Raw genomic sequence first — 72,089 nt, 5'->3', positions numbered from 1 at the left:
CTAAACTTTCCATAATTACATTTTGGTCCCTAGTGAATTTTTAGTCTTATTAACCTCCTTAATCCGTTAATTAACTTCACATTGATCCAAATCATAAGTTTGTTATGGCTAAGGGGTCAATATATTTTGACCATGCTCACTACTTTTGCATTATTGGAAGACTAGTATATCTCACAATCACCCGCCATAATTAAATTATTCAGTTCACATATTATCACAATTCGTGCAACACCCTAAAGTGAAGCATTAAGAAGTAGTAATTCAATTTTTGTGTTATCTTAAAACCAATCATAGAAAAGGTCTCTTCGTATGTAAGGATTGTGATCTCAAACTTTGTGCTTATTGTAATTCAGATCGGGTTGCTTGCCCTCTAACCCATATGTACTTATTGGTTATTTCATACCACTTTATTTAAACTTTCACTCCCTAGCTTATTTGGTTAAAATCATTATTGGCTTCACTTGGTGTCAACCATGCATCGCCGCTTTTATGTGATAACCAAGCCGCATTATGTAATACCCTGTGTGCACCTGGTGTATTAACCTAATTATGGTATTACGTGCACTTGTATTAGTTCTTAATTAGTTAGTTAATTCTAAGACAACTCCTTAAGTTACAATTTTGTAAAGTAAATGACATTTATGGTGAAAAAATGGATAAACTTTTTCCTTTTTAAGAACTAAGTTCATTCTGTGCTCATTAATGTCTAACTTATAAGTTACAAAGCTTAACTTAGGTAGGAAAGTCTTATACGAGCTTACAACCTCATATCAAGTGGCCCACACAAGATTGGAGATGTAAAAGATGGAACATCATAATTGGTCCAGCGCGTTGTAAAACGCGGAATAGGTATTTCTTCACTGACTTAGCGCATTAAAACACGTATCCCAGGGCATTGTAGCACACTATCTATACATTAACACACTCAAACAAAAACTTTGGGGTTTTCTGCTATAGTGTGTTATAGTGCCCAAAGAGTGCGCTTTAACGCGCTAATCCAATAACTAATTAAGGTCTTCTTTTTAGTGCCCTAGTCCCCATTCTTGAGCATTAACACAACTCCTACCACTTAATTGATCATATCACAAACTATATAGATGAAACCAATCACTACACATTGATTTCCAGAGGGATTTATCCATGGGTTCATCATATAATGTCTACGTATAAAAATACATTTCCTTGGTTTCAAGCCATTAGCAAAACACATAATTAAGGTTCTAAGTAGATTACATCCAAATATGCATCATTCTTGCATTCAACACTTCACATTCATCAATAACAAGCTTGCATTACAAGTCATCAATAACATCTTCAACCCTTTCCCCAAAGAATGGTTTTACAAATAACTATACTCCAAAGTATTTACAAGTAAAACCCAAAAATGTCATATTAATATCAAGCTACACAATTAGCCTTAATGACTAAGCATGCTTTTTCCCTCGGGTTGAGTCAGTCCCTCCTCTTTGAGAACCTGAAACATATCCCTATATCGGGTGAAAGACGAATATCAGTAAACTAAAGACCTTTGGAGATCACTCCGCCTTCAAGTTTACTTACCTGCATGAAAGGGTAGAACAACATGGTATAATATAACATCATATAGTCAGTGATACAATCTAGAGTTGATCAATCCGGGCACCCGATATACTAGGATAACTTGAAAAGCCGTCACTCAAACAAATGTCCCATATAAGACTTCCAAGACTTTGATATCTTAGGATAATTCCCTAAAGTAAAGCCCATGCCATATTCTTTTGGCCAATGAACCTAACAAGCATGAATGCCCTCCGTGTACCTAGTACACTAAGATCACTCAAATGAGTCATACTACAAACGAGCGTCCTTATGAAACTCCTAAGAGTGAAATCTCTTCAAATACATCCCTCAAGGGGTAGTTCATACTATATTCTTTTAGCCAATGATCAACTAATGATTCCATGGCTATACGCTTAAGCACATCATATCATATATCAAATTGCACATTAGTCCGTACACTAATTATGCAATCTAGCCTCTGGTGCTTGTTTATTGGTCCACACACCAACAAACAACGATTCTCTGTATGAATGCACATTACACCATATTCTAACAATCTAATCAATCATCTAAAATAATAGTCGTTACCCCAAAAGGGTATGGTTGAATATTAAGTGGGACTAATCTCAAGATCCAAAAATTTACCTTTCTTAAGCTTGATTCTAAAGTTCCTCCTTTGTTCCAACCAAAACGACAATTATACAATGTCGACAAACAACACCTAAAATATGCCATCAACAACATATTTCAAATATGAATTCTTCAAGTTCATGGCTTAATTCATCAATATACAAGGAATGAGTACTTGCCCGCAATTCTTCAAAACCCAAGATTGAAATCCTAGTCCAATGTGGGTTCCAACTCAAAATCACCTCTAGAATCAACATTCCTACATCAAATATATACAAAACAACCATCAATTACAACACTTAACCCATATATTAAAAATCTCCAAATTCCATGAACCCTAAATTATAAAATCCTTAAGGAAATCCAAGTGAGCCATATATTATTACCTCTCAAGCTTTAAACAAGAAGAAATTAGGATTTCTAAGCTTCGAAAGTGAGATAGTCACCTCCTTGCTCCAATCCTAAGTGGCACTCCAAATAGGTTCAAGGGGAGGGAAGTTTTCTCTTTGGCTCCTAGAGCATATGTGGGTTTTCCAAGATGACTATGAGTGTGGAATATGGTGATGGTAGTGGGTCAACTTGGCTCGGTGGTTTAGGGAGAAGAAACAAGAAGAGGTCTTTTCTTCTTGAAGAGAAGGAACCATGAGAATGAAGAGGGAGGGGGAGATCCACGAGAAGCTAAGAGGAAAAGTGGAAAAAGTGAATGGAGATAGAGAATTGGCCTTTTTGCTTTTAGAAATATCTCATTTAGGAAAAAACCCATTTATCTTTTTCACTTATCATAATAGCCACCCACTCATTCAACTCCCTTAACTTATGATTCTTGGTTAGACAAGTTTAGTTGAAATGTAATACATATAATTAATATTTAGGGTCTTGGTAAATTTTGCATAATTATAATTTTACCCCAAACTTTTAATAATTGCATTTTTACCCCGAAAAATGATTTAGTTCAAAATGAGATTTTTTTAATCTAATTTTAGCCCCTTAATTACATCTTAATTCCCAATTACCTAAATTAATTATTTGGATTATTATCAATGATCATTTTGTTCGTGAAAGCTAATTAATGCCGGCCATTGCAATTTGCTAATCAAATCCTAATATAAGCTAATTAATGTCAACCATTATGATTTGCGAAACAAATCCTAACGGATGCTAAATAATGACAATTAATCTTAACCGTTATGGTTTGCTAAACAAATCTTGATATCCTAACAAGATAAAGAAAAAAGAGAATATATGATTTATATTAATAAAAAAATAATGATAAATTTGATTTAAAGACAAATAATCTAGTAAATATATTTAAAAATTTGATTTTTAAAGCGAAAAATGAGTAAAAATTAAGCATAGTACGAATAAATTGGTAAAGGTTTTAATAATTGAGAAATAGTGTTAGTAGGTTAATATAAGTCCCAATAATGATAAAATTTAACTATTCAGCACCATTGGGGTTGGACTGTCTTTAATATCTCAAACAAAAGTTATTTTGAATTTAAATAATGTGAAAATTTCTCAAATAATCCTCTTTATTATATTATTTTTATATTCTTTCAATGCATTAAATATATTTTTATTTAATACTTTTTATTAATATTAAGAAAATTAAAAAAGTACTTTAAGAGAATACAACAAAGCTCTTGTTTTATTTCTTGTAATATGAGTGTGAAATTTACATAGAAAACAACAATAACAGTCGTGAGCAGATTTGTAAGAAAAATGGAATTGTTGTTCTCAGATTTTTTGAACGAAAGGTTCGGTCAGCTTGAGTAACTGCGATGACCAGGGATAAAGAAAAAATTAGGAAGAAAAACTTGCGTGGACATATTTTAAATTAATTGATTTACAGATATGAATTCAAAACTGCGAGAGCAATGCCATTTTGTTCGTCAAATTCATAATATCAATTAATTCTCAAACTTGGTCTTACCCGTTATTTTGTATATGTTTATTGTGCCTATTTAGGTGTTGACTTTGCATAATCACAAAAGGGCCAAAGACCATGTACAAGTTGCGCACGCGGTCTCCACACACTGTTGTTCCAAATTAATTTCAACCATATTTTGTTTTGTTTTAAGAAAACGTTTGATTTTGGTAGCATGCCCGCAATTAATGGAATTGAATTTATAGACAACTTTTTCTCTAGTCATCATTATATATACTAAGGGAATATATACTAAGGGAATAAATATCATTGGAAAGTTTGATGATGTATCACTCCCTCCTTCAATTTCACCAATGTGTTCACACTTGAGAAAATTTGAAAACTTTCTTCTTTTGGATTTTTTTTAATCGAAAATTAATATTAAATAAATAATAATAAAATAAATCAAAATTTGAAAGTAAGGAATTAGTGGGAGACATCTAATTAATGCCCCACTATCATTTCTACATTGGAAGTGTAAGGTTCTTAATTGAAAATTACTAGAAAATGAAAAGTCTATTAATGATATTGAAAATTATCCTACCTAAACAAAGTTTTTCAGTTCCTCTCATCTCTCAATTATTCTTATAAATACCAAATTTCAAAATGGTATCTTTATTTTTCTCTCACAACGCCTTTCTCAGCTCTGATTCTTCACCCAAACCCATCCTTTCCTCTCATCCACTCTCATTCTATTTTTCATTTTCTTGAACATTAGTCACGGACTCGATTACCTCTTTCCAGTCAAAAAGGAAGCAAGACAGAATCTTCAGCGAAGAAGATCCACTCTCATTCTTAATATTGTGAAAGGTTCCATCTCAATACTTTCTGATGCTGGTCTAGGAATAGCCATGTTCAGTCTAGGTACTTCTCTCGAGCCTTATAATTTTTTAATTTTTTTTTCCTTCCTTTCATTTTAATTTTGCCATTGTCCTAAAAAAATGTATGTTAATTATTATGGGAACCATTTATAATAAAATGCTTTCTTAAACAGGTCTGTTCATGGAATTACAACCCAAGATCATTGCCTGTGGAAAATCTGTGGCAGCATTTTCTATGGCTGTTAGGTTCTTGACAGGTCCAGCTGTAATTGCAGCAACCTCAATAGGCACCGGTATGCGTGGAGTTCTTTTACATGTTGCAATTGTTCAGGTGAAATATATATGAAACCCACTTTGTCATTTAATCAAAGTCAAATGTTGTTGTTCTTAGTTATTTATGATAATAAGTTTAATTTTTGCAGGCTGCCCTTCCCCAGTGTATCGTTCCTTTGTGTTTGCCAAAGAATACAATCTCCATGCAGATATACTCAGTACTGCATAAGTGTCTTTTGTAAATCTATTTTTAATAAAATGCAATAGATGCAAGTGATTGTGTGGACTTGTGGCATATAAAATAAATTCTAAAAGAGACTTCACAAATTGTGCAGGGTTATATTTGGAATGCTGGTTGCATTGCCCATAACAATACTCTACTATGTGCTACTTGGAGTCTAATCTATCTTGGGAAGCAAAAGAAATAGAAAAGAAGTATGATGCTGTCACTGTACGTAAATCCAAGTCAAGCTCAAGATATTGGGTTTAGAGAAGGAAAGAGAAATTATATATAGTATATTAGATTTGTTAAAAGTTTCCAGCTCACTCTTCATTCTCTCTATTTGTTAATGGAAAAATCTTTTAGTTAGGTAGGAAAGCAAGAGATTACAACCTATGAGGCGCGAGAGAGTCTTCACATATCAATATTTGTATTATATCATTATATATACTAAGGGAATAAATAACATTGGAAAGTTTGATGATGTGTGACTCCCTCCTTCAATTTCACCAATGTGTTCTCACTTGAGAAATGTTTGAAAAGTTTCTTTTTTTGGTAATTTTTTTTAATCAAAAATTAATATTAAATAAATAAAAAAAAAAAAATACATATTCAAAATTAAGGAATTAGTGAGAGACATCTAATTAATGCCCCACTATCATTTCTACATTGGAATTGTAAGGTTCTTAATTCAAAATTATTGGAAAATGAAAAGTCTATTAATGATATTGAAAATTATCCTACCTAAACAAAACTTTTTAATTCCTCCCATCTCTCAATTATTCTTATAAATACCAAATTCCAAAATGGCATCCTCATAAAGATGAATAAAAATGAGTTGCCAATTCGATGAATAAAAATGAGAAATCGTTAATCCTAAGATGAATGAGATATGAATGGAATCCTCATAAAGATGGGAATGTTCATAATGATAAGATGGAAAACGAAAAATAATTATACAAGATATAGAATTTAAAATCACAGATGAATGAAAGATATTTTATTTTAATTTGAAATTTAAAATATTTAAACTAAATAGTTAGTGCGAAAAGAGTTTAGTATTAATTAGTGATAAACAAGTGTATTAATATCCTACTTATTTTTTAAAATTCAAAATTTGAAGTTGATATAGGTGGGAAAAATGGTTTAACATCTTTTAGCAGGAGACAACTGTATTAAATTTCCATCTATTATCATCATAAAAAAAAAATCCATCTATTATATACTTAAAAGGAGAATAAAAAAAACTGATGTGTCAAGCTCTCATGCAGTTTCAGCTTTGTGTTCACACTTGAATGTCAATTTAAAAAAAATTACATAATAAGATTTTAATTATCAAAATTTGAAATTAAGAAATTAGTGGGAGACATCTAATTAATGACACACTATCATTTTTACATTGGAACCTGTAAGGTTTTTAATTGTTGTATTGGAAGATGGAAGGTTCTTTATTAATGTTATTTGAAAATGGAAAACTCATCGTTTGATATTTGCTTATAATCTTCAAATCATTCAGACGCTTAATCTTCTACCTCCTGTGTGTTCTCACTTGCTTGCCAATTTTGAAAATAAATAAATAACAAAAAATTAAGTTTTAAGTAAATTAAATTTCAAAATTAAAGTGTTAGTGGAAGACATCAAATTAATGTACTACTATCATTTCTATATTGGAATTGTAAGATTTTTAATTATTCTATTAGAAGGTGGAAGGTGCATTACCAATGTTACTTGAAAATGAAAAATCCATCATTTCATGGAGAATATACACAACCTTCTATGCATGTCTACCACTACTTTAAGTATGGAAAATTGTTAAATCTATTAATAATATTTGTTATTATGTCTATTGGGTGGGAAAATATTTAATATTTCAAAATTCAAACTTTTTAAATTAGAATTTTTAACTTGATAGGTGGAAAAAGAATTCCGCATTAATGTTTCTGTAGTGGAAAAAAAAATATATAATAAAATTAAATTTAATATGATAAATTATAGATTAAACAAAAAGTTATTTAAAATTTATAAAAAAATATGTATAGTTGATAAAAAATAATTTAAATTTGAAATTTAAATAAAGAAAATTAGAAATGACATATTTATACCTTAAATAAATTAAAATTTTAACATTAAAAAGTAGGGAAATTCAATTCTTATGTTACAGGAATCAAAAATTATTTTCCTGCTAACTCATAGAGAAGCGTGCCATACTTTTTATGTTTTTTTTCCATCAAAAATCAATGGGTCCCACGAAGAAGTGTGTTTGCAGGAATATGAAATTTTATGATGCAACAAGAGAGACTGAATCCCCTAAAAAGTAATACAAAAATAGAATTAAAACATTTCCACACAAATATTTTTTTAACATAAACGTTTTAAACATATATGTATAACCAATATTAAAAAATTTAAAAATTATAAATTAAAAGAGAAAAAAAATTAAATTTTTCAAAAATATGTCTAATTAATAAAAAAATATTCGATTATATTAAAAATAATTCAATTCAATTCACCAAACATTTGATTTAGTAGAATACTTTTTGTATCAACTCATATTTGTTCATTATAAATGTGTTACAAATATAAAAAAATATGCACAATGAAATATAAAAGAATTTAAATAAAAATAAAAAATGACATTTATAATTAAGTAAAAAATGATAATAAAATTTAATCACTATAAAAATATGACTTTTAATTTAATATATAAGAAAGAAATTAAACTTTCATTCTTTTGATGTAAGAGTAAAAAAAAATACAATTTCCTATGTCGTAAATGAAAACTAGAAATTATTAATTGAAGAATGTGCACATCCTTCTATGCATGTTTTCCACTACTTTGTGCATGGAAAATTATTAAATCTATTAATAATATTAATTATTATGTCTATTGGGTGGAAAAATTATTTAATATTTAAAATTCAAAGTTTTATATTTTGAATTTTGAACTTGATAAGTGAAAAAAGAGTTCAGCATTTAATGTTTATGTAATGGGAAAAAGAGATATATATATATATATATATAAGCAATTTTAATTTTAATATAAAATTATAGATTAAACAAAAAATATATTTAAAATTATATAATATATGTATAGTTGATAAAAAATAATTTAAAATTTAAATTTAAATAAAAAAAGAAATGACGTATTTATACTTTAAAAGAAAATTTATTAAAATTTTAACTTAAAAACGTAATACAAAAAGAGAAAAAAAGTTCGTACAAGTATTTTTTTAAAAAAATATTGTAATAAATGAAAGTTCATCTCTGAGATAAAATTTAAAAACCTAGACGCAACTATAAGAACTTTTTTGTGGATAAATATAAAAATCTATTGCATGCTGATAGTTAGATGTGGCAAACTGGGCTCGACCCGGATGGCCGACCTACCAACACATTTTTATAATTAAATTAAAATTTCATCCTTCTTCCTTTATAATCAAATTCTTAAATCTAATTTTAATTTTTGTAAATACAAATTTGTATAATTCATAATACTAATGACACAAATCCTTGCAAAAAATAATTATTTACATAAAATGCTGATAGTTAAAGGTTGTAAACTGGGCTTGGCCCAGAGGGCTTGCCCGCCCAGTCCGCCAACATGCTTTTATAATTAATTTAAAATTTCACTATTCTTCTGTTATAATTAAATTCCTAATTCAGATTTCAATTTTTGTAAATACAAATTTATACAATTCCAAATACTAATGATGCAAATCATTGCAAAAAAAAATTATTTATTATTATTTTATAAATATAGTTGTAATAAATGAAAGTTCATCTCTGAGATAAAATATAAAAACTTAGACGCAACTATAAAAGCCTTTTTGTGTGGATAAATATAAAAACATATTAAATGCTAATAGTTAGAGGGACCAACACGTTTTTATAATTAAATTAAAATTTTATCATTCTTTTATATAATGATATAAAACGTTGATAATTAGAGGTGGCAAAATGGGCTCGGCCCGGAGGGCCGGCCTACCCCGCCCGCGAACATATTTCCCCCGCTTATATCTACTATCTAACAAACCTGTCTTTGTATGGTTAAGATAATTAGATTTATTGCTGTAAATATTTCAGAAATAAACATTTAAATAAAATGAACAATCATATTGTGATAAATAAAAGTTCATCTAAACAAAATGAGCAATCAGCACAATATTTAATTTTTTTCTTCATGTATATTAATTGATTTTATTTTGTAGCAAATTTTGTGTACAGTTGAATCAATAAGACGGGATTATATTGAAAAATAATGCAAAGTAGAAGGTTCATTGGTAGTTATATTTGAAGACTAAATTATTGAGTAAATAACTATATTTGATTTGAATAATAATCAATGCCTCTGAATTGCAAAATTTTGTTTGTGGTTGATATTTACAAAGTTCTGTGTGAATATTGTAACCTTTTAAAGTTCAAAAATAGTAAAACAATTTTTTTTTATTTCAGATAATTCTCAAATAATAGGTTTTATTTTTTATTTTTTGTTCCTTTATGTTTATACCTCTACCATAATACCATTCAGAGCTTGATAGCAAGATGAAAATGTTAGATTTACCGGTGCGATGATTAACCAACGACGACGGCAACAATTTTGTTCTTTTTTCCCTGGACATCGCACGGGTAATTTACTAGTTTATATAAATTTGAGGACTTAACTCGGGGTTTTTCTTCCATGCGTCAGTCAAATAGTGATGTACGAATGCGTTAATCATAATAATTTTGATGAATTTATAGAAAAAAAGTTACAAATATTCTAAAGTGAGAAATGTTATATTTATAACCTTTTTTCGCTTATAACTTCTTACCATCAATTTTTTTTATAGCCACTTACCATCAAATTATAATTATTAATTTACGTCAATCTAATGGTTATAATTTATTGATAATTAATAAATATGATTTAATAAATTAAATTTTTAGTTTGAAAAAAATCAACTATTAAATTTTAATTGTAAGAGGTTACAAGCAAAAAGAAATATAAATATAATCTTCCTCTTACAAAGTTAAAAGGTTATAACTTTTTTATAATATGTATCCAAAAAAAAGTACAATATCAATTTCAGAATATGTTATTTTTTATAACTTTTTAAAAGTTATAACTTTATTAAAATCTAGAGAGTTAAACTTTATTTACGTTTCTGAAAATATATCCTTTACTAACTTAGTATCTAAAAAATATTTTTATCAATTTAATTTTTAGAAATTATTTTTTTATTCTTTTATATATTAAAATTTAAAGTTGTTAATTTAAAAACTTAATGTCAAAAGATGACATATTAAATTTAGTTCATTAAAATAAGCTATTTTTTTTAGTTATACATATCATATGGATTTGTGTGTATAGTATTTTTTTTTAAAATATTTACATATTTTTGAATGCATTTTGGAAAAAAAAAACATCTTATTGACTTAATTAGGCGAGTTATACATATTATGCTATCTTTTTTTTTTGAAAAATGAATTTTAAAGTTGATAATATTAAATTTAAAATAATCAATCTTTAAGCCATTAGAATTGACCAAATGGCGAGAGATTTGGATAGTTTGTTTGATGTTATAAGTTTAAACCTCGTCTTTAGTGCTAGGGGTGTTAACAGGTCGAGCCGAGCCGAACTTTGGTCTTAAAAGGCTAAGCCTGTGTTTAAATGTGTCAGCCTGACCTAGCTTGTTACCTGTTATGAATATAATTATCGGCATGTAGCCTGTCTTATTTATAAAAAATAAAAGTCTGATTTAGCCTGTTAGCGTGTTTAAAAAAAATAAGACAATATAAATTTATTCAAACAAAATATATGATTAACAATACTAATAATTTCACAAAAATTCATAAATTCAATGTATATCCAAAAAGCAAAATATATAACAAAAACATTCAAAAAAATTGTTTAACCAATAAAATGAGGTGAAATGGGTTGAGGAGAGAGAGAAAGTTATTATGAATAGTAAAAAAAATATAAAATAAAAAAGTGTTAGTATACTAGGCTAGCCTGAAAGGCTTTGAGGCCGAGCTTTTGAATTAGAGCCTGAGTCCTTTTTATTAAACGAGCTTTTATACAAGTTCAAGCCTGATTCCAACAATCAATTTTAAACATGTAAGCCCAAGTTTTCACGAGCCGAGCCTAAGGCCCCTGAAAGGTTCCTGATTCGTTTAGCACCCCTACTCAGTGCCACCATTATATTCAAAAAAATAAATAATAATCAATAAAAAAAAATTAAAAATTTCATGTTTTAAAGACTAAATTAACAAAAATATTTATATGAAAATGAAAATAAAATTTAGCTCAATAATCCCTTTAACTCAATAGTCACTAAAGTTTTAGTTATACAAAGCGAAATTAAATAATAACACAAATTTCTCACAAATTAGACATGGAAACTATAAGCAAAAATGTTACCTGTTCAAAAAATATATATACAATAACAGAGGGGAAAAAAAGAAAAAAGAAAAATGAACAGAAGATATTTGTGTAAATAAAATCACAGATTTTTTGAATGGTGTGTTTTTTCCTTTCAAAACGCCTATTAGGTTTATGGTGTGTATGCTAACCATTCTGTTTCCTGACACTATTTCTGAAATGAAATAATTATTTTCTATTTCTGTGCCTTGAAACAGTTTTTGAGAAAAAAATGTGTTTGATAACATGTTATATTTTTATTCCGAAAATGAGAATTGTGTTTGATAACACAACAAATAGTATAATAAAAAATAACTCCTGTTAAGCATAATTTTTTTTCGGATCATCACTTTGCTTTTCATATGGTGTGGTGGTGGTGGCGGCAGCGGTGACATGATTGTGGTAATGGTGGCGGTAGTGGTGGTGGCGGCGTGATGATGGTAATGATGGTGGTGGTGACTGTGTAAGAATCCACACCGTTAATTAAGGAAAATTATTAATTAAATGTGTGAAATAAGGAAATAATTCCATAATTGACTTTAATAATTATGATAAGGCTTAAATAAATATAGAAAGTGATTAAAAATGCTGAAAGTCACTCTTCGGACGAAAAATGCAGATACCGGTTATGCTGCTCGGTATAATTGCGTACCGATGAAGTATCCCGGAAAATTATAATAAGTGTATGAATATTTCTAGAATATTATATAGGACTTGTAAAACAAATTTCAGGCTAAAATAAGGAGAACTGGTGCCAGAACTGATACTGGCTATGGAAAAGCGCGTACCGAAAAGGTGCTGCGAAAAATAAAATAAAAAAATGATAAATCTTAGAAAAATGAGTAGGTTCAGAATCCTAAGTTTGGGATTAAAATGCTAAGCGTAGCTATTAGCGCTAATGCAGTGCGTTTAAAATTTAAGTGGCCTATATAAGACCTTGGCACATGATCCTAGGTCTATTTTGGTGCCTCCTTCGTAGGAATTTTATGAGTTTGAGCTCTCCTTGCTGCCTTCCTCTTCCTTGCTTAGGAACTCACCAAAGAAACTACCTTTCTTCCATTTCTCTTCACCTAAACACCTTGGGTGTGTGTGAACAATCATTGTGGGTGAGAAAGTGGCTTCTTTTCTGAGTGTGGCTGCTGTCTTGTGAGGGTGAGTGTGCTGCCTTCTGGTTTTGGTGAGGGGGGAGCCATTATCTTGGTTGTTGTAGCTCCAAGAAGCTACCTTTGTGAAGAAAGGACCCATCTTTGTGTGCCATTTTCGTGCATCTTGTGAAGTCAGACTTGAGGAGCTGTTGGTGAGCTCCAAGAGCACCTTCTTGCTCTGTTTTGAGCTTGGGTAAGTGTCACCAACCTTGAACATGAGTTCTTTTTGTTAAAGATGGAACCTTGATGCATGTAATGAACTAAAGATCATAACTTAAGGTTGGGTAAGGTTAAACACACCTAGAAATGCATGTTTAAGCTTCTGTAATCGGTAAAAGTCGAACCTTTGGATTGATATCTCGCGAAATGCAGAATCTGAGTTCTGCCACGAAATATCCGGATATGGGGTTCTGAATATCCGGATATTGATATTTGGATATTTCAAGACAAATATCCGGATATGCCCCTGACAAATATCCGGATATTCTGGGTTTTCGAGGACAGTGAGGGTACTGTTCATGCAGAATGCTATTTTGGGTTTGTGGACCCATGATTAGTCAGTGTGGGCTTCTGTATTAATTAATCTAAGTCTGAATCAAAGTGATTTAGGGCTTATGGCTTTGTGAGAAGCCTTAAGACATGAAACGTAAAGGAAAGGCGTTGTCTTTATGTCATATGCTTGTAGAGTATGAATATTGATATTATGATTGGTCCAAACGGATTGTGATTATGCTGTGTGTGGACTTTGAGCTTGGTTGGACTCTTGGCTTGGATAGTTAGCTTGCAAAGTAAGCTTTCGTGTCCTCGGTTTAGCCATTGTTGGTTCCACCATGTCCCATGGGGGGATGGTTTATATACATGATGTGTTTTCATGTATTGTTTTATTGAAATGCTATTGAGCTGTTAAGTGCAAATGCCTTATGATATGTATGTGGTGTTCGCCTAGACGAGCTGTAACCCTGTGGGCAGGTACGGCTTGGGGCGCGTACTGTGTGGGTAATAGACGTATTCCTGCACTTCTCTGATCAGTAGAATAGTTATAACACACATGACATGATTATCTGCTACATTGCACTGCTTTGTAACTTATATTGAATGACTGCTTTTAGAACTTATATTGCACATGTAAGTGAGCTTGGGGTGGAAGATCCTTGAGGACCCCTTGTCTTACTGAGATTTCTGTTTAGAGATCTCACCCCACGTTTGGGGCACCATTTCAGGTTCAGGTAATGCAGGAGTTGAGACCTCTAGCAGCAGGATGCCAGAGCTTAGCTGATATTGTTGTTTATATGATGATGTGTTGGATGCTGGATATGCTTGTTGCTATTTTGCTGTTAGCTTTATGATTATGTTGCTGCTGTTGAGACTTTGTTGGGCATGTTGCCTTATTTGGTGAGCATGGGGATTGTCCATGCCATATGGTTTGACTGAGTCTTGTTTTAGATTCGAGTTGTAATAACGTATTAGGATTATGTCCGGACTACGTGTTGTAGTTCCGTGATTTTAGATACTCACTGTTATTTATACATTGAGGTATTTCAGTTAGCTGTTTAATTGCAATTTACATACAGGCAATGTTTTGAAAATGAATTAAGTAATTCAACTTGGTAATGATAATGACGTCATAATTGAAAAGAAAAAGATATTCCGCACATTTAATTAAGCGTGGCTTAATACGATGACATGATAACAAACCGGGTATACACGGGGTGTTACAGATTGCAGTGGCTACGATGATGGTGGTGGTAGTTGGTGGTGATGACATGGTGGTGGTGGTGATGGTAGTAGCTGCAGCGATGGTGGTGGTGGTTGTGTTAGTATATGGGTGTCCTAGAGACAATCTTTTGATTAAATAAGGACATTAAATGTAGACCTTTATTGTCGCAAATAAATAATAAGCACTCTTTATCCTGTTTCATATTATCTCTCGATATTATTGTTAATATATATTATGAATAAACTGGATAAACCCTTTGGAATAGAACATGTATCTCTTGAGTATTTGTGATGAGATCACAATCATGAGGATTCAAGGATACCACACGTTTATTCCTAATTTTATGTTCCTAGTCTAGAGACACTGAGAATAGGGATCAGTGATCTCGGATAAGACTAGCACGACTCATCTACTTGTATACGGATACAAGGTAAAGACCTCATGTGCTACAGATATGGAGATGTCTTAGCTAAAGTCGTGGGTGGACCTATAAGGGTATAGCTCGCACTGGACAGACCCACAAAGAGACTCTATGAGGAAATCTCACAGAGAGTATCATTAGAGTAGTCTCTTTATATTTGGGTATGTCTTTCCTTAGACCAGAAGTTATTACCTAGACTGTGTTCTAGAAGGATTGAATGGAGAGGTTGTTGGGAGTTTTGAATTGCAACAACTCCTTTATCTCCTCATTTGTTGTGCGCCACTTTCATGGGATTTTGAAGTGAAAAATCTGATTTCACTTATTTATTCCCTCACTCTCTTGTGCAATATATAAGTGTGTTCCTCCTTAGGGTTTTTAAGTGAAAAAAACCTAGCCATTCTCTCCTCCTTCCATGCGCCACCTTGTGAGGTTTTCTCTCTGAAAACATCACTCTTCTAAACACATTTGCCTAGCCTCCTCTTTCATACATTGAGCGTATAGCAAGCCTCATTGTGGTGATCAATTGGTGGTTCTACAAGAAGGAGTTCTTGCATCTAGACGCGGGTGGTGTGGATCAACGTTAGAGGGTTTGAACCCTTCAGACCTGACCTTGATCATCCTGAAGTTTCACGAACAAGGTATAATATACGTCTTAAAGCACGTATCTTGATGTGCATGTGTGTTCCGCTAGCAAAAAATTTTGTTTTTTCCTATCACATGCCTCGACCTTCAAGGTCATTTTACTTGCAGGTTGGTGATGGTGGCGATGGTAGTGGTGGTTGGTGACAGTGGTGGTAGTGGTGGCGGTGACTGCGATGATGGTGGTAGTGGTTGGTGGTGGTGATGATAGTGGTAGTGGTGGTTGTAACACCCCGTATATATCCGGTTTGTTATCATATCATCGTATTAAGCCATGCTTAATTTAAAAATACGGAATATATTTTTCTTTTCAATTATGACGTCATTATCATTAACCAAGTTGAATCACTTAATTCATTTCATAAAACATCGCCTGAATGTAAATTGCAAAAGACAGCTAATTGAATTACCTCATAACATAGATGTGAGTATCTAAGTCACAGATCTACAACACGTAGTCCGAATAATATCCTGATACATTATTAATTTCATCTAGAAACAACTATGCATAAAGTCAAGTTAAAGTGGCATGGACAATCCCCATGCTCACCCAAATAAGGCAACATAGCCAAACAAGGTCTCAACAACAATAGCAATATAATCATAAAGCTAACAACAAGTAGCAACAAGCATAATCCAGCATCCAAGCATAATCATCATATAAACAGCAATATCAGCTAAGCTCCGGCCTCCTGCCGCTTGAGGGCTCAACCCCCGCATTACCTGAACCTGAAATATGTGCCCTAAACGTGGGGTGAGATCTCTAAAAAGAAATCTCAGTAAGACAAGGGGTCCTCAAGGATCTTCCACCCCAAGCTCACTTATACGAGCAATATAAGTTCAAAAGCATTTAACAGTATAAGTTCCAAAACTATGCAGTGCAACAGATATTCATGCCATGTGTGTTATCACTATTCTACTGGCCAGAGAAATGCAGGACGTACGTCTACAACCCCACAATAAGTACAAGGAACACCACTTGCACCTCACCCACAGTCTCACCCTCTTGTATGTACCACATACTCAGGCTTACCTTATAGGTGGAACACCACATGCATATTATAAAGACACTCGCATATAACAGCTCAATAGCATTTCACAAATCAATATATCATGAAAACAACATCATGCATATAACCATACCCCCATGGAACATGGTAGAACCAACAATGGCTAAACCAAGGACACAAAAGCTTACCTTGCAAGCTAACTATCCACTGCCAAGAGTTCACACGAGTTCAAAGCTCAAACACAGCAGAATCACAATCTGTTTTGGACCAACAATCATATCAAAATCATACTCGACAAGTATAAGACACAAGGACAACGTCTTTCCTTTACATTTCATGTCTTAAGGCTCCTCACAAAGCCACAAGCCCTTAATCACTTAGATTCCGACTTAACTAATCAATACAGAAGCTCAGATTAACCAGTCTAGGGTCCACAAGCCCCAAACATCATTCTGTATGAACAGTGCAGCTACTGTTCTTCGAAAACCCAAAATATTCAGATATTTGTCGGGGGCATATTCGGATATCAATATCCGGATATTCCTCATCCCATATCCGGATATCCAGAAACCCATATCCGGATATCAATATCCGGATATTTCCAGCCAAATATCCGGATATTTCGCGACAGAATGCAGTTTTGCATTTTCGCGAAGATATCCCTTCAAGGTTCCATTTTTAACACCTTAAAACGTTAAAGCATACCTCTTTAAGTGCATTTAGGTTCATATACCAGTTGGTTACTTAAACAACTCATTAAACATGCCTAGACTCCACTTTTAAACAATTAAAACTCAAGATCAAGGTAGGTAACATACCCAAAGCTTCAAAACAGAAGCAACAAAGGCTCTTGGAGCTCTCTATGAAGCCCTTAGGTTCTGACTTCTCAAGGTGCACGAAAATGAGATCAAAGGTTGATCCTTTGCACTAAAGATGGCTCCTTGAAGCTCAAAGTGCCAACACAAAGGCTCCCACAACGCAAAAAACCAAGTCAGCTCCAAGACTCACAAAAACAGAATTCCAAACTCAGAAACAAAGCCTCCCACTCATCCCCTAAGATCCCTCTCACACACACAAGGCATTTTGGTGAAGAGAAATGGAAGAAGGGTGGTTCCTTGATGATTTCTCAAGGGGAAGGAAGGTGGCAGCAAAGGGAGTCCACGCTAAGAATTTTCAAACGCTGGAGGCACAAGAATAGACCTAGGATCATGTGCCAAGGTTATTTATAGTCGGTTTAAACTTAATCACACTGTATTAGCGCTAAATGCTCCGCTTCGCATTTTAATCCCAAACTTAGGATTCTGAACCTACTCATTTTTCTAAGGTTTATCATATTTTTATTTTATTTTTCGCAGCACCTTTCTGGTACGCGCTTTTCCATAGCCAGTATAAGTTCTGGCACCAGTTCTCATTATTTTAACTTGAAACTTGTTTTACAAGTCCTATATATTATTCTAGTAATATTCCCACACTTACTATAATTTTCCGAGATACTTCATCGGTACCCATTTATACCGAATAGCAGAACCGGTATCTGCACTTTTCGTCCGAAAAGCGACTTTCAACATTATTACTCACTTACTATAATTATCTAAGCCTCATAATAATTATTAGGGTCAATTATAAAATTATTTTCTAATTTCTCATAATTAATTAACTTCCTTAATTAACGGTGCGGGTTCTTACAGTGGTGGTGACGACGACGACGACGATGGTGGCGGTGGTCGTGTCAGGATGATGGTGGTGAGGATGATGCTAGTGGTGGAGAGTGTTTGAGAGAGACAAATGTTTCTCATTTTATGTCCTCGAACAAAAAAATAGAAATTTTTTGATTCTTTTTTTTGTTCCCCAACACAAAAATTTAACCGATTTTTTTCGAGAACAAAAAAATAATCCGATGTTACCAAACAAGTTTTCTTTCCATTTCTATTCATGGGAAGAGAGATTAAAAAAAAAACTAATTCTGGAATGATTGTCATGCACACCCTTAATGTTTTTCTTTTACTATATATGATTATATCATTATATTCGATATGGAATGAATCTTGTCGTGTTTTATTTTGACATGATCATATTATATATTAAATTTTAGCCATTAATTAATTAATGATAATAATTTTAGTAATAAAATTTGTAAAACAAATAAATAATTAATTAATGATCATAATTGATTATAGATTTTATTGAATTATATATTATCATATTATAAAAGGTTTAACGTCACTAGTGATCTTTACTCTATAATAATGTACATGCATAATTAAATAATAATAATATAAATTTTGATACAGATAATGAAATAAAAGAATTTAATTTTATGCATTCTTAATTTAGAGAAATTTATATCTAATTGACTATGTCTAATGATGAGATCATAAAAAAAACAATTAATAATGTGCTGTTATATTATTTAATAATTTTGATGTCTTATGAAATTATTAATATAATCAAATTTTAAAAGTGAAATATCAACATTAAAATATGTAATAACATAAAATAATTTTATATTCAAAGTGTTTCAAAATTAAACTTATATGCATGAAGTTTTATGTTTAAGACTTCTAATCTAGACCTAATATGTACGAGATAGAGAACCAATCCAGTAAAGACCCAGAAGGCTCAAGAACCAGAAGCTTAACCCTGAAGAAACTGAGTACATCCCGTGTATGAACCGTGGGCGTCTTGCCTACTTGGCTGATAAGACAAATTAATTTAGCATGTAAGGAAACATCATTATCGAGATCAGCAATTCAAGGCAACTTGACCTCCTCACGAACCTAATGAATGAATGACAACACCAGCTCGCCATTACATCTACTAGGGCTAGCCTAACTATAGGATTCTCGCCTAAGGAATAACCTGTGTGTAACACCCCGTTACCAGACTGGTGTGTTATCATTAATTATGATATTAAGTGCAGTTACAATCACAACAGTTCATTTAAAAATATGGATTTTTTTTTTATAATTTTAAAATCGTTTACAATTATTCTTACACTTACGAAAACATCCGTATTAAACAATTTGCAAACTGTGATCATAACTCAAAACAAATGCAGAAATATAAATACTAATGCTTAACTATCATACAACACCTATCTAAGGTTGCTAAGTGGTTCCAATAAACAAACAAAGCATAAATACTCATTGTCACATTTTCCAAACCAGAGTAGGTCTTAGTTTTATTAAACCTGGGAGTGATCCACACATCAATAAATTCCCAACTTTTAGAATGTTAAACTAGACTCTTATAGCTTTTCAACGAGGTATCACACGCCTCAATTAGAGTTCTATAACTCCGGATACACTAGCCGTAAGTTAATCCTTTAAAACTGCCCACACAACACTAATGGGTTCACTAACTTCCTCATTGTTTTCAACACTGCAACAGTTCTACAATTCCAATTGCTTTCAAATTTTGATACGATGTAGTAGACACATTGAGCTTTAATTTTATATATTATAAGCCTAGTTTTAGTAAGAATTGAGGGAGATATGAATTTTTAAAAACAAGAGACAGAAGCTACCTCCAACAGCGCGGAACAGGGCAGTCTGCCTTCAGACAAAAACTGGGCCGTTTCTACAACTCTAAATGGCACCAAATTCAAATTTTAGGACAATATATTTGACATCCTAAGCTTCAAAATAAGTATGGTATGCCTTAATTGGCCAAGTGTGGAGGGAGATATGGTCTCTCAAAGTTAGACGTAAAACTGACTATTTTCTTAGAAATTTTGACGGCATCTCCTTTGTTTTCTTAACTAATCCCACTTTTCACAAGTGTGTTCTAAGTCTCCAAATGGTACCTAATAGACCAAAGGATAGCACACAAGATTCAACATACCTTGGTGCTTTTACAACCCACAATAGACATCAATTTAATTCTTTGCTTAAACCTCAAGTTATCACCAATCACTTACTTGATTTATAAGTTATTAACCATTTCATGCACATTATCCGTTTTTCATGCCTTCATCACAGTGAAACAACATCATTACATAAAATAGGTACAATATTCAAAAAATAAAAAAAAATTGACGCAAGTAGTGTAAAAAATGGCGCCCTTGGCGCCAAGATTACAAAAAAAAAGAACAGGGGCTGACGCGAGTAGCGCCAATTATGGCGCCTTTAGCGCCAAAATGACGCCTTTTGCTCCAAAGTGACGCCTAATAGTGGTGTCATTCACGTCAATTTTTACGCGAAGCGCGTGAACGTAAATATATATATGTTTACGTGTATGTATAATAATAATAATAATAATGATAATAATAATAATAAAAAGAAATAAGTAATTATATATTAAGATAAATGTATATAATATATAATATGTTAATAATAAAATAAATAATAATAATAATAATATAATAATTGATAAATAAAAATATTACAGAAACTAAATAAAACGTATTATGTAAACGTGGAGGCACCTGAGGACAGCTTACGGAATTTTTCTAGAAACTGTTAACGTGGATAGTTATTATATCAATAGCAATCATTACTTAGTTACGATTTAACTAGTTCGTTCGAATCTAACTAGAACGTAAGCAGTCTCTTATATATATATATATATATATATATATATATATATATATAGAAGAAAAGAAAAAAAGTGAAAAGAGAAAGAGAGAGAGAGAGAGAGAAAGAGAAATCAACAGAAAAAGAAAAAAGGAAAGCGAAGAGGCAGTAACGAAGCAGAAGGTAATATTGAGAGGTTTAAAAAATATTCTCTCATATTTTTTTCAATCATTATGGGAAAACGATGTTTAAGTTTAATATCTTTGTCATCTTACTGAACTCTTTTCTTTATATATTCTTCTGTTTCTTATCGAACTCTTTTCTTTATATGTTTTCTGTTGAGTTTATTCTTTGAATTTTATTCTTTTACAATATATTGTTTTTCTTTAAAATTTTATTTCTTTACAACAACTGACTATAATATTGACGAATTGTTTAGTACCAAATAATTATGAAGAAAATATGTAAATTTAACTGATGAAGATTGCTATGAACTGAACCACAGAGTTTGGGTTCAGACGATTATAGGGTAAGGGACGCCTTATCGTGGTTTGAGCTCCTCCACAATAAATCTTTCATATGCAGAAGACCACAAAGTTGGAAAATTATTTAGCTTCAGTTAAATATTACACAATGTATTATTTATTACATTATTTCATTTTATTAAATTATCTGAGAGATTGGTATTTTCCGTTATTACGGCTGGAAATGGTTATAGTTAGAAAACCTCAATATTACTGAGAATTTTCTCACGTGTGTTTGTTTTGTGCTAACCTTTCCAGAAAATCATAATGCCTAGTCTAAGCTTTGTAGGTGAAGGATGGAGTATCAATGTTTACTCTTACGAGGACCGCATGGAGTTTTATATTGTAGTAGGAAATCAAGGAGCCGCTTCGATATTCTATGCTGATAGCGTGGAGACCTACACCTATAGGCTAGATTAGGATAAGACTTTTGTATTGTATAATTATGTGATGTAAAATATAAAATGAAGTGATGTAATGTTTAGTAGACTGTAAGACCTATGTAAAATAACTCCTTTTTGTATCTGACGTAACATTATCTATAAAGTAATGTTGGTAGATGTTTATATAATTTTCCTTACTGTTATTATCATCGATGTGTATTCATTAATAACATCAATTCCTTCCCATCTTATTTCTCACTGACGATGCATAAAGCAAAAACATATATATAAAAGAAATCATGTAATATTCCTTATAAACGTTTGTAGCAAGGGATGTTACAATAAGCCTATTGTCCTTCCATCACATACATCAATATTTAATTACATAAGGTCCTCAATATGTCTAATTACATTTGCATCAACTATAAATATGACTATTGCAATTTAATAGCAAAATACCAATAATTACATCTTATTGAACTTAGACTAAAATGATGCATGAACATCATGTATACATAACACAAGTCAAGTCATGCCATATCCAATGTTCATACCCTAAGTTCAAAATGCCAATTAAATCACGAACATGAATGTCAATGCTCCAAAATATATATCCAATGCTAAGACCTCCCAAAATGCATCCACATGCCAATATACTCCAAGATGCCAATATAGCCTTATGTGGGCCTCTTGCCCAGGGCCTCTTCTGCTGCACTAGTAGTACCTGAAATAAGCTCCATAATGCGGGATGAGATTTGACAATCTTAGTAAACCAATGGCCCTGGAGGATCACTCCACTCAATGACTCACTCAAATGTAAGACAGTAATAATATACATATAACAGAGCATACATCAATCAAAACTGGGCCTGAATCCAAGAACATATCCCCAAGATATAATTCAAGGTACCCATCGTATAACTCCCGAGACATTTCTAGTGTCACTCCTAAAACGAAGACAGCCTTATGGCAAATTCGACTAGAACTCCCTACGGAGACCTATCTAGTGAAAGTCCCTTAAATCTATCTACTGGCCAGAGATACATGTATATCAAAATGTATACCAAATAACATGTCAAAATGCATGAGCATATATAGTCCACAAATTCCAACCACAACCCCAACGAGCGTGGTGGAGCACACACGAGGATTAACCCCAGGACAAAGGGTTTACCTGATGGAATTTTCCTCTACTGCCTTACTTCCTTGCCCTGCAAAAAAGCTCCCAGCCTTTGCTTTTTACATAAGAAATGCCTACCACAAGTAGTCATTTAATGATTACAATCGAATCACATGATAACCCAATTAGCTATCCAATTAATCAGACAACAAAGTAAGTCATTACTTACCACAATCCTTATGGTCAAGGACTAAAGGCAATCCATAAAGAAACTTCCAAAGTTTAATCTTCTATAATCGGATCTAAGGGAGGCAACCTACATTAATTACATAATTCATGATCAATTCCAAGCTTGATTACTAACAAAGCAACAACCTCACACTAAATTACCTTACCCTCGTCCTACAAGGCCAAAAATACCACCCAAGGTGTTTTGATTACAACCAACCAATTCTATGGTTTCATCAACCTTCCTAACACCATTAAAATCCTTATTTCCTTTACAATTACTATTGAACACAACTTTCTATAAGCTAAGCCTACAAGGCTAAGGCACCACCATACAATGAAGATCTATCCAGTGGAAGTCCCCTCAAATCTATCTATTGGTCAGAAATACAGGTATATCGAAACATATACAGTCCACAAATTTCAACCACTACCCCAATGGACGTGGTGGAGCACACACAAGGATTAATCCCAAGACAAAGGGTTTACCTGATGGAAGTTTCCTCTACAGCTTCACTTCCTTGCCCCACAAGAAAGCTCACAACCTTTTCTTTTTACTCAAGAAATACCTACAACAAGTAGTCATTTAATGATTACAGTCGAATCACATGATAACTCAATTAGCTATCCAATTAATCAGACAATAAAGTAAGTCATTACTTACCACAATCCTTATGGTCAAGGACCAAAGGCAATCCACAAAGAAGCTTCCAAAGTTTAATCCTCTATGATCGGATCTGAGGGGGGCAACCTATATTGGTCACACAATTCATGATCAATTCCAAGCTTGATGCACAAGTCAAATAACAAAGCAACAACCCCACACTAAATGGCCCTGCCCTCAGCCTACAAGGCCAAAAATACCATCCAAGGTGTTTTGATTACAACCAACCAATTCTATGGTTTCATCGACCTTCCTAACACCATTAAAATCCTTATTTCCTTTACAATTACCATTTAACACAACTTTCCCTAAGTTAAGCCTACAAGGATGAGGCACCACCATACAAGGGACCAAGGGATTTTCATTCCATTTTCAAGGTTCAAGGAACACAATTAGGTCCATCTTAATTAATCCACACACTCACCACATCAACTTATCAAGCTAACACAATTTTGCACAACTTTCCTAAAAAATCCCAACATGGCTGTGGCATGCAAGAATGGGGTCCAAGAGATTTTTCTCTCAATCCACATGCATTAAAATCTCATACAACCTTACTATTGATGATTCAAACCATCAATAATCTAATTACATCATTTCCCAATAAATTGTTTTACAAGAAACCTATGTTTATCCAACCAAATTTTGTCCAAGTTAAAATTTACGAAAGCCTTAAAATTTTATTGCAATTTTCTACACAAGACATCATTCCAAGCATTATTTATCAAAGCCATATGGCCATCCTAGGCCTCTAACTACTTCAACCAATATATACACATGCTTAGGTCACAATTTTTTGATCCATAAGAAAACCCAAGAGAAAATGTAGAAACTTACCATAAATTAACTCCTAGACTTTTCAAGAGTGATTTCCAAGCAGTTAATCAACTTGAGCAACCAACAATGGCTCCACTTTCTTCAAATTTTCGTGACTTTAATGGAGGAGTAACTCACTCTACAACCATTTTCAAGTGGAGTTTAAGACATGGAAGTTGATCACAATGTCAAAGGGAATAAGTTTTGTGTTGGAAGTTTTGGCAATGGATGACTAGAATGCAAGATGAAAAATCACAAGCTTTCTTTTCCCTTTGAAAATAGTGGCTGGGGTACACAATGGGGAGGGAGAAGAGGTTTCAGATTTTTGAACATTTAGCACTATTCATTAGTTGTTGTTTCACAAGGATTGCCATATAGGCACAAAAGGATGAAAAGTCACTTAAACATATCAATTTAGCACACTAATATCCATTTAATTCATGAATCATCAATTAATTAAAAAATTAACATTCACCAAAGTTTCTTAATCACAGTTTAACATATGAATCCAGAGTTTTTCGGTAATTCGGTGAAATTACGATTTACCCCTAGTTATACACTATCGGCATGTTTCCATAAAAACTATCAAAACTCACCGAATAGTTCCACTAATCACTTTTCTTAACTTTAAATACCTCTTTCAACTTATTTCAAAATCCTAGATCAATAATCTCGTTTTTGGCTTACGCGGTGGAATTTACATCGCAGTATTTTATCCGGTAAAAATTACTATTTATCAATTTTTCAGAAACTTGCCTATCCACTCCGAATTTCGTTCTGAATCCATTTCTAGTATTATTTTCCTCAAATAAGGTCTAATTTTACCATTTCACAGATCAGAGTTACATATTTGTCAATTTACCAGTTTATCCTTCGTATGTATTTTGACCTAAAACTCAAGCTTTACACTAAATATCCTCTAATCCACTATTCTCCACCAATGAGAATTGTCACCGCCATTGAAAGGCGACATGAAGCAAGGCATACTCCCATTATAAATATAGAGGCATTCAGCCCAAGTAAGATAATCTATCATTTAATACTTCAACTACATTGAACATTGAACTGACTTGAGCATCAGAGTGCCTTGTAGGTACCCCTCAGTCTCCTCAAACTCCTCAAATTTCATGCTCGCAGATAAGCCATCTAGCCAAGAAACCTATCATCTCGATGAAAGCTCTCTTTTCAGCGGTCCTTCTCTTCATCAACTTCCTTCACCTTCAACTGTGTGTGATAAGGTTCAGTCGAATATTTGTTGGATTGATTAACTTGTTTAATTTATATGTATAGACTCTCTGATTTATTTGTTCTTTTTTCAATCACATCACGTTTTTCACCATGATTGTTATGTGGTTAATATTTTTTAATTTTATTTTTGTCATTTACAAGCACTAGGTAGTCTTCTAATATAATTTTGAACAAGGGATATTGACTTTTCCATCTTCACTTTACGAGATTCATGTTTAATTGATATTAGTGTTATTAATTTTGAAATGAAACACTCATATGTAATAATTTTGAATACTTTTTTTGAGAGTACCTAGTTCGTTATGTTATATATTTATTTGAATGATATCTGTTTTTCATTAAAATATAACTCTGTTCTTTAAGGGTGTATTAATTTATCATGTTACTCTTTCTTATTGAGTTGCACATGTTTTTTTTAATATAATTTTCTGTTTGATTTTTTAACATTTTTACTTTTAATTATATTTATTTTTTTAATATTAATCATATTCATAATGAATTGTAAAGCAAATGTAATTTTTTTTAAATAAAAGATTAAACAAATTTTAAAATTAAAAAATAAAAATAAAAATTTATTCATTTATAATATATGCATTAAGAAAAAATTAATTAGTAATATGTAAATATAATGCTATAAAAATTTCATAAAATATCCTTATAAATCATGGATAATTAATTTACTAATTTCTCAAGTAAACTCAAATTCAAAATTAAAATGATATTGGCTTAAGGTAATACAAAATTAAATAAGAGTGAATATATGTCAAACCTGAATAATGAGTTAGATCTAAGGGTTAGACTTACAAAATTTAAAAAATAATTTTTTTCTAATCCTACTTTGTCCAATTCAAGGCGATCTCAAAAATTTAAAATTACTATAATTAATTAGTAATATTATTAATTTAATTAAAATTCAACTAAATATTATTTAAAAAAGTATCATATATTTTACATAATACTTAATTTCAAATCTTTTAAATTATAATTATATAAATAAATAAAAAGTGTAAACTAACAGCTCAATCTAAATAAACCCATTCCAGAGTGAAGTAATAATTTACCTGTGCTATATTTGACCAAACCTGTTCGAGCCGGCTTGAAAGAAACGAAGAAGTACTTACCAAAAAAGAAACGAAAAAAATAAAGAAACGAATAGGTTGACCAGATTCATTCCACACGTGTTAAATTTTGTCACATCTTTTTTTTTCAACCTATGGCCAAAAAAAAGATGTGACGAAATTTAACACGTGTGGGATAAATTTGGTCAACCTATGGCCAATTGTACTTTAGCTATGTTAATTTGTAGGTTTTTTTACTCATGTTATGTGAAATCAGAGGTATTTAATTTATCGGTTTAATTCTTTTGGTAATATCAATTTAATGCAGGTGAAATGCATATAAAAAGTGTATATATTTAAGTCGCACATCACTTCATATATGACTTATGCAAAAGTCAAAACATGTCTGAACGTGTTTTTCTCCACAAGACGCCCAGACGAAGCATGCACGATGTAGTATTCAAAATTTTATAAAAAATAATTAAAAAATAAATAGTGTGACGCTAAAAGCGTCGCGATGTGTCTAGGGGTGGCGCTTTTAGTGCCATGCTTGGAAGAAATGGACAGCGCAATTAGCGCCATAATGTGTCACATGTTGGTGCTTTTAGCGCCATGTATAAAATCAGGTGACGCTAATAGCGTCGTAGTGTTAGAAAGAAGGGGCGCCAGTAGCTCCATAATAAAAATAAAATAAAATAATAACAATAAAATATATAAATAAAAATAATAGAATAAAATAAATAAATAAGACTACGTGGATACATCCTATCCAAGCTTAATTAATCAGGTGTAGATATTTTAGGCTGCAATAATTATTTAGTTAGATTTTAGTCAAATTCTTGTTAGATTTTTATTTAGTTTGGTTGAAACTTAACTATATGTAATGATTATCTTTAGTCATATTTTTAGTCAGCATATCTATATATATACCCACCTGATGAAGAAAGAAAGAAAATACAGAAAGAAAGGAAGAAACTGGAGAAGAGAGACAGAGAGAAGAAATAAATATATATAGAGAGAAAGACGTGTTACAGTGAGGGAGGAAGAAAAAAACCAAGAGAAAAGAAAGGAAAGGAGAAAAGAGAAAGAAGAAAGAAGAAAGAAAAAGGACGGATGAAGAGGAAATGAAAAAGAGAAACAGGAAAAAGAAGAAAGTGGGGAAAAATAAAAGAGGAACGTAATACTGGGAGAGAACCTCATTTTCCTATTTTTATTCTTTTTCATCTATTTTAAATTTAAAGTTGGTATTTTAAAGTTATTTATTTAAAAGTTGTGAAGGTGTCGTTACTCTGGCAAACTATTTATTCTTGTTTTTTGTTTTATCTTTAATCTTTGGTGTTATTTTCTACTATTTGATTGTATCTTCTAAATTTTGATTGTTGTGTATTTGTTGAATATGCACATATTTGTTATAAGAATGATGAGAATCAAGACTATATAACTAAAGAATTCCTTTGGTACCAAATGAATATTAAAGGAATATGTAATCTTTAACTGAATGATTATGATATGAACTGACACACAAAGGTTTGGGATTAGATGATTATTGGGTAAGAGACGCCTTATCTGGCTTGAGCTCCACCAATCAGAACCTTTCACATAAAGAACCCAAAAAGGTTTGGGCGCTCACGAATGTTTGAGCTTTAGTCATTTTAGTTAAAGAGTATACGTTCTTTTCTATGTTTGTATGCAGAACCCATAAATGTTTGAGCTCTAGTAGTTTCAAGAATTGATGTTCTTTTATATGATTGTTATATAAGTTATTATTTTCTTATTATAAACATGTTATGTGAGAACAACATTTTCCGCTAAAGCGGCTGGACTGGTTATAGTTCGAAAACTCTAATATTACTGAGATTTTTCTCATGTGTGTTTATGTTTATGCTAACCTTTCCAGAAAGTAAGCATAACAGTATGTGTAGCTTTGGAGTAAGATGAAGCACTATGGTTAAACACTTTGAAGACTGTACAAAGTTCATTGGAAAAACTGATAGAATAGAAACATTTTTTTTAGTTTAAATGATGATGTAATATAGACTATTTCAGATGTAATAGTGAACTTGACTTCTGTACAATGTATAATTAAATTTTAAGAATATTTTATCATATGTCTTATTTTCTATCCATTGTGTTAGAATCTAATTATAATTCTCGTTTTCTTATTTAAAATAAGATTTAAGAATTAATTTGATATCCTATCTGTTAGCCAGTTATAGAAGATGTTACACATGGCTTGAATGCATATTGTCAGGATGTGTATCTTTATAATGCAAATTTTTACACAAGTCACGCATAAGGTGTTACTTAAATGATATGCACATGTACATACTCTCCATATTAGTGGCGAAGCCAATAAGATTAATGAGGCAGGGCCAAAAAAGTATAACTAATGTGTAAGGGTTTAAACCCAGAATCAGATGATTAAGAAGAAACAGAAGGGAGAAGAAAAGGATAGAGATAAAGAAGAAGAAGAAAGATGTGGAAATTCCTCGTTAACCATTTCATTTACGTTGCTACTACATATATACTTATCTGTATGGGCCTAAGCATCAGATGATTTGGTAATGTATTACTATGTATGCCCTAACCAACTGGGCCTAATCTCCTCATTACATGGGTATGGTAAAAATTAAAGACAATGGCTATATTATATTTCTTAATGGGCTTAATGGGTTTCATATTTCTTCAGGTACTTGGGCCGCATGCTGACCCGCTTCCCTGCTAAGCTGCCTTTCCCCAAAGTGTCTGTTACACTCCCTTCCCCTTCAAAACAATCCACGTCCTCGTGGATAAGAGCATATGACGGACCAATCAAAGAGCTGGAGTTAAAGGGCGGTCCAATGAGAGAGCAGGGTTTGGATTTCGGCTGATCAACACGCGGAGAAACAGCGCGTTTGGAGTCGCGCGTGACGGTTGTTGGCGATGTAACATGAATGTCAGCTGACTTTCCCTTTAATGGGGCTGGCATTTTGAAAGTTGTCGCCAAACCCCTTGTATAGCTAAGCGTGTCTCCCCTAGCCTGTGGAACTCCATCTGCCCTCTCTCTCCATATGCTGTGTGTCTGAACTGAGACCTTCGAACACTTCATCCTTATTCTCCCATGTACTGTCCTCAGGAGGGAGCCCTTAACACTGAACCAGAACTTGACTTATTCTCTTCCCCTGTAGCCATACTGTTCGTTCACCGACGACAGCTGCTGGTGTATGAGCCAAAGGAGGGTCCGAAGCCTTGGGTGGAAGGTCATGGATATGGTAATTCTGGTCAGATTTGAATGGTCGCAGTAGTGAAACATGAAATACCGGGTGAATGCGAGCCAAAGATGGCAACTTTAAATGGTATGCCACAGATCCTACACGTTCCACAATCTCAAATGGCCCGTAGAAGTGCAAAGCCAACTTTTGTGAAGACCGACGATGCACTGATAGCTGCCAGTATGGTTATAAGCGGAGAAGGACGTGCTCTCCTACGGTAAAGGTTTTATCTTTTCGCTTTTTATCGGCTTGATTCTTCATGTGATTTTGAGATCTGATCAGATTTGCTTTAACTGTTGCAAGGACGGCTGCTTGGGAAGAGAGAGCATCATCCACTGCCTCGTTGGTCGACGATCCCAACGTATAAGCTAGCATGTTCGTCGGAGGGCGACCGAAGGTGATCTGGTATGGAGTCAACCCAGTGGCACTGTTGAAGAGTGTATTGTGATGATATTCAGCCCACGACAAATAAACAGACCATTTCGAAGGGTGGTCGAAAGCAAAAGCTCGCAGGAACTGCTCTACGCATCGGTTTACCCTCTCAGTTTGACCGTCGGACTGAGGGTGGTAGGCGGAGCTAAAGCAAAGGGACGTGCCTTGCAAGTGAAAGAGAGACGTCCAAAAATTGATGAGAAACAGGGGGTCTCTATCAGAAATGATGGATCGGGGTAAGCCATGTAATTTCCCCACGGAATCCCAGAAGACCTGTGCTATTTTGGCAGCCGTGTAATGGGCTGGTAGCGGTACAAAGTGAGCTCCTTTTGAAAAGTGATCGACGACCACGAAAATTGCCGTAAACCCATGTGAGGGTGGCAGGTGAGTAATGAAGTCCATGCTCAAATCCGTCCAAGTTTCTTCTGGGGGTTTGATGAGAGTTAATAACCCAAAAGGGGAGTGATTTGGTGGTTTTATTTTTTGCCATATTTCACACTGTGCCACATAATCACGAGCTGTTTATCTCATCCCTTTCCAGGTAAAATTAAAGGCAATGAGGTGTAAGGTCCCCAAAAAACCAGAGTGGCCTCCTTGCAGGGAAGTGTGAAGTTCGTGTAGCAGATGGGGAATAATAGTAGAAGCATCAGGGAGAAAGATGCGGTTGCGGAACAGTAACAAGCCATCCTTACTTTTCCATTGAGGCCACTTGGATGGTTCTGTAATTAATTCTTGTAAAATGGTAGCACAATAACTTTTTTTTTGTAGTTCCTGTAAGAGAATAGCCTTGTAATTACTGATAGGACCACTAAGAGCTGCAAACTGGGGTTTCATAGTGTCGGAGACCCCTGTAGGATGCCTAGACAAGGCGTCTGCGACTATGTTGGCTTTGCCAGACTTGTAAGTGATTGTATAATCAAAGCTTAACAACTTTGAAAGGAAGTTTTGTTGCTCAGGAGTCTGGACAACCTAATTCATGAGGTTGTGTAGACTCTTATGATCTGTTCTAATGGTGAACGGTACCCCGAATAGGTATTGTCGCCATTTAGATACAGCAGCTGTAATCGCGAACATCTCGCGAATGTAAGTAGACTTAGTGCGCATAGTAGGGGCCAATTTCCTACTGTAGAAAGCAATGGGTTTGTTGTCTTGTATCAGAACCGCACCCACACCGATTCTTGAGGCGTCAGTTTCGACGACAAAAGGTTCAGTAAAATTAGGAAGTGTAAGAATAGGTGCCTCAGTTAATGCGGACTTGAGTTTGAAGAAAGCCTCTTCTGTTGTAGGGGACCAGATAAAACCTCCTTTGTGAGGAGATCAGTAAGAGGGGCTACAATGGATGCTTAGTGTCTGATGAAACAGTGATAATATCCTGAGAGGCCTAAGAAGGCTCGCACATGGGTGGCAAATGTGGGATGGGCCAGTCCATAATTGCTCGTATCTTGCTGTTGTCCGGTTGTACTCCCTCACCAGAAATGGAGTGCCCAAGGAAATGGATTAATGGTTGGGCAAATAAACATTTGGATAATTTAGCAAACAAATTGTGAGTTTGGAGAGTCAGTAGGACCTGTTGCAAGTGACTGAGGTGTTCCTGGAGGCAAGAGCTATATACCAAAATGTCATAAAAAAAACAACCACAAAACGACGTAAAAAGTCCGAAAATACCTGATTCATGGTAGCCTGAAAGGTAGAGGGTGCATTGGATAAACCGAATGACATCACCAAAAATTCATAATGGCCCTGATGAGTACGAAATGCCGTTTTGTGAACATCCGCTGGATTCATCTTAATTTGATGATAACCGGACCTGAGATCTAGTTTGGAAAAGGTTGTTGCACCGTATAATTCATCCATTAACTCATCAATAGTGGGAATGGGAAACTTGTCTTTCACAGTAACTGCATTTAAAGCACGGTAATCCACACAAAAATGCCAGGTGCCACCCTTTTTCTTTACTAGTAACACCGATGAGCTGAAAGCAGAGTGGCTTGGCTGTATCACTCGATTTTGAAGCATCTCAGAAACAAGTCTCTCAATCTCATTTTTTTGGAAGTGAGGGTATCTATAAGGACGGACTTGCACAGGTTTGGTGTCCAAAAGGAGGGGAATACAGTGATTGGTGGGTCTATCAGATGGTAAGGAATGTGGAATTGGAATACTGTCGTGTATTTATCCAACAATATTTGAACCTCAGGAGGAATGGTGACAGGTCCAGGACCATCCCTTGCAGCGGAAGGATTGGAGGACGGAATTGTGCCAGACGCTAAGCACATAAAGGAAGACTCTAAAGAGTCTTGAGACATTAATTTGCTCAGTTAGGATGTGGTGATGAGGCTAGCTGCAATACGTTGGTCCCCATATAAAAGGACGTCAGCACCATTGTGGATGAACCCTATTGTCATATGGTTGTAATCAGTTAGAATGGGTCCTAAGGTGGCAAGCCATTGGACCCCTAGGACAGCATCTGCACCTTGTACCTCCAAAACAAATAAATCTATGCTGAATAAGTGGTCTTGAATAACCAATAGAATAGCTTGGCAAAGAGCCGCACAATTAAGGGAATCACCATTCCCAACCTGCACTTTAAATGGTGGAATAACTAGCAAGATTAGCTTCAAATAGGTTGCTATTCTGGGAGTGACGAAGTTGTGAGTACTTCCCCCATCAATAAGAATTTGAATGGGGTGACCCATGATGGTGACAGTTAAACGAAATGACTTGGAAGAATAAGTCCCAAACAGTGCATTGAAACTTATTTCTGGTATTTCTGCGGTTTCCTATATGGGAGTTTCCGGTTCCACTACGATTTCTGTAAGGTCAGGTGACTCATCGTCCTCCACACCTTCGAGATACAGAAGGGAAGCTTTTGCTTTACATTTGTGGCCATAGGTGAATTTTTCATCGCAATTAAAACAAAGATCTTTGTCTTGCTTGACTTGCATTTCGGCTGGGGATAAGCGGCGGATTGGGATAGCATGGATTGGTCTGCTATGAGGTGAATTGGTGAGGGTCAATGGGGTTTGCTGTTTGACGATTATAGGGAATTGGTGAGGGGATATGGTGGGGTGTGTAGGGTTAGGTTTAGTGAACCATGGCCTGTTTGGTCTTTCATCAGCAATTTGGTCCTCAAAAACTTTAGCTAAAGCTAAAGCCTCATGCCAATCACTCGGACGCTGAGTAAGAACGGAACGACGAATGCGTGGTTTAAGGCCAGAAATGAATAAACCCCTTTTCAGTGTGGGTGATAAGCCAGGGACCTTACTAGCAGCAACTTCAAAGTGTGACTGATAATCGTTCACAAATCCCAATTGCTGTAGTTTGGCTAGAGTCCCAATGGGATCATCAAACTCGGATGGACCGAAACAACGATGGAAGGTAGTAACAAATGCTGACCAGGTAGGGAGTAAACCCTCATCACTAAGACCTCTAAACCAACAAGCAACAGGGTCATCCAGATGAAATGAAACAATTAATAAACGGTCTTCTTCACCAATATTGTAATAATGGCAATAATTGTCAACAGCAAATAACCATGAGGTAGGGTCACCAACAGTAAAATGTGGAAAAAGAAGTTTAATGGAATGGGACTTATGCAGATCTGAATTAGAACTAGTGGATTTGGACGCAGAACCTGACCCAGAACCCAAAATACCTAATCGAGTATTACCATCAAGGAGGAGTTGAATTGCCTGCTGTATCTGAGATTGTGACTGGTGTAATTGAGCATTAGATTCCTGGAGATCCAGAAATTGTTGTTCCCGAACCAGTTCAGCAGATCGTAATTGTTGTTCGAGGATGTCTAGACGTTGGGTTTGCTGTTCCAACAATTCTAGCCGCTGCGTAACATCTCTCATGCGAGTGTTGTCTGCCATTACCGAGAGGGAAGAGTAAGCAACGAGAGCACCAAATTGTAAGGGTTTAAACCCAGAATCAGATGATTGAGAAGAAACAGAAGGGAGAAGAAGAGGATAGAGATAAAGAAGAAGAAGAAAGATGTGGAAATTCCTCGTTAACCATTTCATTTACGTTGCTACTACATATATGCCCTACATGTATGGGCCTAAACATAAGATGATCTGGTAATGTATTACTATGTATGCCCTAACCAACTGGTCCTAATCTCCTCATTACATGGGTATGGTAAAAATTAAAGACAATGGCTATATTATATTTCTTAATAGGCTTAATGGGTTTCATATTCCTTCAGGTACTTGGGCCTCATGCTGACCCGCTTCAGGTACTTGGCATTAGTTACACACAGCTTGAATGCATATTGTCAAGATGCGTATCTTTATAATGCAAATTTTTACACAAGTCACGCATAACGTGTTACTCAAATGATATGCACATGCACATGCTCTCCATATTAGTGGCGAAGCCAATAAGATTAATGAGGCAGGGCCAAAAAAGTATAACTAATACCAATCATTAAATTTTATCCCTTCAATTTAGCTACGGTTATTTACGCATCTCTAAAATGTAACTAATTTTTAAAAATTAGTCAGATCCGAAGCAATGTGGTTGGCTCCGCCACTGCTCCATATACATTTCGGTCGTATTAAATTGAAACTAATTTGACAAAAGAATACAGTGAACTGTCTTTTGATTTGGCTGTAATCGATAAAAAGGCCTCATTTGTACTTACGTACTGATGTTGTTTGTGAGTGGAACATGATTCTCTTTTATGTTTCCAAATAATATGATTAATTTACCTTGTCTACAAAAATCCCTTCCTTGACTTTTTAAAGTGACCATATTATGAAAAATAACTTTTCATCAAGAATAATTGTTAACTTCTAAAGGACATAATAATTATTCAAAGAAATGAAAATAACAAATGGGATGGAAAATATACTTTCAGATAGACAAAGGCATCGTATATTTATAAATGAATGGATGAAAGAAAAGTAAAAATGTGGATGAGGTGATGATTGAAAATTTTCATCTATTGAGTTAAAAATTGCGATCTTTTGAACAGTGATTTAAATAATATGATGAGTTGTTCTACAGAATCTTTTATAAATGATACAAAGTATTGAATAAGAGACTAATTTATTATATAAATGACATTGAAATTAAATGCTTTGAATATTATACAAATTAATATTTTAATTAACCCGTATAACTTTGAATTCTCGAAATGATTAGTCTTCGGCTGTCGGCCGGAGGATACCTTGGAAAAAAAAAAAAAGTAATTTTGGTGTAGCACCCAAGAAAGTTATTAATTAATGGGTAAAGTTTGTTATATATATATTATGCCGCTCACGTATAAAATTCATGTAAGAGATTTCCGCTATTAATAAATAATAAAAATGAATGAAAGGAAGATAAAAAATTGACCGTAATGAAATTTGTGTTAGTGACATTATTGTATTAGTTATTCAGATAATTATAAAAAAAAATCATCCCATTAACGCGACCTTTCATGCATTCTATTGAACCTGTTTATTTTTTTAATCATATTCGGTCAAAATTTGATAAAATAAATAATTTTTTAAACAACTGCTTGATTTTATTTCTTTTAGATGTTTATATTAACGTATTAAAACAATTTTTTTTAATTTATTACTCAGAAACCCTGCGAAAACTCTGTTAATTGTCTAGATTATTAGTGGATAATTTGTACAGAAATAATTAAGCAAATTATTTTTTTAATTGGTTCCGAACTAAGAATCAAACCTCATTAGAAAGGCTCCTAACTATTACTTGAATTTAAATTTTCTAATAATTTAAGTTATCACTTTTTAAAAATTCTAGATTACAAGAACTTTTTTGTTATAATTTTTAATATAATAAATTGATATAATTTTTTAGATGATAAATGATTTTCATTATTTTATTTGAGTCAATAATCACCTTTAATTCTATTAAAATTATGACAATTCATATGAGATTAAAGTTTTTTAAAAGAAAAATTGAGCATTCGACTAGTAGATATAACTTATGATGCACCGACACTTCAAAAAATCTGACGTGTCATGTCCGATACTCTTTTACACTTCGACACTCCAACTCACGTTGCAGAGACTCAAAAAAGGATTCGAATGTTATACTGCGTTGCGTTTTTAATTCCAACTATTAGATTGTTGGATTACGATTACTATTTTATTGAGTATAATATAAATATTTGAGATATCTTATGTTTCTTTACAAAATTGTTGAGTATTATAAGTTTAGTTTCATTTTTTTGTTAAATTATTAAATATTAATTACAATATACACAACATAAATTAAAAATATTATTTAATATCAAAACACATCTTAATATAAAATTTAGTATTTTTTAAAACTAATTTATCAAAGTGTATATTTCATATCGGTATCGGTGTAAGATAATATAATTTCTTAGCAAAAACTGAAAGTTCATTATTACAAGGAGGAGAGTGGGCGTTCTATCTTTTGCCACTCCTTTTCATGGAGTGTACCTATAAATTTGTTGGCCGTGTTAACTGAATATAGTATTATTATTATTTTTTAATCGAGTTGTAACTTGTTAATTGGTCATTTTGTCTAGCTGTGTAAAAAAACAAAAAACATGTAACAAATATTATTATTATATAAGAAAATAAACATATCTAAAAAAGAGTTGTTATTTAGGCATACCAATGAGGACATGTACCCCACTTAGAATAGTTAAAACTTCTTTTTAACCATTGTCAGAATCGGAAATTAATTTTAGGGACAATAATGTACATAGATGAAACTTACAAAATATTTTGTCATTTAATAAAAAAAAAATGAAAACATTTTACAAAGGTTATGAATTAGAGCATTCCTTACCCAAAAACTTACATACGAGTATAAAAATAACAACCTTTTGCATCAACAATAAAGTATAATCAGAAGACTAAAGTGCATGTGCAGTGTTTGTGCTCTTGCCCCTCTACCCACTAAAATTTTGGATAAATATCTCACATTCCTAAATTGTGCGATTGGAATGTTTTCAAGTTAAAACAAATATGAATGTGAACTTAATCTTGTGTATTATCTAGGGCAGGTTAGTTTACCACTTTTACTACCCTAGTTCGTGTATCATCTAGGACAGAAGATGAACATAATTTGAGGTATTAGATGACAAATTGATTATGGTTAACTATAGTTCCAACTGGGACCGAGTGGGCTCATACCAAATTTGGTGTAATTGGATATATTCCCTTTCTATTTGTTGAGATATATTAGTCCCACATTGATTGGATGGGTAACTAATATGGCCTTTATAAGGCCTTGGGCACTCCCACCCCTTGAGCTAGCTTTTGGGGTGGTGACCTCAAGGTTCTTAACATGGTATCAGAGCCTCACCGTCCCCCGCTTTAAAAAGTGGAATTAAAATAAAAAAAAGCACAAAAAGGTAAACCAAAAATGGGCCTGTGCAATTTCCACGCTTCTAGCCTAAAGGGCTCTTGCGTGAGGGGGCGTGTTGAGATATATTAGTCCCACATTGATTGGATGGATAACTAATATGGCCTTTATAAGGCCCACTCCCACCCCTTGAGCTAGCTTTTGGGGTGGTGACCTCAAGGTTCTTAACACTATTGATTAGAACATCTAAAAGCTTAAAAGCCGCTATACTATTATATAACTGAGGTGGAATTTAACGTGACAAGTTGGTTAATTAACTTAATATTCTCACGTATCTATATATGTACCAAAAAAATAAGAAAGACCTATATAAATTTTCTACTATAATTTATTAGGTTTTCAGGTCGGCTCCTACCTATATATCTTTCTTTCTCTTCACCGACTAGCTTGAAATAGTTGTCAACCGCCAAAGGAGGTTCTCTCCACACACAACACAAGCGCCGGCAAGTTTATGCTTTCCCACCTATTACTCTTTTTGACCCCTCACTACATGTCAATAATCTTATTAAGCTCCATGCTTTGCTTCCCCAACTTAATGCTATCATTTTAGAAAAGGGAAATTTTCAAACCGCTTATACTTTAATTAATTATTATTTTTTTATTTATCTTATTCGAGTTATGATAGGTTTCCTCGTGCATAAGTTTTCTACTTTTTCATTTTCATCACCGACTGATTCTTCTACGTCGGCTGTAATCAAATTGAACATTTCCATCCATCACACATATATATATATATATATATATATATATATATATATATATATATATATATATATGATGGGGTTGTTGGAGTTGGTGATTGAAGGGTATTTGCATGCAAAAAAAAGGGCTGTTGAACTAGCTTTAATTGGATTTACATGTGTATGTTAAAGGTGGCGAATCCAAGAGACAAGCCAAAAAAAGGTTTACAACAGAGAATTCAATGAAGGGATATGCAACCAAACATTGTCAATGCAAATGATGTTTCCAGGTATGAATAGGGAGAAGGAGATGTCTGCTATGGTCTCAGCTTTGACCCACGTTGTTTCTGGAGAGGTTCCAAGCGGTGATTATGTGGTTCTTGATCAACCGAGTGCAATTGGAGGAGGTGGTGGTGGTGATGCATCTCCTTCTGTTACACCAAACTTACCTTCTTTGTCTTCTTCTTCATCTGATTATGTTGGTAGTTCTGCTTTCAAGAGAAGAAGGGGAGATGATAGTTCCTTAGGTGCTGCTTCTTCCCCTGCTATTCCAACAAGTAAGCACCAAATTCAAATCTTTACAATCCATACTACTACCCCTCTTGCTTAAATTTTTTTATTTTATTTAGACTTCAACTGAATCCATGATCATTTACTCCTTTAATTTTTTTTTTTTCTAGTTCATGTTTAAAATAAATATGTTATTTAATTCTATTTTGTTAAATAGAACAGCACAATCATTACAAAGTATGTTGCTATATATATATGTACACATACATATTACTAGGTATATTAATTTGTGGTTCTGTCTTTTGAGTAAACTTAAAAAACAAACCTTATTATTTTTTATTGATGCTATGCAACAATATAGTTGCAGAATGTTCAAACAATTCGACCAGCAGCACAAGAACAGAAAGGGGTGAAATGGGAAATGCTGTGTATGAATATAGAACAACAGAGAATGTGGTGAGGGGAGAACCAAGGAGAAAGTACAGAGGGGTGAGACAGAGGCCATGGGGTAAATGGGCTGCAGAGATCAGAGACCCATTCAAAGCAGCGAGGGTTTGGTTAGGTACATTTGACACAGCTGAAGCAGCTGCAAGAGCATACGATGAAGCTGCACTGCGTTTCAGAGGAAACAAGGCCAAACTCAATTTCCCTGAAAATGTTACTCTCCGGCAACCTACGACGACTCAAAGGAACATTTCGAATTCTACAACTTCCCTTGTGTCTATTCCAACTTCCACTGACCCAATTGTTCACTCTGAAGCTCTTTTCTCTTCTCAGCCTTCAAGCAACATTTATGAGCATTTCCACCTCTCAAACTTCCCTATGAACATTTATGATGATCGTTTCATTATGACATCTACGATGGCTTCGCATCTTCAATCTTCGTCAACGCCACCAGCTTCTTCTTCTTCTTCTTCTGCGTTTGTTTCCTCTATGACTTCTTCGCAGGCCACTTCAATTCCTTCAATTTATTCTACTCAGTTGCCGCCCTGGTCAGTTTCCAGTTATAGCTCTTCTTCCTCGGGATGATCCATTTTTATCAAATCTGTAATTTTATTTTTTAAAAAAACATTTTTATTACATTTCTTTGTAATTGTTTCACAAGCTTGTCAATCCATTCATTATTCATGATTTAAGATGACGATGATGTTTCTTGAGAAGTAAATCTACAATAAAAACTGACAGCTGAGGACATGTTTGTTTTACATATTAATGTATTGTAAAAGATAAACTAATTTCATATATATATATATATATATATATATATATATATATGAGGTAGGATCCTTTGACACCGGTGTCAAATTTGAACTTTTACACCTCATCTAAGAGCCGTTAGATAAAAAAAATCAATGGTGTCACATGCTTACAAATCAAAGTTGTTGATATTTTTTTGATCTAATGGCTCTTACATGAGGTGTCAAACTTTAAATTTGACACCGGTGTCAAAAGATCCTGCCTCTATATATATATATATATATACGAGGTTTACATTTCTGCAGCTGTTGTACATGCAACAATTAAATATTTGTTATACATATACTTGAAAGCATTAAATGCGAGGTATCATAACCATACAAAGGATGAAAACATTAAATGTGGAGAATCATAACTATACACTTGTCGTTGCTGTACGTAAAGCGGCTGCAGAAATGATTATATATATATATATATATATAAAGTGTGTAGAGCTCCTTTTTTTCCTTTACATAGCTCCACACATTTTTATGTATCTAGGAAATAAGTTTATCTCCTACAACATTAGAAAAATTTATCCCTTTATTTATATGTTTTATAAATTATACAACTAGGACAGGAAAAAAATACCTGTTGACAATTTTGTAACCACGGAACTATTTAATGGTTTAGTTGTGAATTTCTAACAAAAAACAACGTGTAATTCTTTTCTTCCTTTATATTATCCAAAAGTCTTCATTAAAACTTGAAATTCAAACATTCGTTCGGCTCATTATTGTTTGAAGATTGCATCTTGTTGAACTTGGATTCTTCATTCAAACCTCGAGATGAAAGATGTACATGCCTCCACAAAACAGTCATGCATACGACTTTATAAATAAAGATAGCAAATATTTAAACAATGAGTTTGACAGCAACGATCCTGAGTTGACTATTGAGCATTCATTGTTGCTCAACTACGTAATCAACAATTTGTTCGCAAAAGGAAGACCACCGAGGTGAATTATTCAAGGCAAAACGCATACGCACACAACACATGAGTAAAGCAAAGATCAATTTTAAATTGAGTGAAACAAAAAGAAGTGTAATCCGAAGTGTAATCCAATGTTCGCAAAGCCTTTCAATATAATTCTTCTTTGCGTCTTAGCAACGTAACGCTAAACAATTTTTCCCTTTAAAGCTTCCTTTTTGGCCTTTACACGTCCTCTTCAAACGAGGAAGTGAGAAAGACACCGCACACTTAAGCTACAAGTTCACACGTAAGAGCTCAGTGGCGTGTAGAACACCGAAAATAAGATATGTCGTGCAAGTAACAGACAGTCTTTCAAGCAATAATAACTTCTATACAGACCATGGACTCAATCATGTATTAAAAAATTTATATGTAGTTTGATGATATGACATTCAACGTTTATGACGAGTAATTGCGTAGTCATATTTTGACCTTTTAAATTATTTTTCATAAAACATTTATATTTAAGATATTTTCCATTAATTATCTTCAACTCCGGCCGATCTTGTTGCACGAATCACCCCATTCACAAATAAGTTCATGTAAAATAAACCAAATTGATCCCCATACGTTCATAGCCACGAACAGCCCTGGGATAAACTACAAAGCTTACAAGAATCACCTTTATCTCCGATTACTGAATACGATTCACAGGTTCATATTGAAACCAGATCTATGCTTCGCCATAATAAAAGCAGTTACTTAAGAAACTCCAAATTTCTGTACCCAATAGAAAATGCAGCTTAAAGACTATAACGAAGGAAAATAACGAGACGCGAACCAAAATACACAAGAATCTGGAAATAGTGAGCATAAGGAACACGGTAAAATTTACGAGTATAAACGAATAAGCATTCCATTTCTTCCCATTGAACTACAAACAAGACCATTTAGGATCCTGTCATTAGACAGTAGTGGTACGGCATGTACCAGTTGTATACAACACTAAGAAGCATGTATCCAGCTGTACCCTAATTGCATGAATGACTATATAAAATGAAAAAAAAAAAAAAAAAAACATCATTGTTTAATGCAATTCCTCACCAACCTAATCTGTGACAATTCGAACGAACATCCTGATAAGGCATCTTCAGTCCAACATGACATTGATACTGGGGTTCACCTGCAATTACCAGCTAGATAAAAAAGGGAAAACTTCAGAAATGAACCATCGTGATACTTCAATATATTACAAAATTTAGTTCCCTTGTCAAAAACTCCCTCTTAAAACAATGACTAAGGAAATTTGAGGTCAGAGAAAGAGAGTTGGGGAAAAGAACACATGCTGTACCTGTAAATTTTAACGGTGATATGGACCTTCTTAAAACTTCAAAGCAGCTTTATGCACAATGGTTTCCTTGTGTATTTGATGACAGCTCTTCTCCACAAGATCAAGCAGTCTCTCCAAGTTTGCTGCCCATGAGTTAAGAATGTCATTGCTATCCTTGGCTGTTTGGAAACAAACTATTCCCATAGGCCTATCAATCTTTGCCACCAGTGCCTTAGACACAACCATATCTGAAAGATGCTTCTCAGCTACCTGAATTTTTGGATGGAGAATTAATTAGGATCTTCATATTAAAAGAAAAAATATTTTGTACAGTTTGCAATATCTATATTCACAAGTAGCTCTTTAAGAAACAATAAAATGACCAGTTTGAGGAGGAAAATGAACTAAAGCAGCATACCAACCCCAGCCCCCCATCCTCTTCTTTCTCACAGGCTATTGTGAAAGATCTTGGCTATTTATCAGAAACACTATAGAGCGACATACACTAGGAGGCACGCCCAAACACATTTAAAACAATTATTTACCAGAATAAAACTTGCAGCACATAATCATAACGAGCATCACAAACCTGAATATTGAGACACAAAAGCTCTGCAAGTCTCTTCAAATTAATCCTTGCATAGTATTTTGATACAACAAGAATATTCTGACAAGGTAGCATCAATACTCCACATTAATGCTAGAATCATAAATCAAGAAGTGCGAAAAACAAGGCATATCCTACAATACCTCCCAACCATAATATTGGAGGGAGGGAGGAGGCAAAAGAAACATAACAATGCGAGCCAATTACATGTTCAATTACTCTTTCCCTCAGATCTTCTGCGGCTTTTTCACCCAAAGATTTTCCTAAGTTGTTCTCATTCTCAAACTCGTTTTTGTATGCATCCCAAAGAGTTGTCCATTGGATAACCTCCATAGTGACCAACTGTTTCAACAGTAATCTATGGCACAACATATAACGGGTGCATCAAATGACAAGGAAAGGATAATCAAAACAAAACATCCAAACACAGCAGGATGGCATGCAAGACAAAAATTAGGAAGACATACTTAAAGTTTGAAATCTCGGACAGATTCTTATCCTCCAAGGTGGAATTGAGAAGGCTTGACTGCATAGGATCATGCGGTGATAGAACCAAGTACCAACATATTTTCCTCAGGATCTACATGTATGGAAAATATTCCGAAAAATAAAGACACAATCTGACAATAAGAGATAAATCAAATAAAGAGAAAGAAAGGAAAGTCAACTGGAATCCACTCGGCAGGATCTTCTTTGACAGATGGAATCTCATATATTGCCTTGTAGCAACGGCAAATTTCAAGATAATCATTTTTATGGGAATAATACCTTCAAGAAAAAACAGAAGCCACCATAAGACAACAAAGATTTTATGATCAACATGCAAGCATCACCAAGAAATAGGCATTAAAAACAATGCAGCATGAAGGAAAAATAAACAAGAACTTATAAATGTCTGAATACTTGAAGCATAGAATCGAATTCAAACTCAAGAAATGTTTTTTTTTCCTCTTTATTTTTAGTCTAGGGAACAAAAATGGTTAGAAATGGCGTTTGATAAAATCGATTAATTTTTCTATTCCAAAGAATGAATTGATTGCTCGGGGAAACAAATTAGCAAAAATAAGAAACAATTTTTTTAGCTTTTTTGTTCCTTGACACACTATTTATTAAATACAGACATGTAGAATGTGTTTATCCAAAAAAAAAGACATGTAGAATGTGTTATCATCAGTCAATACATACTATTTATTAAAAACACTTTATTAAATACATACTTCGATTTCGGTACAGAAGTAAGTTGGGTTATCAAACATTTTTTTTTTTTTTTGCCTAGAAACTCTTCTAAGCACAGAAATTCAAAAATATATTTCTTTACCACAGCGATGCCAGAAAACATAATCGTTGTCATGCACACTCTCATGGATACCACTAATTGAACACAATATCCAACTACGCCAATTTCCCACAACTTTATTAGATCCGCATGTGCAACGTACAAACACACTACACAAGTGACAAATAAAGACTACACAAGGTACAAAAACAAGATTTATGAACCTAAACTAGATGAAAAGTATATAATAAAGGGCAAACCCCAATACACAAGGCTCCCCTACGAGCATAAGTGGTGAGGGTCAATTGATGCAGCCTTAACTTTGCATTTTTGCAAAGAGGCTGGTTCCCAAAACTCAAACTTGTGAGCTTCCGGTCACAAAAGAGCAAACTTACCGCTACTCTAATGCTCTCCCTCGTGAAAACTATAAAAAGGTCTCAAACGTCAAAGTAGAACACATATAGTGGCAAACTTGTCATTTTCAAAACAAAAATCAGAGTGAAAAACAAGGCATCTTCATTTTTGTAACGGAAGGAAAAGTATAACCTGCATGTCTGTTGACTTCAAAAATCATTTCCTATATTTCTAAGATCAATTAGCTCATGAAATTTTAATCACCCTCTTTCATACCATTCCAAGTGCAGGACCCAGTTTTCTCAGTTTCAGATCTGTATCGAACTGATATTTATAGATGATAAGCAAGCTTTCAGAACTAGAAACTAGAAGTTCGTTAGAGTTAGGAGTAACCATCAACTGAATCCAGCTGTACAATAACAGAACTACTATTGTCTATACATAACAAACTGAGCTAATACTAACAATTAATAGCTAGGTAATGTAATGATCAATATAGGAGTAAATACTACTCTAATACACCCCCACAAACTTCAAGGGTGTTGGATTTGCTGAATGATCCAACACCTTGTGTTTGTCTTTGAGTTCTGAAAACTGAGGTGCAGCAAGGGGTTTGGGGAAAGTAAAAGCCATTGAAGTTGAGCTAGAATATGCTGGACAATGAAGGACTTGGCCATCACCATTTCACGAACAAAAAAGACATCAAGTTCCATGTGCTTAGTTGGGGAGTGCAATTCTGGGTCATGTGAGAGGGCCAAGCTTTGATATGTGACATCAGTGCTTAACCTAGCCACTAAGATGTAGGGGTGGCAATTTGGGTTGACACGACACGACATGAATTTAACACTAACATAAATACATTCAACATGAACACAATATGAATTTCAAAATGGGTCCAAAACCTTGACATGAACATTACACACTTATTTTGCAGGTTGATACGATATGACACGAATAACCTACCAATTTCAGTGTGTGTCGCTTATTATGCGAGTTAACACAACATGATATGACACAAATAACCTATCAACCTCAAAAGGATGTCGCTTATTATGTGGGTTGACACGACATAACACGACAAGACACGAATAACCTATTAAAAGATTAACGCTGGTCAATTTCGTGTTTGCGAGTTGAAACACGATATGACATGACAAATTGTTCCGTGTTAGATTTTGCCAACACAAACACGATATGAATTTGAAAATGGGTCAATCTGATCACGAATTTTTCATGTCTTGTCAGGGGATCGTGCTGAAAATTGTCACCCCTGCAAAGGTGTGCTTTTTGGACCAAAAAGAGATTAAATGGACTCCAAAAATAGGCATGCAATTGAAGTTGACCTGTTATCTGGATTTGCAACACAATCTGTATCATAAAAGAGGACAAGAGACGGTGACAACTTTGGAGATACGTGGTGGAGTAATAGACCATGAGACAGTGTCTTTTAAGTATCTCAGAATTCTTTTTACAATCTACTAGTGCTCTTCCCAGGGATGAATTGACACACTTTTTTTAGACTAAATGCAATTTCAGACCTAGTTAGAGTGCCATATTGGAGTGCTCCAACAACAAACCTATAAAGATGGGGATCTAGAACATAATCAGACCCATGTTTACCAAGTGTGTAGCCACTTGGCCAACAAGTCTCTATTATATTTAAATATGGACAACAATAGTCTCCCTTGGGAAAGGTGCTTGACATCAATGCCAAGGAAAAAGTCTAAGTTGCCCAACTGCTTTGGCGCAAATTTGAATTCAATTGACTGATGAGTTGCTGAATTAAGTCTAAACTGTTGCCCATAATTATTATGTCATCAACATAAGCAAGAGTGTAGATGCAGTGACCATTAGATCAAAGGATGAAGAGGAGTCACATTTGCTAGATTTGAAGCTTAAGTTGTAAGAGTGACCAAATTTCCCAAACAAGCTCCAAAGGCTTGTCTAAGACCATAAAGAGCTTTATGTAGTTTGCACACCAGGGACTTATTAGCCACTTCAAAATTTGGTGGTTGGGATACATAAACTTCTTCAACAAGGTCCCAATTCAAGAAAGTATTATTAATATCAAGTTGTTGTAATGGCTAGCCGTTAGAAAGAGCCAATGAGAGCATAACCCGAATGGTAATGGACTTGACTACTGAAGAAAATATATTGTTGCAGTTAAAGCCATGTTGTTGATGAGAATCCATGGCATCTAGCCTTGCTTTGTACTTGTTGACATTGCCATCCGAGTTCTCCTTGACTCTAAACACCCATTTACAACCAATTGGAGAGCAGATTGCATGGCCTGAAGCCAGTGTGGGTTGGTCAAGGCCTGTTTAACACTTGTTGGCTCTAGACGAGCTATAAAAATTGAAGGAACATGTCTTTTAGACTTTGTAGTCATAGAATGAACTGGAGAAAGTGGACAAAAAGAAGAGGAGGGAATATATCTAGAACCTGAAGAAGTGTGGATAGGAGAAGAGGACGAGTTTGAATATGGTATATGAGGTTGAGGGGATAGTTGAAAGGAAGAATGTTAAGTTTGAGAGAAAGCAGGTTGACTTGATGAAGGGGGAGGGTGATAGGGTTTAAACTCCTCCTATCTATAAAAGAGGAAGTACTTTTTATATTAATTGAAAAGATGCAACTGAATACAGAAATACGTAAGAGCCAAAGCTCCCAGCTATGGAGATCTCTCCATTAGCCCCTTCCTACCCCTGTAGAAATTGAATGTAAAATCTGAATGAATTCTCTAACAGAATACCTCAGTCACATATAAAGGATCAAAATAACAAACTACCACTAACTCTCTCTCTTCACCCACCCATGTAACCCACACGAGCAACAAACTATTACACGTCACTATTTCCCTCTCCCTTATTTTTATTCTTCCTTTGATATACTAGTATTGGGCCATTCCATTTCCTATGCTTGGGCTGTGAATCTGCCTCTTCCTCTGGTCCAGTAACTTGTGGATCTGCCTCTTCTATTGTTGTAATGCTATCAATACCTGCCTCTATAGACTTTGCCTTGTCCTCAAGGCAAAAATTGGGAAACTGACCCTGGATATCACTCGCTTTCATCCACGTAGCCTCCTCAACAGGTTTGGATTTCCAAAGCACTAGCCATTCTTCAAGCAGGCGGCCCTGATCCTTAAGGTGGCGTACTGCCAGCACCTTTTCTGGGTCATGACTAAGGGTACTATCCACAGCCAACCCTTCGGGTAGAGTACCCTCCGCTGCAATTGCACCTGTGGCTTTCCTTAGTTGAGACACATGGAACACCGGGTGTATGCGGGACCCCTCTGGGAGCAGCAACTTGTAAGCAACAACCCCTATTTTGTTTGTCACCTGAAAAGGACCATAAAAACGAGCAGCTAATTTGGGGTTTATACGTCTTGAAACAGAAACTTGTCTATGGGGTCTCAACTTCACATAAACCCAATCTCCTACATCAAATGTCACATCTCTTCGATGAGCATCTGCTTGTTTTTTCATGGAATTTTGAGCACGGGTTAAGTGAAATTTGAGCTGACGTAGGGCCTCATCACGGTCAAACAACACTCTTGCCACAGCATCCACCTGAGTTTCACCCAACAAATAATGGGTAATGGTGGGAGGGGGCCTACCATAAACAGTAGAGAAAGGGGTAGTGTGAATAGAGCTATGGTACGAAGTATTGTAAGAAAATTCAGCCCATGAGATCCAATAAGACCATAGCTTGGGCTGCTCTGAAGCAAAACAGCGAAGATACGTTTCGAGGCAGCGATTAACAACCTCCGTTTGTCCATCCGTTTGAGGATGATACGAGGTACTCATCTTCAAGACAGTTCCTTGTAAACGGAACAGCTCCTTCCAGAAATTACTAAGGAACAAAGGATCACGATCACTAACAATTGAGTGAGGCATCCCGTGGAGACGTATCACCTCTTTGACAAACAATTCAGCAACACTTCTAGCAGTATAAGGATGTTTAACAAGAATAAAATGGGCATACTTGGTTAAACGATCTACGACAACAAAGATAACTTCAAACCCTTGAGACTTGGGTAATCCTGTGATAAAGTCCATTGAAACATCTTCCCAAACAAGCTGTGGAACCGGTAGCGGCTGTAGCAGGCCAGCAGGGGATAAGGTTTGATATTTGTGCCGTTGGCAGATATCACAGGCTCGCACAAACAGCATAATGCACTTTTGCATTCCCTTCCAGAACACACCTCCTGCCAACCGCTTGTAAGTTTTGGTAAATCCTGAGTGTCCTCCTGTAGGAGAGGAATGAAACTCATGCAGCAAATTAGGAATAAGGGAAGATGTAGAAGATAAGACCATACGTCCTTTGTAAAACAAAAGTTCCCCATGTAAAGAATAACCAGAGAGAGCATTCTGATCAGATTGCAAAGCTGCCAAGATGGTTTGCAACTCAGGATCATTTTTGTACTCGTCCTTCACCACACTCAAATCTAGCCAATAGGGACTAGACACAATATGCGACAGCTCCAATGCATCAGGCTGTTGCAGCTCCACAGGCTCCATACTGCGGGACAAGGCATCTGCTGCCTTATTCTCCAGTCCAGGCTTGTACACAACCTCAAACTGGTATCCCATCAACTTAGACAACCAGCAGTGTTGGTCAGAAGTGGTTATTCGCTGAGAGAGTAGGTGGCGCAAGCTCTTATGGTCAGTATAAACAGTAAAAGAACGCCCCAAGAGGTATGGTCGCCAATGCTGAATGGCAAGTGCGAGAGCCATAATTTCCTTCTCATATACTGATTTAGCAAGATTCCTATGGGCTAGAGCCTTGCTGAAGTACGCAATGGGTTGTTTGTCTTGCATCAGTACTGCACCTAAGCCAACCCCAGATGCATCACACTCAATGACATTTTCCTTGTTGAAATCCGGAAGTGCTAAGACCGGGGCCGTGGTTAGAAGCTCTTTCAGTCTCTCAAAAGCCCACTGGGAAGCGTCACTCCACACAAACCCATCTTTTTTTGTCAACTCAGTTAGAGGTTGCGCAATTTTGCCGTAATCTTTGATGAACCGGCGATAATATCCAGTCAGCCCCAAGAACCCGCGTACTCCTTTGACATTAATCGGTTTTGGCCAGCCAATCACCGCTTGAACCTTAGAGGGATCCATGGCTACTCCTTCAAATGAGATGATGTGCCCCAAGTATTCCACAAAAGTCTCTCCAAAACTGCATTTTTTTCTCTGAACAACCAGATTATTCTCCTGCAACAAAAATAAAACATCTGCCAAGTGAAGTAAGTGAGCTTCCCACGAAGGACTATAGACGAGGATATCGTCAAAAAAAACCAACACATATTGGCGAAGTTTCTCTCTAAAAATCGAGTTCATGGTAGCTTGAAATGTGGATGGTGCGTTTGTCAGCCCAAAAGGCATTACGAGGTACTCGTAATGTCCATCATGCGTGCGAAATGCTGTTTTGGGAGTATCCTTGCTTCGAACTCGAATTTGATGGAACCCAAACTTCAAATCGATCTTTGAAAAATAACGTGAGCCATGTAATTCATCTAATAACTCAGTAATGGTAGGGATAGGGTACTTATCTGAGATAGTAACCTTGTTGAGGGCCCTATAGTCCACACACATACGCCAGGAGCCATCTTTTTTCTTCACAAGGATTACTGGACTAGAAAAAGGATTGATGCTGTGAGTGATTTCGCCTGCATGCAACAGCTCCCTCACCTGTTTCTCGATCTCATCCTTGTGATGATGAGCGTACCGATAGGGTCTGACACTAACGGGTCCGGTCCTTGGAAGAAGATTTATAGCATGATCATATTTTCGAAAAGGGGGTAACCCCTGTTTTTTGGTGAATACGCTCTGGAATTGGATGAGCGTTCGATTGAGAGCACTCTGTTGCTCCTCTACAAGATGTGATCCCTTCACGATGATAGACTCGTCCATTTTCCCTTTTATCTCGGCCTCAATACCATGTAACAGCCCTTGTAAAGCCATTGGTTGTACCTCCATACGCACCTGATACCCCCTCAGCTTGACCAGCTTACCCTGACAAGAAAATTGCATCGTCTTTTTCTTCCAGTCTTGGCACACTTCTCCCAAGGTTTCGAGCCATTCAATTCCCAGAATCAAATCGATTCCGCCCAACTCCAGAAGATACGCTCTTATCTGCAACTGGTACTGACCCAACCGTAGGTGGAGATCCGTACACCTCCCTGTAGATGTGCGCTTACTCCCATCGCCCAGACTGACCGTAAACTCCTTGGTGTTATTAACCGGGAGATTCAACGAACTCACGAGCTCAGTGGTGATGAAATTATGACTTGCTCCACTATCAATCAACACCAGAATTGGGAACCCCTCGAGCTCGGCTTCTACCTTCATCGTTTTCGCCTGAAAGTTTTCTGTCATTAGACCTTCGTAGCTCACATGGTTACAAACTAATTCCCATTCGTTCGTCTCGTCTTTCTCTTCTACTGCAACTAGGGATTCTGGCTTCCCAACGGCGTCGTCTTCTTCCCATATTAATAGCCTCAGCTGTTTGTCAGGGCATTGATGTGTTGGGCTGTAATGTTGCGCACACTTAAAACAGAGGCCCTTGGCCCTACGTTCCATCATCTCCGGGTAAGGCAAATTGCGCACTCCTCGTGGATTGGGCCCGCTTCTCCTTTGATCAGGCTTATTGGGCCTTGATGGGCCTGCTCCTAGCGTTGGTTTGGCTGTGGGTCTATCTCCCAGCCCTGTTTATACCGACACCAAGCCCCTCTTGAAGCTGTGGCTTTCGCGGGGTATTTGAGTCGTCTTCCCACCTTGCAGCTTGCGCTCTATTGTCCTGGCCATGGATATAAGCTTATATCGGTTTTGGGGTTCAAGGGACAGAACTTCAAGTCTGATTTCATCCTTGAGACCACCCATAAACAAACCCATATATTGCTCATCAGGCATTGGGGGAATCTGTGCCGATAGCATTTCGAACGCTTCTACGTACTCATCCACGGTGCTTCCCTGTAGCAGCCCCTTCAGTTGGGCATAGGGATTGCCAAAATGACCTTCGCCATATCGATCGAATAAAGCGTGTTTAAATCGTTCCCAATCCAATTGAGCGTCTGATTCATGGAGTACTTTGAACCAATGCCATGAAGGACCCTCCATGCAGATCTGGGCGTATTGAACGCGCATGTTTGGAGGCGTGCCTTGTACTGCAAAGTAGGCTTCAGCCCTAGCCACCCAGCCGACTGGATCGACTCCGGTAAACACCGGAAGCTCTATCCGTTTCGCCTTAATTCGATAATCATCGTGTTGAGTTTCGCTGGTAATTACCTTCGCCTCTCCGCCATTACTTTCCTTCTCCTTCCCCTTCGATGTTCCACTACTTTCTTCCAGAGTCATCGTTGGAATTTCCGATGATGTTTGGGGACACTGAAACCCATTTTTTATTTCAGCGTGTAATGTCTGCATGCTACTCGCAATTTCTGCGACGCTGGTTACCAAGGCACCGAGTTTTACCGAATGGTCGGCTAACTGATTGGAGTGAGCTTTGGACGTCAAGTCCTGAGAACGAAGGATCGCTTCATGCGATTTCAACGAATTCTCCACCGCTGCCATTCTCGCGTCAAGAGCATCAATACGCTGAGATGTCATTCTGGTGAGCATACACTAACAGATCTTCCTCTCCCACACCCAAAACTCTCAATGAAAGCACCAGTTGATAGGGTTTAAACTCTTCCTATCTATAAAAGAGGAAGTACTTTTTATATTAATTGAAAAGATGCAACTGAATACAGAAATACGTAAGAGCCAAAGCTCCCAGCTATGGAGATCTCTCCATTAGCCCCTTCTTACCCCCTGTAGAAATTGAATGTAAAATCTGAATGAATTCTCTAACAGAATACCTCAGTCACATATAAAGGATCAAAATAACAAACTACCACTAACTCTCTCTCTTCACCCACCCATGTAACCCACACGAGCAACAAACTATTACACGTCACTATTTCCCTCTCCCTTATTTTTATTCTTCCTTTGATATACTAGTATTGGGCCATTCCATTTCCTATGCTTGGGCTGTGAATCTGCCTCTTCCTCTGGTCCAGTAACTTGTGGATCTGCCTCTTCTGTTGTTGTAATGCTATCAGAGGGAGATAAGTTAGACTTGGAGAAGGAGAAGACTGACTTGAAAGGTGACTTTGAGAAGACTGACTTGGTTCATTACAAGTTGAATTGGGTACCTCAACTATACATTGGTTGTAATTACAAGAACTAGACATAGAAGGAACTTTATTGATAGAGGATGCAGACTATACATTGGTTGTAATTACAAGAACTAGACATAGAAGGAACTTTATTGATAGAGGATGCAGACATAGTTGGTAGCTGAAGTCCATTGAATCTATATAGGCCATCTAGAACAAGGTAGCTCGTAGCCTTCAAGTAAGACTTCCTAATACACCTAAAATTAGTTATAGAAGGAACTAGGAAAAGATTATACAACTCAAGAGTAGTGTGTGGTTTGAGAGGAGAAGGAAATTCAATTGAGCCAATAGATGATATGGTCAAACCATGGCCATTACCCCACAGAAATTTGCTTTGGTCATGTGAACTGAGCACTTTGGAGCAGATTTTGAGGATATATTGTAACATAATGAGATGTACCCGAATCTTGATACCAGTCCAGAGCTAATCAATACGTAAACGAAGCAACAAAGGCAAGAGGAGCCTTGAGACAGTTGTCCATTGAGAGAAGGAACAAGAACAACAAATGACATTGAGACAACAGGATCTAGAAACAAGAAGTTAGAGGTTGGGTACTTTGGTATTGCAGTGTTGTGGTGCGTTGGTATTGCCACTGTGAAACAAGTTTCTTTAGAGGCTAGAACCCAGGATGTGCAACATGTGTTTGACTATCCAAAGATGGGGCTTGATTTGTTGCCGGAAAAGCAACAAATAAAGCATCAAAATGCCAAAAGCAAGTTGAAACTTCGTGTCCATTTTTTCGGCAAGACTGACATAGCATGAATGACCTTCCTCCGCCATGACCGAAGAATTTAAGTCTCTAAGGATGTCATATTCAATGAGTTCAAGTTCCTTATGCCTCCCTTTTGGAATCAAAATCTCCCAATAATCTCTCAACATCTTCTACCTTCTTTAGCACCATCATTCCTATTCCCTTTCCTCAAACTAATCCTTCAAGTCCATCACCTCTTATTCAGTCCTCACCTTCACTCCCAACCTCTTTTGCTCATACCAGCAACTTTATCTTCCTCTTTACATTTACATTGAAGTGAGTCGAAGCCTACAACTCCTTGAACATCAACCTCTGCAATTAGTTCCTTACCAAGCCAGTCCTCAAAATCATCACCAATAACACATGTTCCATCTTATTTAGTTTTATCCACCTCTTTACATTCAAGTCAGTCTAAGTCCACATCAGCGAGTACATCAGATCAATCATTTTCTATATTTAACTCCTCACCAAGTTAATCCTCCAGGTCTTTACTAGTAACACAAGTACCATCCTCTCCACTTCAAAGCAATCAATCTCTATCCAATCAAGGTCTGTCCTCCAAGCAATATCCTTCATCTCATTATCCTAATCCTCAAAATAAATCATCTGCACAGTCTCACTATCCGCAAACACCTAGTTTAGAGTCTTCGCCAACTTCGCCTTCTTCTTCGAGGTCTGAATACATTCCCTCATCCTTCCTTGGCACACCCTTTCCTACACACGTCATCATCACCTGGTCAAAATGACTTGTTCCTTCTATATTTGCAAATCACATGGAGCCAATAAGTGTCAAACAGACCTCGACAAATCCCCAGTGGCTTCAAGCCATGCAACAAGAGTACACCACACTGAATATTGAAGTTTGACCAACACCACAACCGAAATTCTTTAGGTTCAAACCCTTTTATTAGAACTTCCAAGTCCCAACAAGATCTTGATTATATATTGTGACAATCAAAGCATTGTTTCCTTACCTCACAACCCAATTTTGCATTCCAGAAGTAAACATATGGAGCTTGATGTATTTATTGTTCGTAAAAAGGTGCTGAGTAAGTCTTTTATTGTTCAACACATTCCTGATCAACTTCAAGTGAACGTCTCTGTGCAACACAGTTTGCAGAACTTAAGAGACGTACACAAGGCCTTGGATCACACTCAGTTTAACCAACACCCTTGAGTTTGTGTGTGTGTGTAGGGTATTAGAGAAGTATTTACTCCCTTGTATTATTCACTATATTAACTAGTTATTAACCGGATTGCAGCAGCATGGTTTGTTTGTTGTAATTCGTTAATTATTGAACTGTATTTAGTTGGTTCAATTACATCTAATGGAACTAACCTTTGGTAGTTAGTTATGAAAACTTGCATTACAAGCTTCATTTTCTACCTCTATACATACTAGCTCTGAATCTTAGAACTATAACTTGAATAATATTGACACAGAGAATTTACTCTTTTTCTCATTTTCTCTCAAAAGGTTTACTCCAAAGTTCAATATCTAGAAAGAGGCAGTATGTCATGATTCAACAAATTCATTTCCTTTCCTTTCTAGACCATCAAACCAAGTACAACAAAAAAAATATAAACTTTATCTACAGTACAGAATCCAGATCCCTACATCAACTAATGAATTATAGTTGCCTAGATCTAGTTAAAAAGAATGAGAAAGAAAGATTGATAAACACTTATATTCCCAAATATATTGAAGCAAACCTGAACAAGAGAGAGCGAGACAGATGATAAAAGCTCCTCTAGAGTGACCTTGTCTCTAAAATGGATCGGAAATGGTGGATCCATTCTTTTTAGTGGATTAAAATCACAATGTACTTTAAATTAAATCAAGGGTAGATGCATTCTTACTTGTTCACATTAGAGACAATCTCATTATAGAGGAGCAAAGAGATAGCGAGAGAAAGAACACATGGAGATGTGTGTTTTAGATATTAAATGACAGTCATCAGGTCAGGTTGTTTATAGCATGCCATAGTGCTGCTGCATCATGTCGCAGCCTGTGGCCGCTACTGAAGTACTGATGTTCCATCTGGTCACACATTGCAGGCACTAATCATGGCCAATGCGTCCACTATGCCATGCACACAATCAACAATCCATATTTTCCCTTTCTTTTCTGAATTTTCTCAACCATTTTTAAGACACATTTTCATGATATCTCATCCTTAGAAGCATTTTTGGATTTTAAACCCTTCTTCAAAGAAAATACACTGGCCCACTTGTTTTCAGCCCAAACCCAGCCTTCTTCTGGCAGCAATGTGGTTTTCTGGCAAAGCCCAATTGTTTTCCCTATATTGGACCTCTGTCCCTCCTCTGTCAGCACTCTGAATACCTTTGTTCAAGCATCTCATTGCATTTTCCAGCAGCTCAATGATTATCGGCCCAGGCCTGCCCCTGTTTGACAGTTCCAGCTTCACATAGTGTTTCCAATGACTGTTCCAGCCTCAAGCAGTTCTAGATCTGTACTTTTGTTTTTCATAATATTCTTCAACTCTTCTTGTTATTGACCTGTTAATTATGCCTTAGATTGATGATGATAGTATCTTTGAGCTATGACTTTATCTTGTTAATGATGTAAATTTTGAGGATTCTTCTTGTGTTTTGAGCATTTATATGTACATATTATAAATTATTTATATTGCATGCGCTATCTTTGGTATAGCAGCCGCTCCATGATCCACTTTTTGGGGATGGCCACTCCGTGCTGCTATCCAAGATTAAATACTGTATATTAACTAAAGAATTCTATCTGGGGTCAAAAAGCAGCTCCCTGTTCACATTATGTCTTATTCTTGGACATCTCAAGACCACTGTATTGAACTGACTTGCAACAATAGGAGAATTATCATAATTCAAGCTGATAGTATAAGCATATCCTTGAATGTTAACCCCAAAAGAATAAATAAAACCAAAAGCCAGAACCATATTGAGCACCCATTACATGTGAAGTTTTGATCAAATGAAATGGAAAGAGACACCAAATACATAAGGTTCAGCCCACAATATTTGTAACAAAACCACATTAAAATTTTAACCTCACCCCCCTCCCCCCGCCAAAAAAAAAGAAGATCGAACAAGCAAAATAAGACAACAGGAAGTAGGGAATCAGTTACCGAATCATTAGTTCATAATAAATCCGCTTCAACTCTGGTAGAGATGGTATATCTGCAGGGGCTTCTTCAACAACATTATCACCTTCTTTAGGCTTTTTCTTTTCCTTTGAAGCATCAACTTCAAATACTCTTGTACTGATCTTTCTTGAGAGTATTTGTGCACGAACATAATCTTGGCGGTCTAGGCACAACCGGACCTGCACAATTTAATGCAAGAGATTCTCAAATCAGAAACAGAATTGTAGCATAAGAGATTAATGACCTACAATTAATGTCATCGCTGAAGGAAAGAGTAGAACGTATCATACTTGTTCAAGAATGAATGCAATTTTCTCCGTTTTTGCCATGGCACCAAAAGTTTCCACCTGTTAAGAAGACCAATCCGAGAAGTCAACTGACAGCTAATTGCACTAATTAGTTACACGCAAAAACCAAAGGTATATAATAAAAGCCATCACAACATTCAACATTCACACTGACCGCAATTTCTTGCATCAAATCAGCAGCTTCAGCTATAAGCCCTTGTTCTTCCTTAATCTTTGCAAGTTTCTTAATCAATCGAGCTCTCTCAATCTCTACATATATCTAAGAAATGATACAATGCATCAAATATAGATATTATAAGATAGACTACATTGGAAGATAATAAAAAAGGAAAGGAAAGTGAAAATATCATATGCTCACCTTTCCTGCAGATATACTATTCAAGGTTTTGATGAGTTCTATACGAGTTTCAACATCGGGTGTTTCATCAATATACTGCATAGCTTGCTGCACCATTGCTGTCACAGCCTGTGCGTAAAGAATAGGCTTATGAATATGGACCATATCATGTTTCTTGTACCATTTGCAAGTCAATTACATAATATCTCAACTCTAAGCAACGAAATTATAAGTTGTGAAAGACACATGTTTTCAGAATGTCTACTCGTAAATAAAACTACAAAGTACAAACTACTATTTTTGTCAGTATGATTAGATAAAACAGATATCAGATTGAATTTAATGGAATTAGTAAAATCACAGAACATAAACCTTTTTACTAATTGCACAAAGGTGTCATTGATTTCTAAAACAAAATTTCCATAAATCACTCACCCTATTTTATTAGACATTGGTTAACACACTATACATTCTAAAACAGACAACTACCAATCTTAGCTACACACATTTTATTTTATTTTATTTATTTATTTATTCATAAAAACCTAGATATGTTGTCCGGAATGAAAAACAAATAATGTTTGTTCCTTTACCTGCTTAAGCTGGCCACGTCGTTTGGACAGGAGAACAATCTGGTCATTGAGGGTTTTCCAGGCACGCGCTTCGAAGCATAGTCGTAAAATGTCAGTGACGGCGTTTCTAGTGGCGGAAACGTCGCCGGCGAGCCTCGCATGCTTCTCTGCATTCAACAATTGCTCAATGGCAGCGTCTAAATTCGCCGTGTTCCCCATAACCATGGTCATCGTGAATGAACTAAGAATACGCCGTCGAGTGTATTTTGAAAACGTGCAACACTGGAGAAGAGACGGACTTTTATTAGAACAGAACCACCCACCCTTTTACAATTTTAATGGGCCTTGGCCTGTCCTTGTCTTTGGGTATTCTGGCCCGATTCTTTGTTTTGGGCTTTGGCGCCCAACTATTTTGGTATTCTTTTTTTTTATAACAAAAAATATCAATTGGTTTTAAAGGTGAAATTTCTCTCATTTGAATGTAATTGAGACAATATGTCACTTATCTGTATAAAATTAGCTGTTAACATTCCTTATTCTCTCTCTATTTTTATTTTATTTTTTTCTATTATAAAATTGATTTTCCCACTTAGTGTTCCGTGATAGATTTAGGCTTGATATATACTATTTAAGATCTGTTTGGATGAGTTTTTTTTCCTTCAAAAATTATTTTTTTCTAGAAAAAAACACTTCTTATTATAAAGTATGTTTTGATGTCTGCTTTAAAAAAAAAAACACACAAGTCACAAAAAAATCAAATATTTTTTTTTCTAAGCTAAAAATTTTAGTTTCTAAAAAAGAAAAAGTCAAAAACCAAATATTTTTTAAAAAATTCAAATAGCTTTAGCTTTTGTAAAAAATACTTTTAAAATAAGCAAGACATAAAAAATCATGTTTTATAAGCCCCATAGTAACAACTCAATAGTGATATCATCTTCCACAGTAAAAATTCATATTTAACACGAGATAGTTGCACTAAGTTTTGAGAAATCACAAAATCAATGTTTTATTTAATTTTCATCATAAACTTTTATTCGTTTTGAGATTGAATAAAACGTATCCTCAAAAAAATTTACATGGAAAACAACAATGTATCATTCAGCTTAAAGATGGAAAAAAAAAATGTTATTTAGTGCGTGTGCGTGTGTGTATTATCTTAATTACCTGGAAGTTTGAAAGATTATAAAGGTTATTCATTGATGAAAACTTCACCGCGCGTTTGTTACCAAAAAACAAATTAAAATTCACCTCGCGTTTTGTTTTTCATAAATTACATGCAATAATTGTTCCCGCCAAAGAAATATGACATATGGAGAGAAGATAAAAATAAAATTGCAATAGCAATCTTGCCAAGTACACATGCATATGGTCCAGGGACGAGTTTTATCTTTTGGTAATTTCTAAATAATATATAATTTTTATGAGTTTTTGGTGTTTCTAAGAACAAAAGTTTAGAAATAAATATTTTAAATAGTTCTTTTTATAAATATTACCCTTAATTTTTAAAGAATATCAACCTGATCTTTAACTAAAGAAGCGAAACAATGCGAAAATAATTTCATCAATACTATCTTCATCTAGTTGAGACGGAAAGTTTCTTTTGTAGCAATAAAATTGATACTTTATTACTCTATGTTCTAGATCAAGATAAATAAGGCTCATTCTTGAATGTTTGTACAAAAATATTCCCATACTATATATATACTTTAGGGAAACAGTAGTCTCATGTTGTAGGAGACTATTATCTTATGCCATAGACACTTCGATAAGTGTGTTGCTATTTTTTTTTCTTTTCTTTTTCTTTTTTAGTGGTGGGTCACATCATCTTGTGTCTTAGCAGAAGATATGATCTCTCCTATAACATGAGAGTAGACAAACCCTATACTTTATTATACAAAAATTGCAAACTATATTTTTCATATTGTACGAAATAATTTTGTCTCATGCAACACGTACAAAAATAGGTGAGACCCGCTAAGGAGAAAAGGCACACAAAAAAAAAAAGTGATCCACCCAATTTTTGTGTGAGGATGAAATAAAATTATCTCATGTAATATTAAAAATATATTTCCCAACTATTTAATTGTGAATCGGTGGTTTCCTTGAGGCTGGAGTGTAATCCATTGAGAACACTTCACCGCCAGTGTTAAACTCCTCTTCTTTTGGCTTAAATAGGTCAGCATGCGCTTCCATATGGTGATCTGTGTTTGCATCCCCGCTAGTTCGGTTGCTTCTTTCTCTCAATGTTCGTGCTGCATAGAGAAAACATGTATAAGCAAATTAATAAAACTGAGAAAGAAACAGGAAAATCATGGGAATATTCTGAATCCAATGTTATGATCTTTTTGAGCCATGAATTGTTTTGGGACAAAATAATTACCTGTAGATTGGATGGAGAAGGAGCAGAGGAGGACGAAAACCATAAGTAGAATGCACTTGTTTTGTGCAGCATCCATCTTAAACAATTAGACTTCTAGTCTATAACTTGCTCTTCATCTGAATATACCATACGTATGCTCATTTCATTCCTTTATATAGACGCATGTTGGCAGAATATGGCAAACTAGTTAACTGTCATGTGCCACCGAGATTATTTTGCAGACCCTACTAATCCGGTATCAGGTTTGAGTCTCATCATTTTCTTTAGGAGTTGCGACTCTCACGAATCAGAATCCTTTGAACACGAGCCTAATAGTCTACGAGGGTCAACATCATTACTGTCTGGCTTGAAATAGATGGCTATGTGCTTTTGGGGGAAGCTTTAAAGGAAAAAAAAAACATAACTCCATGATCTCCATATGAATGTTAACCTATACTGTTGTACGTGTATTTTGGCCGTCTCAGTTTTCCTTTCATCGTCATATGCTTCCCATGTATCTATTGTATTAGTATTGCTCCCCAACTGTTGCATGAATATTAGTTAGTGATAACCTATGTCCCTTATTTTAGAACAAAACTTAAGGATTGTATCTTTCGAAACCATTCTGTCTCATGAAAGAAAATCCCATATGGGACTCTATTTCTCTGTGTCTTTGGATTCTATAAAGTATAAACAAATATTAAATCAAAAGAGTAATCTTTGTCAATAAATAAATAAAATTATAAGCCACATTGAAAGTTCAAGCGTTCGTGACTTTTAAAAATAAGATAATATCTAAGTATATAAGGGCGGGCTGCAGCATTGATAAAACAATTACTTGGTGACTAGTGCATAAAATAATGCCTATAAAAAAAGTAAGCACAAGAATTTTCATCACCTCCAATTTCCAGATTTCATTGAAAGATTTTTTTATAATATAAAAATAGAGAAAAATATTTTTTGTCATAAGAGAGAGATAACAATAAAAAACGATTTTGTTTTGAATTTGGGAAAAATAATACTGAGAATTTTATTTCTCTTTTAAGAGATTGAAGAAATACTAAACTCGGATGTAAATAGGCTACGCGGCCTATTAGAGGCCTACGAACTGACCCGCCGATAGACTCCACAAAGATTCATAGTAGAGAGTATCATTAGATTTGTAATGTCTCTCATTGTTTGGTAGTGCAGATCATCCTAGACTTAAGGAAGTCATCGAACAATATGTCCTTCGGTTATAATTTGACTGTACAACTCTATCTGTCTGAAAATAGGGAGAATAATGTACTCTTGGGTATAACTCGAATACATGAGTATATATAGACATGCCGAAAGAACATATAGTCCCTTACAAGGGATTAGTCGTTCAAAAGACCGGTAGAGCTTAGATGACTTTTAGTTGACTCGGGAATCTATACATATTCAATGACTAATTAGGCCTAATGGGTCACATACTAAGGTTATTCTTGATTGCTTTATTAAACAAGTTTGGACCAATAATTGTTATTGGACTTTTTCAAGACTATAGGAATAATTGGGTTGGATTGGGACTCCAGGCCCAATTAAGCCATACGCCCCATTTGGGCTTTTAGTGAGAAATTAGTTCCTCCACTAATAAGTCCAAATGTGTTAGAAGGTCCAATATGATCTTGGGCCATGAGTCCTAGTAAGTCAAATAGTTGACTTAGTCAAAATTAGTTTTGCTGCAATTCAAATTTTGAATTTGAAATTTTGTATTTTGAATTCAAATTACGAGTTAGGATAATATTGAATTTAAATTTAATATTGAAATTTAATTTAAATTTAATATTGAAATTTAATTCAAATTTTAAATTCAAGAGGTTAGATGGTTAAGGATAATTTTGAATTATCCAAAGCTACATCCAATAGAGATTGGATAAGGCTTCTTCTAACAATTCTTTATTTGGATTACGAATTCAAATATGGTTATTGAAGCAACAACCAAGGGATAAGAAGATGATGCTAGGAGAATTCAAATGGGAAGCTTTTAGATCCCATTTTGAATTTTAAAAATAATGTATTGGATTCATTGAACTTGAATTTTGAATTCAAGTCTTTCATGAATTGGAACAAACTCAAGATGGTAAAAACGGTAAAAAAAGTAAAAACTTGTGTTTTTACAGATTTTACGTTTCTTCACCTGTTTTTACTAAGGACCATTTTTACATTGCGTTTCTACCGTTTCTACATTTTTACTTTTTGACTAGTTTTTGACAACAATGGTCTAGAGGGTAGTTCCTATTCATGAAAATTTCGGTTAGCTTCTTGATCTAAGAGCCCTAGTTCTTGGTCACCTTCCATCATCTTCCTATTTCTCCATTGTTTCCCTATTCCTAACCTCAAGACAGTGTCATTGTTTTGCGAAATTAAACCAAACACTTGAAGCCTCCACATTGCCATTGCCAAGTAAGTTTCCAAGGAAAAAGAGGATTCAAGGAGAATGAGTTCTCACAATCGATCAAGGGCAACCGTATGGACTAGCATTAGAGGACATTATACACTTTAGTGTCATCGAGTGAAGGTAATCCTTTAACTCTATGTATGTTTTAATAGGTAGATGAGGGACATAAAGGTTATTTATGTTTCCATATTGAGACCAAGATTTTTTTTTGTTTTCACCCTTATGTGAGCACACTGCACACCATGATAAGACCAAGGTATTGCCTTTTTCAACTTTCAAACACGACAAATTTTTTTGCGGGATCGTATCTCTGGTCGACCTGCGTGTCATAACCAATTTTGACACCCCTAGGAGCTTTTGGCTTTTAGCTTCTTTTTTATTCATTTTAAAGAAATGCCCTTTTTATGATAAGAACTTTTATAAAATTATATTTTACTAAGCTTCTGCTTATAAAAAGGGAATTTTTTTTAAAAATAAGTGCTCCCAAACATGCACTTAGAAAACAAGCCATACGCTTTCTCTTACAAGGCATGTCCTATGAACTTATAGGTGTTGGGTTTGTGCTCTTTTACTAAAATCCAATTGGGCTATTAGTATGAGAAGAGCCCAAGAAACCTAGAGCCCAATGAGCTTAGAGCTAAGATTTTTTGGAACCCATATAAATACTATCACTTAAGTCATCAGCCTCCTAGGTCTTTTTGAGAGAAAAAGGCAAGCTCAAATCTGAATTGTGCCCACACACTTCCCTTTCTCCCTCGAGGGATAGTTTGAAAGGTTTGCCAGAACACATGTTCGTGTTGTGATGCAGCAGTTCGTGAGTTCGCATTGTCACGCAAAGAATTCAAGGAGTGTGGAGCATCATCCCACATCTACGCTAACAAGAGGTAACAATAAATGATGATGATCATATACATCCAAATCACAATAGTCTTAAACGCTTCCGCAGATGCAATTGCTCCTACAATTGGTATCAGAGCCATATTGTGTTTTTGGATGTAGATCTAGTTTTATTTTACATTTTTCATGTAATTTGTTTTGCTTAGTAAAATATGGCACCTAGGGTTCTATATTTGTTATTCAAATATTTGCATAAGTATCATTATAATTTTTTTCATTAAAAATATATTCTTTATATGGTTTTGGCTTTAATCCATGGTAGAAATTTCTTTGTATTTTCTTGGATTGTAACAAGGAGGCTAATCCGATATGATTAGGTCTCCTCCTTGATTTTATTTCAATTTTTGTACCCTTTTTTATTTGTATTACAAAATTGTAATAAAAGAAGATCAAGAAGATGCACAAAGAAGCGCATTCGTCAGTGTTTTGACATGTTCGTGACCTTCCGGTGGCCGATCTCAGAAACCAACCACATGGTGTGAAAGGGAACAGAAGCATGAGAAGAACGGTGGTCGGAGCACTGTAACACCCCGTGTATATCCGGTTTGTTAACATGTCATCGTATTAAGCCATGCTTAATAAAATATGCGGAATATCTTTATCTTTTCAGTTATGACGTCATTAAACTTAGCCAAGTTGATTACTTAATCATTTTCATAAAAACATTGCCTGTATGTAAATTGCAAAAGACAGCTAACTGAAATACCTCATAAATAAATAAGTGAGTATCTAAGCCACTAATCTACAACATGTAGTCCGAACATAATTCTGATACAATTATACAACTCGAATAAACTTAACATCGTCAAATCAATGTGGCATGAAAAATCCCTATGCTCACCAAATAAACAACATACTCATCAAGTCTCAAAACAAACAGCATGATAAAGGATAAAGCATAAACATCAAGCAGGTGCATCAGCATAATCAGCAAACATGTCAATTAACTAAGCTTCGGCCTCCTGCCGCTAGAGGTCTCAACTCCTAGGTTACTTGAACCTGAAATAAGCACTCCAAACGTGGGGTGAGATCTCTAAACAGAAATCTCAGTAAGACAAGGGGTCCTCAAGGATCTTCCACCCCAAGCTCACTTACATGTGCAATATAAGTTCAAAAATAGTTTAACAGTATAAGTTCCAAAACAGTGCAATGCAACAGGTAATCATGCCATGTGTGTTATAACTAATCTACTGGCCAGAGAAATGCAGGAATACGTTTATTACCCACACTACTGCAAGACGCCACTTGCACCCACCCACAGTGTCACTGTCTTGTATGACGCCACATACTCAGGCTTACCGTCTAAGTAGAACAACACATACATATTATAAGCAATTGCACATAAAGCTCAACAACATTTTCAATTATTAAAGCATGTAAACACATCATGCATATAAACCATTCTCCCATGGGGTATGTGGAACCACACAATGCCTAAACCGATGACACGAAAGCTTACCTTGCAAGCTAGCAATCCAAGCCAAGAGTCCAACCAATCTCAAAGCCCAAACACAGTAGAATCACAATATGTTTTGGACCAGTAATCATATCAATATTCAACCACAACAAGTATATGGTATAAAGACAACATCTTTCATTACGTTTCATGTCTTAAGGCTTCTCACAAAGCCATACGCCCTTAATCACTTAGATTCTGACTTAATTTAATCATTACAGAAGTCCACAGTAGCCAATCATGGGTCCACAAACCCAAAATAACGTTCTGTATGAACAGTACAACTACTGTTCTTCGAAAACCCTGAATATCTGGATATTTGTCGGGGACATATCCGGATATCATATTCAGATATGCATATCCGGATATCAATATCTGGATATCCATATTCGGATATCACAAGACCCCATATCCAGATATCAATATCCGGATATCATATCCAGATATCCATATCCGGATATTTCGCGACAGAATGCAGTTTCTGCATTTCGCGAGATATCACTTCCAAGATTAGGTTTTTAACCCAAGCCAACGTCCAAGCATGCATTTTTACTAATTTTTAAGTTCATATACGAGTTGGTTACTTGTTTAACTCAGTAAACATGTCAGACTCAACCTTTAGACAAAGAAAGCTTATGATCAAGGTAGGTGAACTTACCCAAGACTCAAAACAGAGAAAGGAGTGCTCTTGGAGCTCTCCAAACAGCTCCAAAGATTCAGACTAAGAAGGTGCACGGAAATGGCACACTAAGAAGGGTTCTTTATCTTCAAAGGTCACAACTTGAAGCACAAAATGCCATGACAATGGATCCCTCACCCTCACCAAGAAGTCAGCACCCCAAGCACAAGAAAACAACACCTCAAACTCAGAAAAGGGAACACCTTACACTCTCTCAAGCCAATGCACACTCACACAAGGGGTTTTAGAGAAAGAACCAAGAAGAAATGAGGTCTCTTGGCTCCAAAGGTGAAGGGAGGATGAAGGTGGCAAGGTGGCTACTCTCACTTCAGCAAAACTCACGTAGAGAATCTGAGCATGCCAAGGGTTATGTGCTTAAAGTTGTATATATAGTGTTTTAAGTAATAAACACACAGTATTAGCACTAATAGTTACGGTTAACATTTTAATCCCAAACTTAAGATTCTGAACCTACTCATTTTTTCCAAGATTTATTATATTTTTATTTTATTTTTCGCAGCACATTTCCGATACGCGCTTTTACATAACCAGTATTAGTTCTGGCACCAGTTCTCATTATTTTAACTTGAAACTTGAAATCACAGTCCTATACGCATTTATAGCGACTTCCAGCTTTATTAATCACTTACCATAATTATTTAAGCCTTATAATATTTATTAGGGTCAATTATGGAATTATTTTCTAATTTCTCATAATTAATTAATTAACGATGCGAGTTCTTACAAGCACCGCCAAAAGATGCTCGTGAAAAGGTCCAATTGGGCTGATTCCGATGGCGGCGGCTTCGTCTCTTCAAGGCGGTCCTTCCCCTGGAGTTTCGTGCTGAGATGAGTTCGGGTGTCGGTACAGTGGACGTGACGGCTAGGGTTCCTGAAAGTTGACTTAGGGTTTCTCGCCAAAATTTGGTATTTTGGGCCTTTGTGCCCATGGTTACCTTAAAGGGGCTTGAAACAAAACCTATGGACTTTAAGGAAGGAGCAAATCAGCCGCAAAGTTTCCTATTTGAATACTCTGTAATTTTTTTTTTTAGAAAACCATGGATTAAAATTTTTATTATAATTAATTTCTTTATTTGTATGAATGGATGAATTATATGATTGATAACATGTTATATGTGATAATATGCCATATAGAATAGGTGGTGCCATATTGTTGCATAACTTGTAAAATTACATGAGCATAGTAGCTATTATGTCTTCAGCGACTAGTATGATAGTTATTATGGGATTATTTTTATTTTAAATTATCCTAAAAATTAATTAATAATTATTATGATTTTATTTAAAAATCTAGATTAATAATAGAATTAATTAATTTTGGATAATTAACATCAAGACAAATAATCGTTATGGTAATTATTTTGATTTTAAATTATCCTCATAAATGATAATAATTATTATTGTTGAAATCTAGATTAATAATTAAATCAATTATTTGGATGATTTAAATCTAGAAAAATAATTTTGAAATATGTGCATAACGAATTTAATAATATAATGAACATTATGAAAATTATTTTAATTTCAAATTATCCTCATAAATGATAATTATTATGATTGTTGCAATCTAGATTAATAATTAAATCAGTTATTTGGATGATTTAAATCTAGAAAAATAATTAAGAAAATTTTCTAAGAGATAGTTTATTTTGCGAGTAATTTGTGAGTCTTCTAAAATGGTCATGTGTTAAACACACTCTGCATACCACAATCATATATCATGATTGTGTGAAGCACACGCTGCCTATCATGATCGGATTTTAGGACCTTAATGATTTCAAAATTCAGATAAGCTAAGTGATGCACGTTCATCGGCGCTCTTGCTTACATAGTTTTTGAAATCAAACAAAGTTTACTCTTATTTAAACAATTCTTGGAAATTGAAAAATTTGCTTATGTTGAATGGAAAGAAATTTAAATTAAGAAATTAATTTAACCTTCAAGCGCATTATAGGACCATTAATAAAATAATCATGCGAAGTCCCGTCGGATAAACATGATTGAATTTTATTAGATTGGACCTAAATAATTATGGGAGGAGATTTAAATTAAGAAATTAATTTAACCTTCAGGCGCATTGTGAGCCTATCTATTGGGCCTTAATAATTTCGAATTTTTAATAAAGTATTGTACGGCCCAACGTCGACAATACTAAGTTATTAAAGATAATTTTAGAAATTAAACAATAAATTCAACAGAGCTTATAAAAATTCTCAAATAAAAACATTGAATGTGTGAAGGTTTTAAATTAAGTATTTAATTTTAGAGTAATTACCATTTTCGGTCCTCAGCAAATTTTATGATGCCCGCTTTAGTCCTAGCAAATAAAAAGGATATTCGTGGTCCCTAAAAAATTCTAAGTGGACACATTTTAGTCCTTTTGAGGGACTAATATGGGTCTTTTTTGAATTTGTGAAGGACCACAATTTTAACTAAATTGGTCCATTTTAAATTTTTTAGGGACCACGAATAGCCTTTTTATTTGATAGGGACTAAAGCGGGTATCGTGAAATTTGCTGAGGACCAAAAATGGTATTTACTCTTAATTTTAAAACCTGCGGGCTCCATTTGTGGGTCCATTAATAAAATGATCACGTGAAGCCCCGGCGGATAAGCATGATCAGATTTTATTTGATTGGACCTTAATAAATTCAAAATTTTAGTAAATATTATACGGCCCGTCGTTGGCAATATTTGGATACTAAAGATAATTTTGAAATTAAACAATGGTTAATTAACATCCAAATTTGGTAAAGTTATTAACCCTCCCGACGAGGCTTTAATAATGGCACCGAATGCCCAAATAAAAATTTTAGTTTTTACAAGTGACTTGCCCGACGTAAGCCTTGTAAAGATAAATTGAAGGATTGTTAAACAATAAACAAGGGTAGTTATGAGAATCTACTTGTACTTCGTTTGTTTATTGCATTATTTGTTTGTAATTGTGTGCTTTATATGTTTTTTTCTTCAGAAAATGACTTCCTTCAATTATTTATCCATGATTTTGAGTCAAAAACCTCTAGATGGTACAAACTTTGAAGAATTGAAAAGGAACCTTGATGTTTTTCTTAAACATGAAAAGTTGAAATTTGTCCTTACCGTACCAAAGCCATGGAAACCTGTAGAGAGTGCTTCTAAGGAAATTAAGATGTATTTCTCAGATTGGGAGATGGCAGATATGGTAGTTCGCTGCTTTATTATTGTCAGTCTTTCAAAATACTTGCAGAAGCAAGTGTACATGATTAAGAGTGGAGTATAGATGCTTCAGACTCTTAATGACATGTTTGTTGCGTCTAGCAGCTCTGCTAGACAGAATACAGTCGGTGCAGGTTTTGCTAAGAGCCTTGTTAAATCCAAAGGGAAACCCAAGGGTGGTAACAAGAACAAAATGACTTGGTTATCAGTTGTCAAATCAGCTGCAATGAAGAAGCCGAAAGACATGTGCTTCAAGTGCGGGCTGAAGGAACACTGGATGAAAGATTGCCCAGAGGTGATGAAAAGATAAAGGTAAGGGTAATTTAAAAGGCTTAATTAGTGGATGAATCTATGATTCAGGAACCACTAGCTATGTTTGTTGCTCTTTGCAGTTGTTCAAGTATAGATGGCCTATTACCATTGGACAAAGATATTTTAAGCTTGAAGATGTGGAGCTTGTGTCTGCATTAGCAGTAGAACAAGTTATTTTATCTTTTAATAATATATGATTTTAGTTTTGGATGACTGTTTATTTATTCTGGATTTGAAGAGGAAGCTTATTTCTGTTAGTTGTTTTGTGGAAACATGGTTTTACAATATAATTTAATTCCTTAGTTTCAATTAGAAGTTCATCTTCTTTTATTCCGGTATACTAAATTGTCTTTATTACTTGAGTTTTATATCTCATTTAATTTATTATGTTGAATGGAAAGGATGATGAACAAGAACATTCATCAAAGAAATAAAAGTTTCAAATGAAACATAACTTTGGCCTTTGTGATTGAGTCATATTACCTCAAGTAGGAAACATGTTTTAGTTAAAAGAGGGATTAAAAGTTCCATAGTCTTATACTAAAAGCTACATGTAAATCTTATTTGGAAGGTAAAATGGTTAAGCAATCTTACAAGGTCAAAGGGATTGGCGCAAATATTCAACTAAAATTGGTACATACTAATGTATGTGGACCAATTAGTGTTCAAGCCAGAAGAGGTGATGAGTACTTCCTTATATGAATAGTTACTCTGGATTTGGACAGATGAACCTAGTGCGCCATAAGTCTAAAGCTTTTGGAAATTTCCAAGAGGTTTAAGTCTGAGGCAGAAAAGCATGTAGGTGTTGAAATCAAAACACTTTGGTCTGACCAAAGTGTTGACTAGCTGTCTGGAAAGTTCAGGTCTTACTTGATTTAAGAGGGGATAGTTTCCTTAACTGTCAACTCTAAGAATATGTTAGTTGAATGAAATTGCAGTATGCAAAAATTAAATATTTCTAGACTTGGTGAAGATCATGTTCAGTTATTCATCTTTACCAATGTTGTTCAAGGGAGATGCCTAGGAGAAGGAAATGTACCTTCTTAACTTGGTTCCGTCAAAGTTTGTTGTAAAGACACCTAAAGAATTATGGAAAGGGTGCAAGCCCAGATTAAACCATATTCGGATTTAGAGTGCTACGGCACACGTCCTACAATAGCAGTCAAATAAGATGGAATCTTGTACGGAAGAGTGCATATCTTTTGGCTACCCTAAGAGAACCAGGGATGATTTCTTATTTAGTCTTAAGGACAAGATAATCTAAGTGAGCACTCACATGATTTTCTTAAAGGAGGACTAGATGAGAAATTATAAGCTCTTAAGTAAGGTTATTCTTGATGAGATTTATCTCTGATCAAGAATTTCCAGAATCTCTAGAAGCTTCATCCACTGTTCCCTTGATTGCTCAAGAGGGGAATGGGAAAGATATATCTCTAGGTGAACTAACAAGGGAACAATAATTGGAAATTCAACATGATAATATGTAAATGAAACTAGTAGAAATATTAGTATCACATGTGGAAGAACAATATCAAGAATAAGTGGATCCTCAAGAAATTAAATATCCACCATTTGACCCAATCTTTGATCTACCTATAAATACACAAGGTCTAGTGCAGTACATTTGTAGTGGGAGAGAACCTTGTTAACTCTCAAGTTGTCTCTTGTTGAGTGACATTGATCCTACTAGTTACGATAATGCACTAGAAGATGTTATTGATCAAGTGTTTCTCAAGCTAGAAACCATGAGATGGAATACTTGTATTTCAACTCTGTAAGGTACCTAGTAAAGCCATCAAGAGGGGTAAGACCCACTAGGTGCATATGAACCTATAAATGCAAAGAGAGGATAGACAGGAAGGTGAAAACCTTCAAAAATAGCTTGGAGGTAAAATTTTCCAGAAGCCATGCTTGAGTCTATCCAGATTCTCTTAGTTGCTGCTATAAGTCTTAATTATGAGATTTAATTTTGGAAGTTGGATGTCAGGATATCTGCATACAACAACCAAAATGGTTTATAGCAAATGGGCAGAAACACATGGTATGCAAGTTGTGAAAGTCTATTTCATGGACTTAAGCAAGCATCCAGGTCTTGGAACATCAGTTTTTGATCAGGTTATCAAAATTTTGAAAATTTTGATTTTGAGAGAACCGTGATGAATGATGTGTATTT

The 72,089-nt window shown here is 34.9% G+C and overlaps 3 protein-coding genes and 1 pseudogene across 3 annotated transcripts; 2 read left to right on the top strand and 2 right to left on the bottom strand.

The window, feature by feature from the left end:
* The window catches only part of LOC133300120 (auxin efflux carrier component 2-like), a 10,833-nt pseudogene extending 5,241 nt beyond the window's left edge, over positions 1-5,592 (top strand).
* A 33,704-nt stretch (positions 5,593-39,296) lies between these two features.
* On the top strand, positions 39,297-40,558 carry LOC133300125 (ethylene-responsive transcription factor ABR1-like). The gene is made up of 2 exons (XM_061499619.1): positions 39,297-39,576; positions 39,891-40,558. Exons 1-2 carry the CDS (start codon positions 39,297-39,299, stop codon positions 40,556-40,558), a joined length of 948 nt encoding a protein of 315 aa, XP_061355603.1.
* A 2,037-nt stretch (positions 40,559-42,595) lies between these two features.
* Positions 42,596-58,822, bottom strand: LOC133300119 (26S proteasome non-ATPase regulatory subunit 12 homolog A-like). Its single transcript, XM_061499615.1, has 11 exons — positions 58,597-58,822; positions 58,025-58,132; positions 57,821-57,925; positions 57,649-57,705; positions 57,341-57,537; positions 44,284-44,383; positions 44,083-44,195; positions 43,823-43,973; positions 43,598-43,675; positions 43,030-43,278; positions 42,596-42,874 (listed from the first exon to the last, which is right to left on the bottom strand). The coding sequence occupies exons 1-10, from the start codon at positions 58,804-58,806 to the stop codon at positions 43,060-43,062; spliced, it is 1,338 nt and encodes a 445-aa protein (XP_061355599.1). The 5' UTR covers positions 58,807-58,822; the 3' UTR covers positions 42,596-42,874; positions 43,030-43,059.
* A 1,701-nt stretch (positions 58,823-60,523) lies between these two features.
* Positions 60,524-61,054, bottom strand: LOC133300115 (uncharacterized). Its single transcript, XM_061499611.1, has 2 exons — positions 60,956-61,054; positions 60,524-60,827 (listed from the first exon to the last, which is right to left on the bottom strand). Exons 1-2 carry the CDS (start codon positions 61,029-61,031, stop codon positions 60,655-60,657), a joined length of 249 nt encoding a protein of 82 aa, XP_061355595.1. The 5' UTR covers positions 61,032-61,054; the 3' UTR covers positions 60,524-60,654.
* Positions 61,055-72,089: the final 11,035 nt, after the last annotated feature.

This window comes from Gastrolobium bilobum, unplaced genomic scaffold (genome assembly GCF_033153095.1).
Source record: "Gastrolobium bilobum isolate Gb01-03AN ecotype WA unplaced genomic scaffold, APGP_CSIRO_Gbil_v1 utg14161, whole genome shotgun sequence".
NCBI lineage: Eukaryota > Viridiplantae > Streptophyta > Magnoliopsida > Fabales > Fabaceae > Gastrolobium > Gastrolobium bilobum.
The sequence above is the reverse complement of the archived record's forward strand: the minus strand, read 5'-3'. Positions and strand labels throughout refer to the sequence as shown.

Coding starts and splice junctions, on each gene's coding strand:
- LOC133300125 (XM_061499619.1), top strand. CDS start 39,297: ATGATGTTTCCAGGTATGAATAGGGAGAAGGAGATGTCTGCTATGGTC. Junction 39,577..39,890: donor TTCCCCTGCTATTCCAACAA/GTAAGCACCAAA, acceptor GCAACAATATAG/TTGCAGAATGTTCAAACAAT.
- LOC133300119 (XM_061499615.1), bottom strand. CDS start 58,806: ATGACCATGGTTATGGGGAACACGGCGAATTTAGACGCTGCCATTGAG. Junction 44,384..57,340: donor TATTATGAACTAATGATTCG/GTAACTGATTCC, acceptor TTTTTCTTGAAG/GTATTATTCCCATAAAAATG. Junction 43,279..43,597: donor TTTTGTGTCTCAATATTCAG/GTTTGTGATGCT, acceptor CCAAAAATTCAG/GTAGCTGAGAAGCATCTTTC.
- LOC133300115 (XM_061499611.1), bottom strand. CDS start 61,031: ATGGATGCTGCACAAAACAAGTGCATTCTACTTATGGTTTTCGTCCTC. Junction 60,828..60,955: donor CTTCTCCATCCAATCTACAG/GTAATTATTTTG, acceptor TTCTCTATGCAG/CACGAACATTGAGAGAAAGA.